The sequence below is a fragment of the Urocitellus parryii genome, chromosome X (genome assembly GCF_045843805.1).
Source record: "Urocitellus parryii isolate mUroPar1 chromosome X, mUroPar1.hap1, whole genome shotgun sequence".
NCBI classification, from domain to species: domain Eukaryota; kingdom Metazoa; phylum Chordata; class Mammalia; order Rodentia; family Sciuridae; genus Urocitellus; species Urocitellus parryii.
The window spans coordinates 119,749,740-119,817,065 of NC_135547.1; the positions used below are offsets into that span (position 1 = coordinate 119,749,740).

At 38.5% G+C, this 67,326-nt stretch overlaps 2 pseudogenes; both read left to right on the forward strand.

The window, feature by feature from the left end:
- Nucleotides 1–28,059: 28,059 nt before the first annotated feature.
- LOC144250784 (nucleophosmin pseudogene) lies at nt 28,060–29,097 on the forward strand (annotated as a pseudogene).
- Nucleotides 29,098–40,627: 11,530 nt separating this feature from the next.
- On the forward strand, nt 40,628–41,817 carry LOC113188446 (large ribosomal subunit protein uL30-like; annotated as a pseudogene).
- The last annotated feature ends 25,509 nt before the right edge of the window (nt 41,818–67,326 follow it).

Here is a 67,326-nt window from a genome sequence, read left to right on the forward strand (position 1 = left end):
TCACTTACATATTTTCCTGCATATATATGAAAGACATATTTTTGAATGCTCTAATCATTCACCTATTACATTTCTCAAAAGAACAGAACTCTTGAATCACAGCCTCTGGGACAGGAGTCCCCTATGTTTCTCTTTCACTAGCAAAGCAATAAATCTTTTTCCTTTTCCTCAAAACTGTTTCCTTGCTTTTGGCATCTGGGACAAGAATCAAGCTTTCAGTAACAAATTTGGCAACCCACATGGGACCTGAGAGCAGCCTCCACTCCAGCTTTCTTGGGCAGGACTGGCTCTCCAAGGAACCACACTTCCATGCTGAGGTAGCTGATAAATTTGTTTAGAGCCAAGTGCGGGAGAGTTAGGAGTTGGGTTGCTCCATCATGATCCACTTTGAGATAAAGAATACTAAACTCAGTAAAGTTGGGACATCCTTGGCCATCTGCATGATCCATGCCCTATGTATGCCTTGTCCAGTCACCTGCCATCTGCCATTGTGGGCCTCTGGACTGCTCTGATACTGAATACCCTTAACTGTCAATGCCCCATCTGATAGAGAACAGGACTTTAGGTTACTTCCCCAATTTTGCCCTCTTTCATCAGGAAGCAACTTGGAGAGGTTTTACCTATTTTCCATAGAAATGGAATGTAGAAACTGATAGTGGGGAAATGTAACAGAGGCTAACTTAATATAGCCCTTGCTGCTCTGCCAATGCAACTTATTTTTTAAGTGGACATGTTTCTTTCTATTCTTCTCTCCCTGGTCCTCCTTAATCTCTCCCCCTGCCTAATCTCAGGGGAAATAGGATTACCTTTCTTTCTGATCCTAGACAGAGTTATCTGTCCTTGAGTACACACTCAAGGAATGAAGTCATCCAGACTTTGGGGATGGTACCAGATCTCAGAAATGACTATCTCCCAAATTTACAAGTGAATTACAATTTCAACAGAGAACACGTGGAATGTAGCCTTTGAATCACCTCTTTAAAAGCCCCATGTTCCTGCTGATGGGCAGAATCACAGCCTCTGAGACAGAAGTCCCCTGTGTTTTTCCTTTGTCAGCAAAACAATAAATCTTCTTTTTCCTTTTTCTCAAAAAAAGAATAGAACTCTAAAAAAATAATATTCATTTCAAAAATTACCATAAGTGGTATACTTGTTACTCAACTTTAAGTCTTATAGGTGTGCCACATCTGGGACAATTGGACTTAACTTGAATCATAGATATTATCACAACTCTGTAAGAAAATTGGCTCCACTTTACAAAGAAGAAAATGAAGGTTTACTGAGGTCACAGAGCTAGTAGAAGTGTTTGTCTGATTCCAGAACCCACAACATCTATGTTGTGCCTGTCAACAAGGAAGGAACTAACTATTCATGACTATATACCAAAGGAGCTAGTGTAAATACTCACACAGTAGATGCTCAAAAACATTTGTTGAATGGATGACCCAGTGTAATAGGCATTTTTCCCTCTAAATTTAGAGACAAGTGAACTGAAGTTCAATAGAACTTTAAAACTTGCTCGATTATACCACAAATGAAAGAGTTGGGATGAAAATGTAGGTTCTTTATATTCCATCATAGAGATAATATTGACTTTGTCTGCTGATAGAGATGAAAGTAAGTAATGAAGACAGGCTAACTCATGAGCAAGCACTTGAAAATGACCAAACTCAACAGGAGCTGCTTGAGCTGTGTTGAGGATAATTGACCAAAAGAAATGCAAAACTAATGCATTTTTTCATATGCAACTTATTTGTCAGTTTCTCTGCTCTGTCAGAGCCTCTAACAGTTGTTTGAATAATTTCCCCATGTTTCTTTGAAGATTCAGCTAATGGGTTATTGGAAACTCCTTCAGTGGTCTTATATAACCTTTGGTGGTTATCTTAGTTTGGGTCCCCCTAGAATTCATTGCAAGTAGTTTATTTGGGAGGTAATGAGAACGTGAGTAGGAAAGTGGAAAAATGTTTCAGAAAAAAAGAAGACATCCAACTAGGAATACATTATCAAACTATCTTTCCACACTAGATCATTGGAAATTAATCCCATGAGGATATGAAGGGGAATGGTAAGAAACACAGGTCTCAAATTCATCCCACATAAAGGGAAAATAAGTTGAAGTTTTACAGACCAGTGGCCAAGAATAATTGATTGAGGGCTGCTCCCAGTGGTGTTAATTCCTTAGCACTTCAAACCTACCATATATAAGTACAGAGTAGCCACTAGTACTTCAGAAAAAAAGCCATCAGGCTCACATTCATTGATGCTGCCATTTAGATGTTAGTAGGAGCACTTTGAATGGTAGCATTCAAGAGATATGGACAGGGAACCAGGAGAATCTGATAAAAATAAAAATAAAAAGAAGCTCTTTTGCTGCTTCACACTAGTAAAGCTCTCTAAGATGGTAATTACATAGAGAAAAAATTACCTACTTGTCCAACTGGAGTTGTTGGGGGGAAGGGTATGCAAATATTATACATTTTCAGTTAGGTACTACACAATCATTTCCAAAAAGGGGATGCAGGAGGCGATGAACCAATCTATTGACAAGAGTGTTGATAAGCAGCCCATGTCTATATCTCTTAACCCTGAATTCATTTAAATGGATTGCTGAATTTGGTTGCTGAAAAAGGAATAAGAGAATCTGTACTTAGGGGATGGTAAGGAGAGAAGGTTCAGAGGAGGTGTCCTGTATGTGTTATTGGGTTTGTTCTTAATCCCAGAAGGAAAAAAATTCATATATTTTCTAAAATATCAGTGTGTTTTCCAGAATCAGTGAGGTCATGGAAACCATAATCTTTGCCATGTGCTCTTGCAGCCACAGTTATGCTAATTAAACCAGGGCGCTCTGGTGAACACGGTGAAATCAGACTTGAGTCTGGGAACTGGAGGGGATGGGAAAGCATTTGGGAGCTTTGAGAGTTGTTTCTGTGTTCGAGACTTAAGTCTGAGGCTAATGGGCCCCTAATTTTCCTTTTATTTTCCTGACACCTGGGCCTTGGAATCCACACATACCCCGGAGCGTGGAGTGGTGGACAACAAGATATGCCATCACTGTGGACCTGATCTGTCATCACCAATGACTGAAAGGAAATCTTTCTAAGAGGGTTTTGAGACTGCATTTGGGGTCTAGAGGTCTACAGATATTATTACTATTTTTACTCAGTTTTTTAAATCAAGGGGCCCTAATGTCATTGTGGAATTACAGTAATTAGGCCCTCAAGAAGCCACAATAGACATTTATTAACATTTGGAACTCTACCTCTAGAGTAGAAAATACTGAATGTGCTTCCACTCCCCAGTACTTCTCCCCCTTCACCCCTCTTTCAAACCATCATACAACCTTTACTCCAAAGACATCTTTAAAAGCCTAGGGAAAGTAGATTTGCTCTATGTGTCTATGCAGTCTCTCTTTGTCTGACCCCTTCTTCCTGCTATCCCTACTTCTCCATACAGAAAAAATGTCTTTAAAACATAGAACAATTCTGTGTATATTTGCATAACAGCAGTCCTCTCTATAAAAATAAATCCTGAATAGATTGCTCTATTGTATATACATGTGGGCATACATGTCACATATACAGATTTATTTTTCCAAGAACAAATGTCTTAATGTTTCTTTTCCTTGAGAAAAAAAATCACCACTGCCAGAATCTCAAATTCCATGTAGAACTTTGCAATAACAGAGAAATTAAATATAGTGAAGAGTCAGATTTTTGTTTCAAATAGCCGTGAATCTCCAAAGACTTCACAAGTCAAGTAAAAAGCTATTCTTAGAATGACTTTGTTCTTTACAGTAGATGAACAATCTTTAGGATACCAAAAGGCAATTAAGTTACCAAGGTTTATACTTTCCCTGATGCAAAAAGGGGCTATGGCCACAGAATTATTTCAGAACTGGGAAAAAACACAGTTTGAGAATCACATTGTCTTGAGTTCAAATCTAATCCTTCCTCTTTCTTGAGCAAGTTTCTAAACATCTCAATATCTGTTTTCTCTTCTTGAAAATGGAGCTATAAGGTTATTGTGAAGATGAGAGATATGTAAAAGCAACTGCCACAAAGAAAGTGTCAAGAACTGCAAAAAGTCTAAGATTTATCCTTCTTGCAAACTAACAAGCTAGCCTGCTTGTCAAGGAAATAATAATCTTTGCCAAGTTTTGCAGATGCTGGTAGAAGACCCAGGACTCCTAGATTATAAATAAGGGACAGTTTATTAAAACAATGACAGTAGCCAGATTATCAGCATTTTTTGCATGTTTCCCAAGTCTCAATTTACACAGGGTGATCCAAAGAGGGTCAGGTGATACCTGCATATACAAATGGGTTTCACTACAGGAAAGGAACCCTGAGCTTAGGAAACTAGAATCTTTAACAATGAATAGTAGGCATGCCTTTCTTTTGTTCCTTGATGTCTTTAATTATACTAGATGGTAAGCCAGGTGGCCCTTTACTCTTGAGGAAAACACTATGTCTATCTTCCAAGGCTATTTGCTAAACAAGAAGCATCCTTGAGAAGGTAGCCCAGAATAAAGGGTAGTCAGTATCTCTGCTTGCAAGATGCACAGAAATAAGGGAGAACCACAGAGAATAACCTCCCAACAGGAGACTCTCAAAAAATGGTAGCTGGCAATAGAGATGGGGAAAGGGTGATAAAGAATAGTAACCATTTCTCTGGCTTCAAAATGACCCCATTTTGCAGGGCCTCAAGGAAAAAGGCTACATACATCCTTCTTATAGACGAGACAATCTAATTCTGTGAGGAAAAAAGGTTTTAGAGTCATGAAGACATAGGTTCAGATACTAACTCAGCCATTCACCTACTAGGCAACCTCAGTTATTTCTTAACTTTTGTGATCCTCTATTTCCATGTTTGTCAAAAGGGAATCATAATATAAGCTACTAGGTAGTACATATACACTAACAAGTATAAAGTGTATAGAGAATCCAATAAATGGCAACTATCTCCATTCTTCTATGAAACAGTATTTATGGAAAATCTGATACATGTCCTTCAATTTTTCATTTGAAAAATGATTATTATGTATGTATTTTGTACCAAACACTGGACTGGGCAGTGCTGATAAAAAAAAATAAGTCAAGAATGACAACAGACTTTGAGGATAGCACTGTTAAAAGATGGAAACTGCTCAGTACTCGCAATAAGAGGCAAGTTCCAAACTAGAGGTCAAAGCCAAATTCTTTGAGTAACTCATAGGAAGAAAAACCAACTCCAGAGGATGCTGAGAAACCTTCACCAAGGAGCAAATATTTGAATTTGGTTCTAGGCAGAATGTTCCCAGAAAAGTGCTTCATATGATGGAAAAGATGTGAAAAAGCTCGTGAGTCAAGGGTAAAGGTCCAATGGAGAGGGAAAGGAAGAACACACAAAAATTTCCTAGGCAGGTTGGGGCAGAGAGTAGTGGATCAAGATGTAAGGGGAAGTGGACTCTGGAGAGAGGGAACCCTGTTTTTTTGGAAAAGTATGGTAGGGAGAAGAAGGTAGAATAATACACTATAAAATGAGAGCTGGAGAGGAAATAGAAGAATATCTAATGATCTCTAGTCCTCCACTGAGAAAGGCAATATACCTGTGATATTTTCTAATAATGGCCTTAGTAGTATTTCCAGTTCTGCAAGCTTTTCCAGAAATTGGACACTCTCTCATCAAGAGATCAAGTCGATTTTCCTACCTGTTGAAACTGAGTGGACCTTCATGAGAGCCACAACAAATAGAATGCAGAAGAAAATGATGTGTGACTTTCAAGACTGGGTTTAAAAAGCTACTCTATCCTCCATCTGGCTCTCTCTTTCTTGAGATGATTATCCTTGAAACTGAGTTACCATATTGTAAGGAAGCCCTAGCTATGTGCAGAGGTCATATATAAGTATTCTAGTTAATAACCCTAGCTAAGGTCACATATTAGTGAACAGCCTTCAGATGACTCTAGTCCTCTGCTGTCAAGTCACCAGCAACCTGAGTTCATCAGCTGAGCCCCATTGTATAACAGAGATAAACCATTTCTGCTGTGCCCTATCCAAATTCCTAACCCAAGAATTCTTGAGCACAATAAATGGTTGTTTTAGGTCATTGAGCTTTGGCGAGTAATTTCTTATACAGTAATTAGATGACCACAACTGGGAAGTAGCAAAGCCTTTTTAAATAGAGCTGTGGGGAACTGTCTTTTAGAGAGTAATGAAGAGCTTTCAGTGAGGTAGAACCTACCTGAGGTGTGTGTATCACAGATTTGCAGGGGAATCAGGCTTAGCATAACATTTTTGAGCTGGACTCAGAGACTACAAACAGTGGACAGTTGTATCCTACAGGCAAAGGGAAATAAGGACCCTGTTTTCTCAGCATCTTGAATTCATTATCCCAACAGCATCTCTACCCCTCACACCAGACTAGTTGCCTCACATCCTTCTCCTACTAATCTTTATTCTTCCTCCTTATTTCCTGGCTTAAATAGGTTGGCAGCACAAACCAGCTACCCAAACTAGAATTTGGTACCATCCTTATAAAACAACACCTGTTATTCATTTCCACGTGTCATTGCTTCAATTAAGGCCTTAAGCATCTTTTTCTTACACTACAGTATATAATATACATTATAAAATTGACTACAATTAGTCCTTGTGTCCACAGCTTTTGCAATGTGACTTTGCAGTTCTTCCCATTAAGACATAAAATCTGTTTTCCTTTCCTCAAATCTGATGTTTTGTGACTTTCATCAGTCAAGAGAATAAGGCACAAGTTATGCTGTGCCAATTCTGGACCTGGGCCCTCAAGAGGTCTCATGCATTTCTACTTCCTGTCTTGTAACTTTGCTTAGCTTCCATATGAACAAGCTCAGGTTACTCTGCTGGAGGATGAGAGACCAAATAGAGTAGAAACAAGTCATTGTATCTAACATCATCATAGACCAGTTGGTCCCCAAGCAATACAACTACTGATTGTAAATATATGATTGATCCCTGCTGAGACCAGAACCACATGGATGAGCCAGACCAGACTGCCAACACACAGGTTTGTGAGCTGAACAAACGACTTTTGCTTTATGATTAAGTTTTGAGGCAGTTTGTTATGCAGCAAAAGCTAACTGATATATGAGACAATGGCTTCCTAAATAATCTCCCTACTTACAAGGTCACAAATCTCTCCTCACAACTACCACCAACATAGCATCCCTTCTGCAAGACACATAAAAACCTCAAATCTGATTTTTTACTTCCATACTTAAAGTGTACCAGTAACTGTCAATCAATTATAGGATAAAAGTCAACCTTCTTAGACTTAGAAATAATAAAGGGCTTTTTAAAATTTAGTCCCAAAATTATTTCCCAGAATTCTTGACCTCCTATCTTTCCCCATCTTTTAACTTACCATTGATCCATGTTCTATTATTCTCAGTTCTGATAGAAGAAAACATTCCATCCCTACATTTCTCCAGGCTTTTGCTCTAATAGGCTATTTTAGTAAGAATATCCCTTCTCCCCTATTCTCTTTATTCCTCTAGAATCTAGCACATTTCCTGGCATATAATAGGTATATGTTGAAATAATGACTAAATTACATTCCATGATGGTGCTATGATCAATCTATAGCTACCATTTGAGAAGTGCTTTCTATGTGGCCAAGTACTGTACAATATTATGGCAACCCTATTAGGTATATCATTATCATAATCTTCATCATACTTACACTGCAGATTAGGAAACTGAGGCTTAGAGAAGTCAGATCATTTACCAAAAGGTATTCTGCCAAAAAAAAAAATTAGCAGAGCTAGTACTAGAAGACCTAAGGAATTCAATACTTCTTTTCGTGTCAACAGTATCAGCCCCACCTCTATAAGCATGTATGTATTGGCTCTGTTTTCTTTACTAGCCATTGCTGACCTTTTCAATCTTGAACTTGTAATTTAATATTTCAAAGTGTTTGTCACTAGTTTGGTCTCATTCATATTCTTTCATTTAATGGGTGTTTCCCAAAGGGACACAGAAAACAAATTTAAATGTATGTTGAGAACTGAAATTTTAGACATTGAGCTAGAGAAGAATTTCCTTGGTATCTAAAATCTTTATCTTAGAGAGGTTCTTATCTTATAGTTGGTGAACTATGTATAGCCCACAGTCTGTTTTTCTATGACCTTCAAGCTAAGAATAATTATTTATAAAAGGGTTGTAAATAAAAAGAATATGCAATGGAGACCCATATGTATCCCACAAAGCCTAAAATATCTGTTATCTGGCTCTTTACAAGAAAAGTTTGCCAATCCCATATTCCACTCATATTCTTCCCTAATTTAGTTTGGGTTCCCCTAGAAATCAACTCAAAGGAAAGGATTCTAATGCAAGTCATTTATTTAGGTGGTGATCCCAAAAAAACACCAAGAGTGGAGTAGGGAATTAGAGAGAAGGAATGGGAGACAAATCAATAAAGTATGCATTGTCAACCTAGTTATTACTGTGATCAACTATAGCTTAAACCCACAGTAGAAATGTGGAAGACAATATAGAATGCTCACATCAGAGTCACTCCACCCAAGGGATGTGGATGCTGGGATATTTATTCAGCAACTCTCATCAGTCGTTGACTAACAGTTACTTCTTGGAGGGTGTTAATTCCCCAGAAATTCCAGCATTCCCAGAATAGGGAGAGAGTAAGTTCTAATTGTCAGAAAAGGCTCTCAGGCAAAGAATGGCAGGGGCTGGTAATTGCATGTCAGGTAAGTAAACACAGAAATGGTAAATACCAGGGAATATTGGTAAGGCATCAGCAGCATTAGCCACAACTACTTTCTCCCACTCTTATTTGAATAAACTATACTTATTTTTTTAAAAAAAGGTGTGCTAGTGTCAAGATTTAAAGTCCACAAACTGGGTGTATGTAAATATAACTTTATTTCTTGCTTTCAGGCTCACATCCCAATTGATGGTACTAAATGTAGTCATCTCAGTTTATTAGCATTAATCTCAGTTGGTTACTTAGTTTCTCCAAATTTTGCCTCTTTATCAAGGATTATTCCTTCTCTTTTCTCTAACATGGTGACTAGGTACATTTTTATGGTTCTGGAGAATATGGCTGGCCTGGTCTTCCTGCTGTCCTCTGGGGATAGCCTGGCCCACCTGATCACTTGGCATCACTTCTTGGTCTCCACTGATGTATGACTGGTCTTTTGGGCATTGTGCATGGACTTTGCCATTGCCTTCATTGTGAGGTTTCCAAATTCTGCAGCCTCCCTGTCCTCAAACTTTCTCAAATACACCTGTTCTTTCAATGCTTCCATTAGGCATCTGGGAACTCTCTATTGTCTTCTGGAGCATGCAGACAATGAGGGTACTGGGATGCCTCTCTCCACTGCTGTTACTTCACTTCTCCCTCATCAAAGATCAGGAATCACAATGTTGCTGCAGCTTTCTCTGAGATGCTTGTATTTAATCTAGGGATATACCTGATGAGGTGGTCACCCCAATGCTTTCATTTCTTTCAAGTTGGCATGTTCCTACCATTCCAATTTCTAGCCCCTTGTACTATCTAGAAAGTGGGAAGCAGGGAGATGGGAGAACTTGCATCTTCTTCCTTTCTCTGTGCCCATATTTTTACTTCCCAGAACTGGAAAGCTGTTCCCTCCCTGGTGCAGATGTGTTTCCCTTACTTTCATTGTATCCTTGTCCTTCCTACTCTATGGATTTTATATGACCAATACTGGTCTTAGTCTGTTTGGTCTGCTATAACAAAATATCATAGTCTGAGTGGTTTATAAACAGCATATATTTCTCACATTTCTGGAGGCTGGGAAGTCTAAGACCAAGGTATGGAAGCTACTGTGTCTAGTGAGAACCCACATCCTAATTCACAGGGAGCAACTTTTTCCTCTTTCAGTACATGTTGGCAGAGGCAAGGCAGCTCTCTGGGGTCTCTTTTGTAAGGCCATTTTTGAATTTGTGAGGGTTCTGCCTCATGATCTAATCACTTCCCAAAGATACTATCTCTTAATATCATCACCTTGAGGACTAGGTTTCAACATGAATTTTGAGGGGACATAAATTTTCAGACCCTACCAGCCTTCTAAGTTTTGGTTTCTGTTACATAAGAGTCGAGCTTCAGGAGTCCCAAGAAAAACCTTTCCTTTCCCTTTACTAGTCTGTCTTTCAAGACTATTGTCACAGTAAAAGAGTTTTAAAAAAATTAGTGGAAATTTAAAGCTAAGCAATGACTATTTTGTTCTATGCTATATCTATCCTCCCCTAGGACAGTAAGCCTCCATCTTCTGCAAAACCTTAGTGGCTGAAGAACAGCAGGTGATTCTCCTCCTCCTCCTCCTCCTCCTCCTCCTCCTCCTCCTCCTCCTCCTCCTCCTCCTCCTCTCCTTTTCCTCTTCCTCCTCTTTCTACTTTCTCTCTCTTCTCTCTCCCCTTTCTGTTCCTCTTTCTCCTCCTTCCCCTTCTCCTTTTTATTATTCAATAAAACTATTTACCAAAAGTAGAAAGCACAATTGGATAATATTACAAAAACACTATCCTAATATGTAATCTAAATTGAAGAATAAAATCATGGGAAGTTGTGGAGTATTGGCTTCTATTTTTTGATTATATCTGCCCCAAGAAAATGAAAAGCAGTTTGCCAATAATTAAAATATTGAGTAAATTTTATTGCATTTTGCATAAGTCTAAATTCAAGTTAATTATTGTTATCCAGAGGGAAATTTTGAAGCCAGATGGAGAAATCTTCAAATATTACCTCAACTACACCAGGTAAAACATTTTAAAGCATTTTTCCAGGATAAAAGAAGCAAGATCATGAATTTAGAAGACATAATTCTCATCATCAATCATCAGTTGATAGAACTAGAACACCAACCAGAAGTTACGTTTGTGTTAATGACAATTTCATTTCCCAAATGTGTACATACCCTTAAATTTGTAGATACTTGTTTTTGGAGGTTTTTTTTTTTTAAAAAAATAACTTGTAACATACATTGGAGGATGGATGAACTTTTATGTGGATAAGATTAGAGTGGGCAGGGCATTCTGTTGGGCTGTTTGAACAGGGCCAGAAAAAGATCCCCATCCCTAATTATCAAGATGCCAAACCATAGAGAAATATTCCTATAACTTAGGAATGACTCTAACTAGCAATCCTATGTTAACATCTTTTCATTAGCTTCACCAAATAGTTCATGCACACTATACACAAGTCACTATGCTAGGGCTCAAAGATGAGATGGTGATGGGGCAGAGATGAGGAAGAAGCAGTTGATTAAATCAGCAACACTTTGGTGTGACTTAGTTTTTCCACACATTTTTCCTTTCTTGGAAATTAAACTTACAAAAACTCTGGGTATCTAAGGGAGAGCAGGAAGAAGGAAGAGAAATAGAAAATGGAAGTTGAGGAGGCAACTACCAGAAACTATGCTATTTCCTATTTAACTTTTAATTCTACCTCCCTCACACCCACATTTTAATATTTCTCAAGATTTATCCTATAATCTATAAATAGACTTAATGAGGCAGTGCATTTATCCTTTCTTTAAATTATTAAATCAAGCTTTTTATTAAATAGTGCTTCTTATAATCCATGACATATTTGTATTTAAAGAGAACACTAATATTTTAATTGAATTTTTGAGGTGATTATAGATTTATATGAAGTCATAAGACATAGTAAAGAGAGGGATCATGTACCTTTTATCCAATTTCCCCTAAAGGTGACATTTTTTCAAAACTATAGTGCAACACCACAACCAAGATATTAGCAATCCATAGATTATATGGAATTTTACCAGTTTTAATTGTACTTATGTTTTTATTTCTATGCAATTTTATTGCATGTGTAAATTTGTGTAATTTGTAAATCCACCACTATAATCAAGATACTGAACACTTTCATCACCATAAAAATCCCTTATATTGCCCTTTTATAGTCATATCCAACCATATACACACCCACCTTCCCATCTCTAAACCCCAAAAACCACTAACCTGTTTTCCACTTATAAAATTTTGTCTTTACAAAAATGTTATGTAAACTCAAGCATACAATATACAGCCTTTTAGTATGTATTTTTTTCATTTGACATAATTTTCTGCAGATTCATTTAAATTATTTGTACTGCACCAGTAGGTCCTTCCTTTTTATTGTTGAATAATTCTTCACAGAATGTATGTACCATGGTTTGTTTACCCATTAATCTGTTGAAGGACAGCTAAGCTGTTCCCACTTTTTGGCTATTAATTAGTATGTTTATTGAGTACTTATTCCATATGTTATGTACTTTCATATTTGTTCTCCCAATTTATCTTTACTTTCCCCTTGCTCCCCCCAAATCCTTATGAGATAAATATTAGTAACTGCAGTTTGTAAGTAAAGAAATTGAGGGTCTACAGTGCCAATCTACATGCCAATTTCACACAATTGGCAAGTGGCACAGTCAGAAATCATAGTCAGATACTCAATTCCCAAGCCCATGAGTGCTAGTTATCAGTTTACTTGATGGTTTGTCCCTTGGGTTATCATAGGTATTGGGGTTGGGAATGGTCAAAATGAACCCAGAGTGAAAAAACTCAGGGCTATTTATGCATCCCCAGGTTCCTCCACTATTTTCCTACTATATATCAGGACAGACCTGAGGAAGTGCAGAGTAAAATACCTGGCAGCTCGCCTGCTTGATGGGATTTCTTTGGGGGAGGTACCTGTGCTTAAAAGGTTATCAACAAACCAAATTAAAAAAAATGTTTAGGTGATATTTGGTTTCCCTCACCTAGATAAACGCTCATTTGGTTTTTGTGCACTTTTACTACTTTCTCTTCAAATTGACAAATGTATCAGAGGAGTGGTAGTTAAACTGACACATTGTCATTCTGAAAACAAATGACTGGAAATGCCACATCAGCTCCTATAATCTCAGAAAAAGTTTCAGAGAAGCCCATCTACCCAGGGAAGAGATATATCATAATTCAAGCACAATCTTTTGGAGGAATGAGTATGCCTGTCAATAATGAGCCAGCCCTCTGTGCAGACAGCCCTGAGGAAGATTGGCATAGGGATACCATCTGCTTTGGCACTGCAATGCTGGGGCAGTTGTTAAGTACTCTATTCTAATGAACGTGTTTTTCCCACAAGCCCATTACCTACAATTTTCACTTCCTCTTAACCAATCAGAAATTTTCCTCTACAGGGCAACAATAAGAGGGCACATGTATATTTCAAGGAGGAAATTAAACAATGATGAGATGGAACCATCCATCTACCATAATGTCTACAGTGACAATACCAAGTGCTAACAAGGTTCAAAACAATAGGAATGCTCACAAAATGCTGGTAGGAACACAGAATGATATGTTTTAGAAAACCATTTGGCAATGTCTATTGAAGCTAAACATATGTACTACCTATAACTCAGCAATTCCACTCCAGAGATAAACTCAAGAGAAAGAAATGCGTACATCTACCAAAAGACATGCACAAAAATGTTAATAGAAGGGCTGGGGCTGGGGCTCAGTGGTAGCACACTTGCCTGGCATGTGTGAGGCACTGGATTCAATTTTCAGCACCACATATAAATAAATAAAATAAAGGTCTATCAACAACTAAAAAATATTTTAAAATGTTCACAGAAGCTTTATTAATAATAGCCAAAAACTATAAAATCTGAATGTTCATCAATGTTTCAATGGATAAATGAATTGTTGAATATTCATGCAGTGGAATACTACACAGAAAAAAATTCTGAGGCATACCACATGGATAGATCTTATGAATATTACATTGAGGGAAAAAAGCCAAATTCAAATGAGTACACACTGTGTAGTACCAGTATATGAAGTTCAAAAGCAGGGAAAACAAATTATGATGATCAGAACAGTGGTTACCTCTGGGAATGAGGGGGAAATGGTTGCTAAGTAAAAGGTGACATGGGGAATCATCTAGGGTGTCAGAAATGGTTCTCTATCTTGACCTGCATGGTGGTTACTTGACTGTTGACATAGGTAAAAATTCAGGTCACCCTTTAAGAATTTTGGCATACCATTTAATAGTAAATGGAATAAAGTGTATTGTTAAATGGTATGCCAAGGGCTGGGGTTGTGGCTCAGTGGTAGAACACTTGACTGGCACGTGTGAGGAACTGGGTTTGATTCTCAGTACCACATATAAAAAAAATTAAGGTCTATCAACAACTAAAAATAATTTTTTAAATGGTATGCCAAAATTCTTAAAGGTAAAAAAAGGGGGGGTGGAATTGTTACCCCCAATCAGCTCTGGATTGGACCACCTTTTTTCCTGTCTTTCCCCTCATCATTATGTATGGACACCAGGACATGTAACAGAGCCAGGTGACTGCTCCACCCAACAAATTATTTGGGGGAGCCAGACTGATACAATGGTAGGCATAATTAGTAGGAAAACAGATGAGAGATTGGTACTGCAGTCTGAGACAGGATAAGCACTTCATGCTAAAATGCCTCCAGAGACTTTTTCTGTCTCCTGTTAACAAAAGGGTGACTCATGCTGAGGCGGAGATGGAGGAATTATTTGAGCGTGGATGATTTCTGCTCCCTTGGAAACTTGAGTTCAGGAGACAGACAGAACGTGCATGCGCACACACACACACACACACACACACACACACACACACAGAGTGATCTACCTCTGATAGACAGATTCCAAAGGAATTTAAATACTCTAAATGAGAGATAGAGCTTTAAGAAAAATTAGCAGTGAACCAAGCTCACATAATAGATGTATTTATCCTTTCTATTTCTCTAATTTCCATTTTTCATACAGTAAAATTCACTCTTCACAGTGTATAATTGTATAAGTTTTAACAAATGCATATAGTCGCGTAGCCAGAATCAAGACAGAACAGTTTTACGACTGCCCAAAAAAAAAAAAAATCCCTCAATGTAGGACTCTTTGTGATCAACTCCTTGTCCCACCCTTAAATCTTGCAAACACTGATCTGTTTTCCATTCCTATAGCTTTACCTTTTCCACAATGTCACATAAATTGAGTCATACAATATGTAGCCTTTGAGGTCTGAATTCCTAATGTAAGGCATTTAAAAAATCATCCATATAATTATGTGTATCAATATTTCATTTCTTTTTATTGTTGAATAGTATCCCCTACTATACAGGTAGAAGTTTGTTTAACCATTCACCAGTTGAAGGACACTTGGGTTGTTCCTAATTTTCAGCAATTATGAATAAAATTGCTACAAACACTCATGTACAGGTGTTTGTATGAACACTTTTTCATTTCTTGGACAAATAAACAAGTAGGATTGCTGATAAGTGAAGGTCTAATTTTATAAGACACTAGAAGTTTTCCAAAGTATACTTTCCCATAGCAGTGTAAGAGAGTTTCAGTTTCACATCATTGCCAACATTTGGACTTAGTGCTTTTTAAACATTTTAGATACTGTAATAATCAGTCAGCGGCCACCATCCGGGAAAGCTGAAGGATACACCGCCACTCTCCTTCAGAGTGCGACATCAAAACAGGTCGGTGTCATCCAGCTCACCCCCCAGACAGCGGGAATTCGCATAAAATCTCTCCTAGGCTTGCCGGGAGAGGGAGTATCAAGCTGAGCCTCCATACAGGCTAGGGGGAAACCAGAGACACCTGACCTCCAAGCCCTCCTCCCAGTAGCAGCCAAAAGGAAACCTGGCTAGCCAGCGCTGGGGGAGGGGCAAGCAGAAAAAATCAAAGTGATAGAGTGCCAGGGATCCCAGCAGCCTGCAGCAGGATACACCACCACTCTCCTTCAGAGTGCAACATCAAAACAGCGGACACTCCATCCAGGCAGTCAGCGGCCACCATCCGGGAAAGCTGAAGAATACACCACCACTCTCCAACAGCTTGCAACATCAAAACAGCCAGCAGCAGGACCCCGGAGATCCAGGCCAACTGATTCGCGCGGCCTGCCCCGCAGCTACAGAAGGCGTGGCGCCTCAGAGAAGCCATTAATTAGCAAGCAGGGAGGTTAGGGACTGCCATTAGGTGGAATCCCGCCAGCCAAGCCCACCGCCCACGCCCGGAACAGGCCCAGCGACCTGCCAGCATTGTAGTCACGACACCCCAATTGGAATAGGGACAGAGCAGAGCCGCCTTCCACTCCCGGAACAGGCAAAGAGAGCCGCCAGCGTGGTAGACACGTCACCCCAATAGGAGTAGGGGCACAGCCGCCGCCCGCACCTGCAAGGGAGACTTTTCAAGTATACAAGAGCAACATAAATAAATAGGGGGTAAATTTCAAAACACAACAGTTGCACCAAGCAGAAAGAAACGCGAGCAGTATGAAAAGACAAGGAAAGAAAGGACCACAAGCAATGCAGGTCAACTCAACTTTAGAAGAGGTAATAGCTGCAACAGATGGAATATCAGATAAAGAGTTCAGGATATATATGCTTCAGATGATCTGGAGTCTCAAGGAAGACATGAGACAGCAAAATCAGACAATGAAAGATCACATTGACAAACAAATCCAGGAAGTCAAAGATCAATTTCACAGGGAGATAGAGGTAATAAAAAACAAACAAATTGAAATTCTAGAAATGCAGGAAACAATAAACCAACTTAAAAACTCAATTGAGAATACTACCAGCAGAGTAGATCACTTAGAAGAGAGAACATCAGACAATGAAGACAAAGTATTTCAACTGGAAAAGAACATAGACAGCTCAGCAAGTCTGCTAAGAAACCATGAGCAGAACATCCAAGAATTATGGGACAATATCAAAAGACCAAATTTAAGAGTCATTGGGATACAGGAAGGCACAGAGCTCCATTCCAAAGGAATAAACAGTCTATTCAGTGAAATAATACGAGAAAACTTCCCAGAATTGAAGATTGAGACAGAATCCCAAATCCTAGAAGCCTACAGGACGCCGAATGTGCAAAATCATAAGAGATCCACACCTAGACACATTATAATGAAGATGTCCAACATACAGAATAAGGAGAGAATTTTAAAAGCTGCAAGAGAAACAAAGCAGATTACATTTAGGGGTAAACCAATCAGGATAACAGCTGATCTCTCAACACAGACTCTGAAAGCTAGAAGATCCTGGAATAACATATTTCAAACACTGAAAGACAATGGGCTCCAACCAAGAATCGTGTATCCGGCGAAATTAAGCTTCAGGTTAGAAGATGAAATTAAAACCTTCCACGATAAACAAAAGTTAAAAGAATTCGCAGCTAGAAAACCATCTCTTCAAAAAATCCTTGGCAAAACATTACAGGAAGAGGAAATGGAAAACAACATTGAAAACCAACAATGGGAGGTAGGACAGTAAAGGGGGGAAAGTAGTCAAAGAGGATAACAAATCAGGTTTAGTAACATCAATAAACAAATATGGATAGAAGAACAAACCATATCTCAATAATAACCCTAAATGTTAATGGCTTAAACTCACCAATTAAGAGACACAGGCTAGTAGAATGGATCAAAAAACAAGACCCAACAATATGCTGTCTACAGGAGACGCATTTGATAGGAAAAGATATACATAGACTGAAGGTGAAAGGTTGGGAAAAATCATATCACTCATATGGACCGCGGAAACAAGCAGGAGTGTCCATACTCATATCTAATAAAATAGATTTCAAGCCAAAGCTAATCAAAAGGGATATAGAAGGACACTTCATACTGCTCAAGGGAACCATACACCAACAAGACATAACAATCATAAATATATATGCCCCAAATAATGGTGCAGCTGTATTCATCAAGCAAACTCTTCTCAAGTTCAAGAGTCTAATAGACCAACATACAATAATCATGGGAGACTTCAACACACCTCTCTCACCACTGGACAGATCTACCAAACAAAAGTTAAATAAGGAAACTATAGAACTCAATAACACAATTAACAACCTAGACTTAATTGACATATATAGACTATACCACCCAACATCAAGTAGCTACACTTTTTTCTCAGCAGCACATGGAACCTTCTCAAAAATAGACCATATACTATGTCACAGGGCAATTCTTAGACAATACAAAGGGGTAGAGATAATACCATGCATCTTATCTGATCATAATGGAATGAAACTGAAAATCAATGATAAAAGAAGAAAGGAAAAAGCAAGCATCACCTGGAGAATGAACAATAGGTTGCTGAGTGATCAATGGGTTTTAGAAGACATCAAGGAGGAAATTAAAAAATTCCTAGAGTTAAATGAAAACACAGACACAACATATCGGAATCTATGGGACACATTGAAAGCAGTTCTAAGAGGAAAATTCATTGCTTGGAGTTCATTCCTCAAAAAAAGAAAAAACCAACAAATAAATGATCTCATACTTCATCTCAAAATCCTAGAAAAAGAAGAGCAAAACAACAGCAAAAGAAGTAGAAGGCAAGAAATAATTAAAATCAGAGCTGAAATTAATGAAATTGAAACAAAAGAAACAATTGAAAAAATTGACAAAACTAAAAGCTGGTTCTTTGAAAAAATAAATAAAATTGACAGACCCTTAGCCATGCTAACGAAGAGAAGAAGAGAGAGAACCCAAATTACTAGCATACGGGATGAAAAAGGCAATATCACAACAGACACTTCAGAAATACAGAAGATAATCAGAAATTACTTTGAATCCTTATACTCCAATAAAATAGAAGATAGTGAAGGCATAGATAAATTCCTTGAGTCTTATGATCTGCCCAGATTGAGCCAGGAGGATATAGACAACCTAAACAGACCAATAACAATAGAGGAAATAGAAGAAACCATCAAAAGACTACCAACTAAGAAAAGCCCAGGACCGGATGGGTATACAGCAGAGTTTTACAAAACCTTTAAAGAGGAACTAACACCAATACTTTTCAAGCTATTTCAGGAAATAGAAAAAGAGGGAGAACTTCCAAATTCATTCTACGAGGCCAACATCACCCTGATTCCGAAACCAGACAAAGACACATCAAAGAAGGAAAACTACAGACCAATATCTCTAATGAACCTTGACGCAAAAATCCTCAATAAAATTCTGGCGAATCGGATTCAAATACATATCAAAAAAATTATACATCATGATCAAGTAGGATTCATCCCTGGGATGCAAGGCTGGTTCAATATACGGAAATCAATAAATGTTATTCACCACATCAATAGACTTAAAAATAAGAACCATATGATCATCTCAATAGATGCAGAAAAAGCATTCGACAAAGTACAGCATCCCTTTATGTTCAAAACGCTAGAAAAATTAGGGATAACAGGATCATACCTCAACATTGTAAAAGCAATCTATGATAAGCCACAGGCCAGCATCATTCTGAATGGAGAAAAATTGAAGGCATTCCCTCTAAGATCTGGTACAAGACAGGGATGCCCTCTCTCACCACTTCTGTTCAACATAGTCCTCGAAACACTGGCCAGAGCAATTAGACAGTCAAAAGAAATTAAAGGCATAAAAATAGGAAAAGAAGAACTTAAATTATCACTATTTGCAGATGATATGATTCTATACCTAGCAGACCCAAAAGGGTCTACAAAGATGCTATTAGAGCTAATAAATGAATTCAGCAAAGTGGCAGGATATAAGATCAACACGCATAAATCAAAGGCATTCCTGTATATCAGCGACAAATCCTCTGAAACGGAAATGAGGACAACTACTCCATTCACAATATCCCCCCAAAAATAAAATACTTGGGAATCAACCTAACAAAAGAGGTGAAAGATTTATACAATGAAAATTACAGAACCCTAAAGAAAGACATAGAAGACCTTAGAAGATGGAAAAACATACCCTGCTCATGGATAGGCAGAACTAACATCATCAAAATGGCGATATTACCAAAAGTTCTCTATAAGTTCAATGCAATGCCAATCAAAATCCCAACAGCATATCTTGTAGAAATAGATAAAAGAATCATGAAATTCATATGGAATAATAAAAGACCCAGAATAGCAAAAACAATACTAAGCAGGAAGTGTGAATCAGGTGGTATAGCGATACCAGACTTCAAACTATACTACAGAGCAATAGTAACAAAAACAGCATGGTACTGGTACCAAAACAGGCGGGTGGACCAATGGTACAGAATAGAGGACACAGTAACCAATCCACAAAACTACAACTATCTTATTTTTGATAAAGGGGCTAAAAGCATGCAATGGAGGAAGGATAGCATCTTCAACAAATGGTGCTGGGAAAACTGGAAATCCATTTGCACCAAAATGAATCTGAATCCCTATCTCTCGCCGTGCACAAAAGTTAACTCAAAATGGATCAAGGAGCTTGATATTAAATCAGAGACACGGCATCTGATAGAAGAAAAAGTTGGTTATGATCTACACGCTGTGGGATCGGGCTCCAAATTCCTCAATAGGACACCCATAGCGCTAGAGTTAACAAATAGAATCAACAAATGGGACTTACTCAAACTAAAAAGTTTTTTCTCAGCAAAAGAAACAATAAGAGAGATAAATAGGGAGCCTACATCCTGGGAACAAATCTTTACTCCACACACTTCAGATAGAGCCCTAATAACCAGAATATACAAAGAACTCAAAAAATTAGACAATAAGATAACAAATAACCCAATCAATAAATGGGCCAAGGACCTGAACAGACACTTCTCAGAGGAGGACATACAATCAATCAACAAGTACATGAAAAAATGCTCACCATCGCTAGCAGTCAGAGAAATGCAAATCAAAACTACCCTAAGATACCATCTCACTCCAGTAAGACTTGCAGCCATTAGGAAGTCAAACAACAATAAGTGCTGGAGAGGATGCGGGGAAAAGGGCACTCTTGTTCATTGCTGGTGGGACTGCAAATTGGTGCAGCCAATTTGGAAAGCAGTATGGAGATTTCTCGGAAAGCTGGGAATGGAACCACCATTTGACCCAGCTATTCCCCTTCTCGGTCTATTCCCTAAAGCCCTAACAAGAGCATGCTACAGGGACACTGCTACATCGATGTTCATAGCAGCTCAATTCACGATAGCAAGACTGTGGAACCAGCCTAGATCCCTTCAATAGATGAATGGATAAAAAAAATGTGGCATTTATACACTATGGAGTATTACTCTGCATTAAAAAATGACAAAATTATAGAATTTGGAGGGAAATGGATGGCATTAGAGCAGATTATGCTAAGTGAAGCTAGTCAATCTTTAAAAAACAAATACCAAATGACTCCTTTGATATAAGGGGTGTAAACAAGGACAGGGTAGGGACGAAGAGCTTGAGAAGAATATTTACAGTAAACAGGGATGAGAGGTGGGAGGGAAAGGGAGTGAGAAGGGAAACTGCATGGAAATGGAAGGCGATCCTCAGGGTTATACAAAATGTCATATAAGAGGTAAGGAGGGGTAAGTCAAGAGAATACAAATGGAAGACATGATTTACAGTAGAAGGGGTAGAGAGAGAAAAGGGGAGGGGAGGGGAGGGGAGGGGAGGGGAGGGGGGATAGTAGACAATAGGACAGACAGCAGAATACATCAGACACTAGAAAGGCAATATGTCAATCAATGGAAGGGTAACTGATGTGATACAGCAATTTGTATACGGGGTAAAAGCGGGAGTTCATAATCCACTTGAATCAAACCGTGTAATATGATGTATTAAGAACTATGTAATGTTATGAACGACCAATAAAAAAAAAAAAAACAAAACAAAAAATAGATACTGTAATAATAAGAATGAAGTGCTATCTCATTGTGATTTTAACTTTCATTTCCCTAATGACTAATGATGGTGAGCACCTTTTCATGGGCTTATTTATCATCCATTTATCTTCTTTGATGATATATCTGTTAAAATCTTTTTGCCCATTTTTTTTAATGGAGGGTTTATTTTCTTATTGCTAAATTTGGAGAGTTCTTTTGTCTGGACACTAGCTCTTTGTAAGAAGTGTAATTTGCAAATATTTTATCCCAGTCTATGGCTTGTCTTTTCATTCATCTCACAGTATCTTTTGAAGAGCATAAACTTTTAATTTTAGTAAAGTACAATTTATCAGCTTTTTTCTTTATGGATCATACTTTTGTATCATGTCTAACTCATTGGGTCACAAAGATATACTCCTGTTTTTTTTTTCCTGGAAGCTTTGTAGCTTTATGTTTTATGATTACTATAATCCATTTTGAGTTAATTTTTGTATAAGATGTGAATGTGTGTCAAAGTTTATCTTTTGCAAATGGATGTCAAATTGTTTCAGCATCATTTATTGAAAAGACTATCCCTTTCCCCCCATTGAATTGCCTTTTGCAACACTGATGAAAATCAATTGATTATGTTTGAGTGGGTTAACTTCTGGAACCCCTATTCTATTTCATTGATCTATATTTCCAGTCTTTCATGAATACCACACTGTTTTAACTAATGTGGCTTTAAAGTAAATCTTTATATCAAATAGGGTCAGTTCTCTAATTTTGCTCTTTTTCAAAGTTGTTTTATCTATTCTAGTTCATTTGCTATGTAAATATAAAGCTTAGAATCAACTGATCAATGTCTACCTCCAAAAAATCCTGCTGGGGTTTTTATTAAGATTATGTTGAATCTATAGATCAATTTGTAGAGAATTGACACCTAAAAATATTGAATTTTCTGGTGAATAAATATGTACATCTCCCCATTGCTTCTTCAGTGTGTTGTAGCTTTTAGCATAAAGATCCTGCACATATCTTGTTAGAATTTAAATGTCTCACATCTGAGAGTACCACTGTAAATATTACTATGTATAAAATTTGAATTCCAATCTTTTATCACTAATAAATAAAATACAATCAATTTTTGTATATTTATCTTGAGTTCTGAAAATTGCTAAACTGACATTATTTCAAGCAGCTTCCTTGCAGATTCTTTTGGATTTTCCATGTAGATAATTATATCTCCTGTAAATACAGACATTTTTTTCCTTTTCAATCTGGATGCATTTCACATATGCATTTTGAGTTCATCTCCATACCTAATAAAAAGTTTTCCCTTCCAAAATTCAAACTTAACAGTTCTTTTTTTTTAATTTTAAAAATATTTTTTGTATTTGTAGATGGACAAAATAACTTTATTTTATTTATTTTTCTTTATGTGGTGCTGAGGATTGAACCCAGGGCCTCACACATGCTAGGCTAGTGCTCTACCAGTGAGCTACAACCCCAGCCCTAAGCTTTATAGTTCTTAAGATGTTGCTCATCTTTTGTATTTCACACTGATAACTAAAACTAGGGCTCAACAAGACTACATTAGTCAGTATAGGTTAGGTTTTGCTGTAGAAACAAATAGCCCCAATATCTCAACAACTCAAATGTCTTAGAACAACAAAAAAATTTATATCTTGTTTATAGTACATGCCCATTATGAGTGTTGCCCATTATGGTCTCTCAGGGACCCAGGCAGATGGAGCAGCCACTGTCTTAAATACTGCCTGTGACTGTGCCAGAGCAAAGAATTCTAGAGGTTTTTCACAGACAATTCAATTAGTCTTCAAAGTAACTCATATATATTCTACTCACAAATAATTGACCAGAACAACTCACAATGACCCCACCACAAGGGTTCTAGGAAATCCAAGTCTGCCATATGTCTGAAAGTGGAGAACCATAAATATTTGGTGATGTATACTGATGATTATTAAGGAACACACACACACACACACACACACACACACACACACACACTGAGGAAAATAAGACACTTAAACATCATTCTGATGCAAGAAAGAAAGTAGCATGTGACTTTAGAAAGATAAGGAAAAGGTAAATTGGAGTTAAAAGGTTTCCCTACATGTACTCAGAGGAGGCCTTAAGTGACTGGAACCTTCAAAATTGTGCCTTGAAAGATGGTGGAAGCATGCCTACAATCCCAGCAGCTCTGGGATGCTGAGGCAGGAGGATTGGGAGTTCAAAGCCAGCCTCAACAATGGCAAGGTGCTAAGCAACTCAGTGAGACCCTTCTAAATAAAATACAAAATAGGGCTGGAGATGTGGCTCAGTGTCCCAATGGCCCTGAGCTCAATCCCTCATAACCCCCCAAATAAAGAAGAAAAAGAAAGATGGTGGAAGATGGATGTTGAATATGTTTACATTTCATAACATAGTATAATTGTTAAGAACAGTGATTCTGGAGACAGATTATTTACACTCAAATCCCAGATCTGCCCAGCACTAATTGTGTAACCTTTGGCAAACCACTTAACTTCTCTGTGTATTTCCTCATCAATAAGACGATGTTACTACTAGTATCTGCTTCTTAGGTTGGTGAGAGGTTTAAATGGGTTAATAGTTGGAAAACTCTAGAGTAGTACATGGCTCATAAATGCTATGAATGGTAAAACACACACACACACACACACACAAATCCTTTCCTTGAGAATTTTAAATGCAGAGACTGGATAAGAAAAAAAAACTAGAAAATGATTTGTCTCTGATAAAATTTATACCTGGTTCAGTAAGCAAAGTCTACAAATCGATAATGCTATCTGTTGGCTGTTTCCTTGACTCTGAAGCACTGAGCAGGGTCTCCTTCTTTCACTTTACAAACAAATTCAGATCAGATTTCTTTAGTATAGGTCAGTATTCTCCCTTCTCTGACCAGAACCTACCAAAGCTGGATATACCAGTTGAACCATTTCAAGGAGATTTTTCTCTCTGGCTTTGGAGATTTACACTGTGTTTAGGAAGTTCTGCTCACCAAGCTACATATGAAACTAACCCTTCACTCATTGCCTGCGTCAGGATGTCTTTGAGTACACAGAGGAGTAGAGATCCCAGAGGACAGATAAGCATATGGAAATAAGGGATTTGCTCAGAGACACTCTGTCAGGAAAAAGGTGGAGCCAACACCAGAAGACCTCCATGTCTCTTAAAAGATGAGCAACTGAAGAAATATTTCTACAGTGAATGGGAAAATAATAAAGATCATAAGAGGAGTAGTAAAGAAAATTCCCATTGGTTTAGCTTGTGTGAATGAACAAAGCTCCTTCCAGTATATTACTATGTTGGGTTCTCATGGAAACCCCATAAGGAATGTGAGAGTTAGTATTCACTCAATTTCACAGCTGAGAAAATTGATGCTCAGAAAGGTCATAGAGCTTGCCCATGACATTGCAGCTAGCAAGCAGCACAGGAGAAACTTGAATTCAGAGCTCCTTCTACCACATCATGGTTATCCTTAAGGCCCTATTTCCAAAAAGGTGGAAGGTATATTGCCAGTGGAATGCAAAAAATATGATTTTCAACTTATATGTTTTTTAGAAAAACTGTAAAATCGGGAAAACTAGTGATTTGTGAAGCTTCCCTCTTCAATAAATTTTGTCTAAGACATTAGTCAATTTCAAGAAAATCTTATGTAATTAATGGCACAGATGGTGTGCAGATATGGCAAAAATTCAGTCCCCAGAGGACTGAAGGCTGGAGACCCTGCTGCACAGTGGTTGGAAAGAACAGTGACTTGGGTAAAGGTACTCTAGACCTGGCTTTGTCACTAAAGGACAATATGACCTTATACCAGCCACTCACCTGTCTGAGCTTCATTCAGCCTTATCCAGTGTAAAACAAGAGTGTTGGTTGCAGTAATTTCTGGAGCCTCTCCAGCTGGAACCTTCTCAGATGGAAGCTGGGTGTTATGTCCAAGAAAGTGTGAAGGGTGGGGCCTCTTTGGCCCCCTTGTGCAGTCAGCTTTAATTTGTCTGAAATAAAGCCGACAGGAGGCTGCTGGATTCAGGGCACATTCCTCTCTGTCAGCTGCTCAGGATCTCTTTTCTCAAGAGCTTCTAAGGAAGGCCCCTTCCTTGGCTGCATGCCCTGGGCCCCGCAGCCCACTGCAGAGGGGAGATCAGGAAGGACAAAGGGGGAAGGAAGGGGTTTCTGCAGAGCCGTCCTTGGTTCTTCTATAATGAAAGCGCAAAATAGAAGACTTGTCAGAATTCCAGCAGGGAGAGGATTAGGCTAGCATGAGGAATGGAATTCATGACAGGCCCACTATGAATGGGGTCAGGGTCAGTGGGAAGATTTTTTTACAGGCATGGTTCCCATTTGAATGCATCGTAGATATACTCATGGGTGGGTGGGATAATGGCAGCTCTCCTACTACTGACTCAAGTAGGCACCCAGAATAATGAGGTACAGGAGGGTTGCCATCAGTACTGAAATTATAAGGAAATCCAGGGCCACTCTGACCTGCTTTGTGACATTGGGCAACAACTTAACCTCCCCATGCCTCAGTGTCCCCATATATGAAATGGAAATAATAACTGTAGCTATAGCCTAGGGTTATGGTGGGGATCAAATAAAATAATGCATAGAAGGCCTGGCATGTGATAAGAACACAATTAATGCTACTGACTGTTTTTATTAATAATGTACTGCAAGGCCAGGATAGAGTTCTAGCTTGGAGTTAGAGAAACAAACATGAGTTGAAATCCTGATATGGCCACCAATTAAAGTCCTATCACTTTGGGATTCAGTTTCCATTGAGAAAACAGTGACTCTAAAAGTAACATAGTCAAAAGGGGGTTGTTGTTAAGATTCCATTGTGTGGCAACATAACCACTGAGCAGAATATCTGGACATTTTGACTTGCTCAATAAAGGATAGTTGTGATAGACATGGAACTGCACCCCCCAAATCCTCCCTTAAGGAAAGATTCATGGCTGCAGCTGCAGGGAGCACTGCCATCAGGCAGCATTCATTGTGAGTGTCTTCATGGACTGAGTGTCCCTCGTAAGTTCTCTGAGGCAGAACCTCCCACTTTTTGGTATCCTCAAGATATTCAGCACAACACTGCAAAGATAGCAGGTCAGCTCTAAGTACAGAAGGATGGACTGGCTAATTTAATGACTTTACTTCTAAAACATGGAACACATTTCAATGGAATGTCCTTTGAAACAGTTCAGGTAAGAGAAAAGGAAACACTCCACGTAGTCTTATTCCAAGCCCACAGTAGGGATGAGGTTGCCCTTGCCAACATCTCTTATCAACTTAAGAGAAATTTTTTTAAGATAGGATACAGAGCTCCATCTTTTTGGAATCCAATTTAGTTCTCATCAAAATCCCTCTGTTCTCTCCCCAGGCCTGGCTGGGAGGGAGGACACTAGCTTCATGCTGACCTCGTTTCCAGTCAAGACTGCCTGTGAAAATGCAGTCTTGGCAGATGTGCCCTTTCGAGAAGATTTTTATCTTACAGAACTTGACAGATTTTCGGCCTCACTCTTTAATTTGAAGTTTCTCATATTACCCCCTCCCCTCCCGCCATTCCAACTTGGGTAATTTTTCTCAAAAGCGACAGTTTCTCAGTTGGTGGTTGCATTCCAGAGTTGGTTAATGTAAAAGGCAGAATTGCCACATCTTGAATAACTTAAACCAAAGTGAGGACTGAATATGGGGTTGACCATAATGTAGCACAGTCTTTGGCTTTGGAGCAGTCGTTTCCAAACACCAGCCAAGACCCTCTTTCCATGAAGTTACAATCCAATAAGGGTATGTAAAATGCAATAATGGCCACTGAGACTTTGCAGCTCCTTTCATGAAGAGGTGGAGTCCATTTCTGCACCCCTTGAAGCTGGGCTGGTCTTGTGACTTATTTGACCAATGGAATGCAACAGAAGTGACACTGTGAAATTCTTAGCTTAGAGCTCAAGAAAACTTAATATTTCCACTCCCAATCTCTTTCAACCTTTCAATAGATGAATGGATAAACAAACTGTGGTATATGTACACAATGGAATATTACTCAGCATTAAAAGAGAATAAAATTATGGCATTTGCAGGTAAATGGATGAAGTTGGAGAATATCATGCTAAGCGAAGTAAGCCAATCCCCCCCCCCAAAAAAAAAACAGAGGCCAAATATTCTTCTGATAAGTGGATGCTGATTCATAATGGTGGGGAGGGCATGGGAAAAACGGAGGAACTGTGATTGGGCAAAGGGGAGGGAGGGGAAGGGAGGTGGCATGGGGGAAGGAAAGATGTGGAATGAGATGGACATCATTACCCTAGGTACATGAATGACTGAACATATGGTGCAACTCTACATAGTGTACAACAGAGAAATGAAAAGTTATGCTGGCGTGATTCCATCCTGCGTGTCTCGTTAGAGCAGCCACCCATTTTCCGTCTGCCTTCTCTCCCACCTAAGTGCGTGCTACCACCCCATGGAAGATTCGATGGATATGGACATGAGCCCCCTGAGGCCCCAGAACTACCTTTTCGGTTGTGAGCTAAAAGCTGACAAAGATTATCACTTTAAGGTGGATAATGATGAAAATGAGCACCAGTTATCATTAAGAACGGTCAGTTTCGGGGCTGGTGCAAAGGATGAATTACACATTGTTGAAGCAGAGGCAATGAATTATGAAGGCAGTCCAATTAAAGTAACACTGGCAACATTGAAAATGTCAGTACAGCCAACGGTTTCCCTTGGGGGCTTTGAAATCACACCACCTGTGGTCTTAAGGTTGAAGTGCGGTTCAGGGCCTGTGCATATTAGTGGCCAGCACTTAGTAGCTGTGGAGGAAGATGCAGAGTCAGAAGATGAAGAGGAGGAGGATGTGAAACTCTTAAGTGTATCTGGAAAGCGATCTGCCCCTGGAGGTGGTAGCAAGGTTCCCCAGAAAAAAGTAAATCTTGCTGCTGATGAAGATGTCGATGATGAAGATGATGATGATGATGATGATGATGATGATGAAGATGATGATGATGATGATTTTGATGATGAGGAAACTGAACAAAAAGCTCCAGTGAAGAAATCTATTCGAGATACTCCAGCCAAAAATGCACAAAAATCGAACCAGAATGGAAAAGACTCAAAACCAACAACACCAAGATCAAAAGGTCAAGAATCCTTCAAAAAAACAGGAAAAAACTCCTAAAACACCAAAAGGACCTAGTTCTGTAGAAGACATTAAAGCAAAAATGCAAGTATAGAAAAAGCACATTGAACAGCCCTGGGCACTACTGGTAAATTAAGCCCAAAGATGGGGAGAAAGGAAAAGGAGAGACAAATATAGTCCATACTGAGTATCATCAACAATCCAGGCTGAAGTCTTCTATTTTAATCTCAATCCCCTTTCCTGATTTGCCACCCACACCCACTTGCAGGCTGGAAGCAATCTCTCTTGATTTCCTAAAGCACTTTTGACTGCTGTGAATTCAGTTGAACCTTATATATTGCTCTCTCTTGTGCATATGCCTCATCTTCTCTTGGACCATGTTTTAATCACCTTTGTATCTCCTTAGCTGCTCAATAAATATTTGAATGAATCAAAAAAAAAAGAAATGAAAAGTTATGCTGCAATTGTGTACAATGAATCAACATGCATTCTGCTGTCATATATACCTAATTAGAATAAATAAATAAATAATCTCTAAGGTTTGTTTTCAAGAAACAGAAAAGGACTGTGTGGCTGAGTCCAGTAAGAGAGGAAGAAACATGGTTATAGGGGAAGACAGAGAGGTGAGTCAAGTGCAATAAGAATCCACTAGAAGTTTTTAGACTAAAGACACACAGTATCTGATTTCTACCTTTGAAGGTCACTCTGGCTGAAGGTTGGAGGATGGATTGTAGAGGGCTGAGTGGAAACAAGAAGACTCTGGAATTATTTTAGAGGGAAATCCTCCTATGGCATATATGCAGGCTTGAACCCAACTTTTGTTACTTGATCCATGTATCTAACAAACTTTACATTATTACCATTGCTTTACTATTTATATGCTTTTTCTAAAATTTTTATTGAGGAGTTTATAAAAGTTTTATTTTATTTTTGATTGGAAAACAATAATTACATATATCTGTGGGAAATAATAGGTGCATGAGGTTTTCCTCATCCTTAAAAAAGTAGATAAAACATAAATCCAGCATCTAGTTATATTATAGAGTATTTGGTTCAGAATTCCTTTTTATTTATTTGTTCTCTTTAGATATACATGACAGTAGAGTGTATTTTGACATATTATACATACATGGAGTATAACTTATTCTAATTAGGATCCCATTCTTGTGGTTGTACATGATGTGGAGTTTCACTGGTGGTGTATTCATATATGAACATAGGAAGAATTCTCAATTTCACAATTTGTGAATGGGATTAAATTTTTCCCTAGTAACTTCTCTGAAGGTAGAAACTTCTTTTGAGAAAATTCCTCCTTTGAATATTTTAAACCAGAATCCCTATTATAGTCTCCACATTTACTTATAAACCACTTACTTAAAATGTTATTTTTCCTAAAAATTCATTTAGAAACATTGAATAACAATTATCAAGAAACAGTATAGTTAGGTGATTAAAATTATGGTCTATAGAGGCAGTCTGCCAGCTTCAAATTTCAATTCTGCCATTTATTCCTTGCATGATCTTTGTCATGTTCATAAAAATGGGCAACAATAGTACCTCCCATATGGTGGTGTGATGATTAAATACTCAGTATAGTTGTTAGTACATAGCAGGCACTCAGAACCAGCTATTATTATTTAACATCAAATGCCCTTAGGACACCAGTCACAGGGCTACTTGTCTTCTTTGCTGTGACCATCTGAAAGATGGAAAAATCACATTTAAAAATTAACAAAAAAAGTCATATTTCAGATTTTTACTAATTCAACATTTCCTTACTAATTTTCTGTCTCTGTGAGTTCTGACTATACTTCTGTTGTCCACTGTTGACTGGCTGTCATGTTGAGGGTCCCCTTAGCCAGCACCAGCTTTGTGCTCTCGATTGTAGGTTGTATATGTAAGAAATGTAACTGCACACTGCATGGAAACTATGTCAGATACTGTGGTAGAAAAGGTGCATGCTGCTCCATAAGCAATGGTTTTCTAGTTACTCATGAGGTTTCAGTAAGAGAGGGGTTGAGGCTAAGGTCATCTGGCCACCTTATGCAGTCATATATCTAGTGGAAATATGCAAACAGCTGGCAGCTGAACAACTTGGGCTCCTCATGCCTCTCTATCTCTGTGTGGTCACTCCATGTGACTTCTCCAACTTGGAAGCCACAGTGTGGCCATATTTCTTACAATGGCAGCTCAGGGCTCCAAAAGAACTTGTCCTGAGTCAGGAAGGGGGAGCAGAGAGAGAGAGGACAAACACACATCAGGCAGAAGATGCATTTCCTTTTATGATCTAGCCTCTGAAGTCACATATTAGTCACAACTAATACTGTGTTCTATTATGTAAAGTTGCAACAAGAGCCCAACCAATGTTCAAGGCAAAGCAACACAGACTCCAAATCTTGATGGAGCTGTGGCAAGGTTCTGGAAGATGATGTGAGATTAGAAATATTATGGCCATTTTTTTCTGGCTCTGCCACCAATGGAATGAACAAGTCAGTCAAAGCATGACTTGTCCTGGCCATGGAGACAATATCCATGTGAATAAAAAAATCACAGTTCATGGTTTAGTTTGTAACTTGATCTGGTGGGATTTACCTTTATTGCTTTAGGGATAGGATGATTATGGAGGCAAGGGAAAAGAGAAGAAGAAAACTCTCATCTATCAAGCATCTCTTATGCCCTGAATGCTTTACACAAAGTTAACTACAGATCAGCAACTATTCAGTACATGATTTGGTGGGCTGGCAATTTGAATATATTCAACTGTAGTTTTTCTAATCTGCATCAGGCTCAGCTGATTACTGGGCTGGCTTGAGCAGCATCAGTGGCTGCCAGTTCGACTAGAGGCTGGCTGACAGCTGAGGCACTTTGGTTCTCTTCCACATGGTCTCTCATCCTCCAGCATACTAGCCCAGACTTCATACAGTGGAGGGGTCCAAGAGCACAAGCTGCATTAAGCAGGGATTTTTCAAGTCTCTTCTTACATCACAATCACCATTGTACCATTGACTTAAATCAAGTTGCATGGCCAAACTAGATCTACAAACATTACAAGACTGTGAATACAGAGAAGAGAGGAACGTGTGACCATATTTCAAAGTACAATAGCATGAGATCTAAACTTTTATTCACTAACTTGTCTGCAATAATATTTCACAGAAAAGAGTCCCAAGTAGAGAAGGACCATATTGAAAACTCTCTATACTTTTACTAGGGGAGTAAGGGAAAAGCAAGAGCAAGAAGTCTCCAGAACTTCTAAGTCTTACCAGAGTAAGCCCCATGTGGTCCATGAGCAGGTACCACATCCAAACTTGAACGAAGTCAGCATAGTTTGAGGCAAGGAAAAGCTGAATGGAAGAAAAGTGAGGGGAAATTTTGAGGTATTGAGAATCTGAGAGATAGAGAAAGAGTGAATTTAGGGGTGCAAGCAAGAGACAGTGCTACTAAACCAGGTTTGTTTTGCCCATTGTGCAGTATGACAATCACTGAAAGGAGTTTTACCAAAAAAAGAGAATTAATCCACAAGGTGGCCAAGTGCATGGAGATGGGAAAGTAGGTCTCAAAAACACCTCCCAGTGAATAAGGTTTATGAATATTTATGGGATGAGGCAGGGGGAAATGTGAATGGAGGTTAACTAAGAGCAAATGAAGCAAAAAAGTCTAGAGGGTTTATTGAGGTTTTCCTAGGTTTCAAAGGTATGGTTAAGAAGGCTGGTTTTGTAGCCAGACTACCTGGGTAGCAATCCTAGAACTCTGCTTATTTTTGACATTGAAATGTGACATACGTGTAAAACACAGAAAATTTAGGACACATATTCAAGGTTCAGTGAACCATCATCATTGTTATTATTATCATCACCATCATCTATGTGGAAGTTACTGAGAAGGGAAATGGTACGAGAAAGGATTTTGACAAAATTTTGTAACACTTCATTTTCCCCCCAACTCCCTTTTGAAGATGGGGAATGAGAGAGCAAGAAGAAGAGGGAGAAGAAGGAGAGAGAGAGAGAGAGAGAGAGAGAGAGAGAGAGAGAGAGACAGAGAGAGAGAGAGAGAGAGACAGAGACAGAAAGAGAAAGAGAAAGACAATGAATGAATATAAGGAAGCCTGAAGTACTCATTTGTTTTTTATCTGTTGACTGTATTTCTTTAGACAGGATGTCAACCAAGACTGGACATGGGGAAGGTAAGGCTTATATTGGGATTATGCATGCAAAATGAGGTTCTTATTTAATCCTCACAATCATTCTGCAAGGTAGGCATTGTTATGCTTCCTTTTTTGTATTCAAACTTCATTTAGTACATTTGTGCTAATTTCCTTTTATAGTTTAGTATCACAAATGAATGAAAATCAAAGGTCTTATTAAAATGTAGACACATTTAATTATTTCCTATGACCAGATTGACTACACAGAATATGGATAAAATAAATTTATAAAACAAGGACCAATATTAGGGTAACAATAGAAATAATCACATCAATTTCTTCCAATGACACCCATTATAGAAATTATGTATAATATTGGGTTTTGCTCAAATATTCTTTTTTATAGGTGTGGAAACAAAATCCCAGGAAAGCCAGGTAGCTTGCTTAATTAACATCACTTAGTATGTGATAGATCAGGATTCAAGTCTACATCTGTCTCACTGTAGGTTCCGTGTCCTTATTAAATTTAATAGGAAAATGTTATTTCCTTTATTGTATTTCTTTTGTTTCAAAGACAAGACATGATCACTCTACCAAGTGAAACAATCCAAAAATATATATTAATAAGACTATCTTCTTTTATTTTGCTTTGTTTTTTTGTTGTTGTTGTTGTTTTGGGGGGTTGTTGGGGTTTTTTTTTTTTTCAGTACCAGGGATTGAATTCAAGGATGCTCAACCACTAAACCACATCTCCAACTCTTTTTGTTGTTTAGTTTGAAACAGGGTCTCACTAAGTAGGTGAGGGTCTCACTAAGTTGCTTAGGCTGGCTTTGAACTTGTAACCCCTCTGCCTCAGCCTCCTCAGCCACTGGGATTACAGGTGAGCACCACCATTCTTGGCCCAAGACCTTCTTTAATATCACACACTATGACCAGGAGCCTTGCCTGTTTTTCTCCAATATTACTAAATTATCCAGTGTTACCAGCATGATGTGTATCTTTCTACACAATTCTCCAAACACCTATAAACAGAAATACACATGTGTAGAGTTAATTACTGTTCATTTTTACACAAATTGGATATTATAAATTACTCTGCAACTGTTTTTTCTACCTTAAAAAATATATCACAGAGATCTTCCTAAGGTAATCAATATAGATCTAATTGACTCTATAATAACTTCACAGTCTGTGGTGTGGATTGGTGTATACAATTTATGCAACGATTTCTCTAGTGACAAGTATTGTGATTGCTTCAAGGTTTAGGGTTTCCCTACAACAAAGACACACTTATAGATTTACTTATATACTGGTGATTTATATCTATAGAGTATATTCTAAAATGTGGGAGGACTTTTTGATCCTAAATGTTGTGATTACCTGTTACCATAAAATAAGCAAAACTTAGAGGCTTAAAAAAGATGGTTCTCCCACATGGATAGTAAGCTGGTGCCAGCTATTAACTGGGAGCTCTGTCAGGTTTGTAGGCCAATAGCCTTGGTTCCTCTCCACTTAGGCCACCCAGGCTCTTTGGGCTTTCTCGCAACATGGATCTGGGTTCTATGAGTGAGTATCTGAAAAGAACCAAGCAGAAGTTGCATAATCTCTTTATAAGCTAACCTCTTAAGTCATACCATATCACCTCCTCCATATTCTGTTTATGAAAATAATCCCTGATCCAAGAAGGGGAGAACTAGACTCTGCCTTCTGATGGGGGCAGGCAAGGGTTTAGAAGAATATGTAGGATGAAAGATATTGTTACAGCCACTTTGGAAAGCATAGTCTTGCTATACCAAGATCATATAGCTAATAAGGGATAAAAACTAAGACTTAAATCTTGGTCTGTTTTTCATTCCATAATGTGATATTGTTTCACTGGTATGTGAGTAGAGTCATCTTCTGAAGGCTGGATTTGGGGTATGCGAACCAAGTCAAGGAAAGACTGAATTGGAGAACCAACCATGCACTAAACCTTATGGAAATCAACATACCAGTATTATTCAAGAGCCCCTGTGTGTAGTGAGATGCTTCTCTGCCCTTAGCATTGCAAGGTTAAAGAGAAGAGGGTCAGAAACCCTCTGGGTCTTCCTAATACCTTGGCAACAGACTTTCATCCAGAAGATATCAGTTTAGCACTGCTGCTCCCATTCATCATTGGCCACGTATCCCCAAAGGGAGTCATCATTCAGCCTCAATACATGAGTATTATCATCAGCAAAAAATTAAAATCATCTCAGTTCTGCTTTTTCCTCTATCCTTTTCTTCTTTTCACATTTTTTGTTTGAACAGAATGAAGCAATTCAAAGAAGGAGAGTGTAAAAACAGAAGGTAAGCTGGGCAGGAAAGCTAGCTACCACATAAATTAACACACTTATGTGGTTAGATAAACCCCCAGCATTAATTGTGTTATTGTGCAAAGTGAGGCCATGAGTGCATACAGAATATTACGTTTTTTTTTTAAAAAGAAAAAACTGTCCTTGGGTTGTTGGTCTTGGTTATTTCTGCTACTTATATGCCTTGTTTATTTACCCAAAACAAACCATGGCATTGCTCTGTAGCTGCATCTATTGTAGGGGGTTAGTACTTAACTAAGCTTTGAACAGTTTGTCTCTAAAGAATAATCCCCATCTCTACTTTCCATCCTCCAACTTCACCACTTCCCCCACAGCTTGGCAGCAAACCCCTTAATGGAGTTCCAAACATCCATTCCTCCCTCTTTCAAGGGGATTAGGCCCAGGCAGGCGGGAAGAAGGAACTCTGGCAAATTCCTATGAATTTGTGATAGGTAGGAAAATGCACAGCAAAGAAGCAATAGTACACATGTGCCCTGAGCTCTCCTTTATGAGATGAATGGTAGCCATACTTAGAGACAAGAAAGCTTCCAACAAACCTGAAGCAGTCAACTTGAACTCAGTTGGCTGGCACAGTGGGATGGAGCAAAGCAGTCCCTGGTCTTTTCAAGCTGCCTTCAATCCCTGTAGGGTATGATGCTTAGGTTAAAAGCCAGAGGTTCTACCACAAACGTACCTCAATGGGACATTGTTAACCTACAGTGGGCAGAGGCCTCAACAGACACCAAAGTCTACAGTCTTCAGGAGCTCAAGGAAGGCCTGGTCATCCTGAGAGGGTCACATGCCTTATTCACATGGAGAGAGAGGTCAGAACCCAATATGCACCAACCAAAGGCATAAGCCTGGCATCCAGTGAAGGCAAAGGAAGCTGCCTGCTGTTTTCCTCATGGTGCTGGGTAAGTGCTGAGAAACAAATTTTCACCCAATGAGAATTCCAATATCTTCTAAAAGATCCATTTATATTATCACAAATGACTACATTTAAACCATATTGCACATTTCATTTACTTTTATCCCACCAATAATCAAGAAGGGGGTTAGCAGACTCATTAGCAGAATTGGCAGGTGTGAAAAATCCCTGCCGTCCGTCACTATAAAACTCAACTTCTCCCTGGGGTCTGAAGCTAGCAGAGCTGGCAAAAAACAAAACCACACACACACACACACATACACACACACACACACACACACACACACAGAGGAAGAAACTCTGAAGGCAAAACAGTCAGGGTTTTCAGAGTCTGACATGCTGACATTCATCAGCATTAGTCAAATGAACAGTTAAGCCACAGGTCAGCAACCTCTCCATTACTGACTCACTGCTCTGAAGAGCTGGCAGAAGGTGAGCCAGATATCTTTGAGAGGCCCACAAACTTAGATATCTATAAGTTTGTGGTAGGTAGGAAAGTGTGAAGCAAAGAAGCAGTAGTACACATGTGTCTTGAGCTCTTCTTTCTGGGATGAATGGTAGCCATACTTAGAGACAAGAAAGCTTCCAACAAACCTGAAGCAGTCAACTTGAACTCAGTTGGCTGGCCCAGTGGGATGGAGCAAAGCAGTCCCTGGTCTTTCCAAATGCCTTCAATCCCTGTAGGGTATGATGTTGCAAGGCAGGCTGGAAAGTATATTTAGCTATGTGCTAATGGAGACAAGGACAATGGCTTTTAGTGAAAAAATATATGTATATATATATATATATATATATGTGTGTGTGTGTGTGTGTGTGTGTGTGTGTGTGTATTAGTCTTGTCCACAATATGCCCCTGAGGCCTTGAGATCTCTTCATTCCTGAGGCCTCACCTTTTTGACCATACCCACACCTCCAGAAAGCTGTCACCTTGGTATAAGGTAACCCTATAAAGACTCCTAGCAATACTATGGCCAAGTACGCTCAGTTCTCCTATCCTGACCTATGCACATTGAGTAGAAATTTGGTAGGAGATCATTGTCAGAGGAGAGCTTAAATGAAGCACAAAACAGCTTTCTGGAGAAGGTGTGGATGTGGTCAAGAAGGTGAGGCCTCAGGAATGAAGAGACCTCAGGACCTCAGGGGCATATTGGAGACAAGACTACTCTCTCTGTATTTTTTTTCACTAAATCCATTGTCCTTGTCTCTATTAGCACACAGCTAAATAAATTTCCCAGATTTCCTTGCAATAGGCATTGAGATATGACTGAGTTCTGGTTAATGGGATGTGGATAAAAGTGTCCTTACCTAGTCTGTGGAACTCCCTATAGGATCATCCACACTCCCTTTCCCCACCTGCCTTGAAGATGCAGAGGCCCAATTGGATAACAAAATGCAGATGCAAAACCCTAGGGGAGGACAGAACCTTAGATGAAAGAAACCTGGGCTCCTGTTTTAGTCAGTTTTTGTGTCGTTGTAACCAAAAGACCTGACAAGAACAATTTTAGAGGAGGAAAAGTTTATTTGGGGGCTCATGGTTTCAGAGGTCTCAGCCCATAGATGTCCAACTCCATTCCTCAGGGCCTGAGGTAAGGCAGGACATCATGGTGGAAGAGTGTGGTGAAAGAAAGTGGCTCAGGACATGACACCCTACCTGCCTACAGTTACCACCCAATTAATACCTATCAGGAGATTAATGCACTGGTTATATCAAGGCTTTCATAACCCAATCATTTCACCTCTAAATTTTCTTACATTGTCTCACACATGCGCTTTTGGGGGATACTTCACATCTAAACCATAATAGTCCCTAAATGATTACATGGAGCAAAATCTTCATCCCTATATGGCCTGTTGGACTTTATGTGAGCAAGAACTAAATGTCTGTTGTGTTAGGTCTCCAAGATGTGGGGATTTGTCTGTTATAGCAGTTAACATTGTCTAAACTAATTCAGTGGGTAAGATGAACCATGAAAAGCAATCTTCAATGTTTCAAAATTGGGCCAAAGACAGGCCATGATGGCAATAATTCTAAGAGAAAGCAAGGAAGTTAACAAAAAAATGAGCTGCTTCAATCAAAAGTTTCCCTTCCCAATTTGAGAAGCAGAACCATGTGCCAAGAACACATGCTTTGTAGGCCAAGAGGCTAAATTTCTTCATCTGTGAAATGGAGTTAACCACATCTAGTTCTTGGACTTGTCATACTCAATGATATTACACCTATGATGTATCCAGCATAATGCCTGATGTACAATAATAGGCCTGCCTTAAGTATGAGTTTTCTATTTTCTTCATTGTCTTTCTTTGAAAACTTCTCTACACCACCATTTTCCTCCATAATCACTGGGTAGTGTCTGATTTCAGCAAAATGGCAGACACTTACTTCTCCCAATTTACCAGATGCAGGATAAAGACAGAAGCTGGAGCTGGTCTTCTCTGTCATGCTGGGGAAACTTGACCAAGACTTTCATTTCATTGATTGATCATGTTCATTTTGAACTGCATTTGGCCGCTTAGAGAAATTTATTCCCAGTCTTCATGGTGAGCTGGAAGGCTGGCCTGGCCCCAAAGACACCTCAGCAAATCTGCTACCCAGCTCCAGTGGCGGGCAGCCAGGCGTCTGGTCCCTTAGCCTCAGTCATGCAGCTGTGACTGACAGGCAGCAGGATACTGAAGCTCTGATGTGAAGATCTGCTTTTCCTCCTAGAAAAATAGCAGCAGGCTCCACTGGAAAGCAACCCCTTCTAATATGGCTGATGCTCATGCCCCACTGCCCAGGGACCCACACTGGGGATCAAAACAGCAGGCTTCCCAAACTAACTTTGCAGACTGAGTTGAATAAAGTTTCAGACTGAGGTTGATCCAGCTTGACCCTAGTGTGCCACTTCCTGACAGTAAAATGAACAGAAAAACAAGAACTGAATGTTATTTCCTCAACAATCTCTTGCAAGTATAGGCAGCTCTAGTAATGGACCTCAACTCTGGCTGCACATTAGATTCACCTAGGAGCTTTAAAAAATTCTGATGCCCAGGCCATAGCCCAGAACATTTGCATCAGAATTTCCAAAGCCAGAATCCAGGCAATTCTAGTTTTTTAAAGCTCCACAAGTGATTCCACAGTGCAGCCAAGGGTAAGAATCACCAGTCTACAGTTTCTAAGTACTTGCTCAAGTAAATGGTGAAAGAAGAGATAGTCAACTTAGACAGGAAAAATAACTGTAGTTATTTTCATTGTTATTTTGTAGTCATATGCTTGATGAATGGAGGGGCTGGAACATGACCCAGGTCTTTTGGTATTCAATTCAGTTACCTTTCTCTTTACTCTAGCCTCCTCTCTATAAAATGCAAATAGTGTTAGTACATACCCCAAAGGGTTGATATGAGGATAAAAATAACTCAGTTTTATTTTTGTTGATTTTAATTAATGTGTGAATGTGTCCTTCCAGTGTGGCCAGCAATATTCAAGCAGTTTATAAATACTAACCCAGTTTAGTTCATTAAAAAGCCTCCTGTCCCCTTATATACTACACTATTAATTGCCTTTAAAATGCATGAACTTTTTGACCCAGAAAATCCATCTCCTATAATTTATGAAAAGGATGTATAATTAAAGGTCTATGAAAAGATATAACTACAAGGATGATTAATACAGTTTGGATTTGAATGTCCCGCAAGGATCCATGTGTTAAAGACTTGGTCCTCAGTGTGGTCTTATTGGAAGGTGGTGAAAATTTTAGGAAGTTGGGCCTTAGGTCATTGAAGGACATATACTTGAAGGGGATTGTGGTATCCTAGCTATTTCTTCTCTCTCTTTTGCCTCTTGGCCATGAGGTAGTAGTTTTGCTCCACCATGTGTGCCTACCATGATGTACTGCCTCACCACAGGCCCAAATCAACAGGGATGATCAATCATGGACTGAAACCTCCATAACTATGAGCCAAAATAAATTTTTTCTCTTTGTAATAAGTTAATTATATTGGGTATTTTTATATTGATAGAAATCTGACTAATAACGTGATAACTGCTGTTTTATTTATAATGACAAAAAGCATAGAAACTAAATTCCAAATATAAGGAGTTCAGTAAAGAAATTATAGTATGGCTGGGCATGGAAGTACATGCCTGTAATCCATCCTAGTGACTTGGGAGGCTGAGGCAGGAGGATCACAAGTTCAAAGACAGCCTCAGCAGCTTAGCAGGCCTTAAGCAGCTTAGTGAGACCCTGTCTCAAAACAAAATATAAAAAAAGGGTGGAGATGTGTCTCAGGAGTTAAGCACCCATGGGTTTAATCCCTGATACCAAGAAAGAAAGAAAGGGAGGGGGAGGGAAGGGAGGAAGGAAGGAAGGAAGGAAGGAAGGAAGGAAGGAAGGAAGGAAATGGGGGAAGAAGAAAGATATCAAAAGGTGAAGTCATCCTCTTTTTACAGCTGGAACCATGGAGGGTGCCAAAGAGAACAAAAAGAAGGTTCCTGCTGTACCAGAAACCCTTAATGAAAAGTGAAGGAATTTCACAGAGATGAAGGTAAAGCACCTGAGAAAGAAGTTTGTCCAAAAAGATGCTTCGAAAGTCAAGGAGAGGGCTAGGGATATAGTTCTGTTGGTAGAGTGCTTGCCTCACATGCACAAGGCCCTGGGTTCAATCCTCACCACCACACACATACAAAAAAGAGGGCAAGGAGGAAGCTTATCTATGAAAAACACAATCATTACTATAAGGAATACAGGCTGATGTACAGAATGGAGATTTGTTTTTTTTTTAATTTGCTCTAATTGTTGTACATGTCAGTAGAATGCATTTTGACACATTGTACATGAATGGAGCACAACTTCTTCCTGTGGTTGAACATGGTGCAGAGTCACAATGGTAGTTTAATCATACATGTATATAGGGTAATAATGTCCATCTCATTCTACTGACATTCCTCTCCCCTCACTCTCGTCTGCACAATCTAAAATTCCTTTATTCTTCCCTGCCCCACCCCACATTATGGACCAGCATCCACTTATCAGAGAAAACATTTGGCCTTTGGTTTTTTGGGTTTGGCTTATTTCACTTAGCATTATATTCTCTAGCTCCATCCATCAGAATGGAAATTCAAATGGCTAGGATGGCAAGAAAAGCTGGCAACTTCTATGTACCTGCAGAACCCAAATTGACATTTGTCATCAGGATCAGAGGTATCAATGGTGTGAACCCAAAGTTTTGTAAGTGTTACAACTTCTTCACCTTCACCAGATCTTCAATGGCACCTTTGTTAAGCTCAACAAGGCTTCAATTAGCATGCTGAGGATCATGGAACCATATATTGCATGGGGGTACCAAAACCTGAAGTCAGTGAATGAACCTACAAGTGTGGATATGGCAAAATCAATAAGAAACAAATTGCCTTGACAGATAACACTTTCATTGCTCTATCTCTTGATAAATATTCTGCATGAAAGATCTAATTCATGAGATCTACGTGGTTGGAAAAACACTTCAAAGAAGCAAATAACTTCCAGTAGCCCTTCAAATTGTCTTATTCAAGAGGTGGAATGAAGAAAAAGTCCACCCATTTTATAGAAGGTGGAGATGCTGGCAATAGGGAAGACCAGATTGACAGGCTTATTAGAAAGATTGACTAAGGTATCTACCATGGTATTTTTGTAATCTGGTCAGTTAATAAAACAGTACCTGCTCTTAATGTTTAAAAAAAAGCTGAAATATCATGACTCAGTTTTAAATAGTGTGTGACCAATAGACCCTAGAATAGCCCTATGATCTTACCTATATAATCTCCTTTCCTTGAGTGATGGGAGAACTTGGCACTTGATTTTATTAAATACAATATAGCAAATGTGATGGGATGCTACTTCTGTGGTTAGGTCATGATAGAGACAGATATAATACTTGCCATGTAGTGGTACACTTTGTAATCCCAGTGGCTGGGGAAGCTGAGGCAGGAAAATTGTGAGTTCAAAGCCAGCCTCAGCAACTTAGTGATGCCCTAGGCAACTCAGAAAGATCCTATATCAAAAAAGTTTTTTTTCAAAGGGCAGGGGATGTGACTTAGTGGTTAAGCATCCCTGAGTTCAATGTTCAGTACCAGATAAAAAGAGAGAGAGGAAAAAAAATGAATGAATATACTCATCTTGTAGACCTTAAAGAAACAAACCACCATATTGTAAACCCTCCATGTGGTGGGCCTCATGGCAATGAACTGTGGACAGCCTCTAGGGCCTGAGGCCAGCCTCCAATAAATAGCTAGCAAGAATATAGGCCCTCAGTCATAGAGCCTCAAGAATATTAATTTGGTCAACAATTTGAATGATCTTGGATGTGAATTCTTCCCTAGTCAAACTTTTGGATAAGGATGAAGCCTGATCAACACCCCAATGACAAACTTGTGAGACCCTGACCAGAGGATCAAGTTAAGCTGAGCCTGGACTCCTGATCCGTGGAAACTGGGAGATAATAAATGTGGGTTGTTTTAAGTCACTGAGTTTTCAAAACATAAAACTTGCCCTATTATAGTTAAAGCAACATCCCAGGGTTTCATAAATTGACTTCCAGACCACTCACGTATAATCGAATCATGCCTTTATTGAAGCACACCAGTGGTGACTGACCAAAACATAAAGCTGTTCCCCTGATCAGCTCCAAACAATTGCAAGAGCACTCCTTTAAGCATGAAAACTGAAAAAGGGTTTGTTTGAGGGTCTAGCCAATGCAAGCAAGCCAAGTTACAGAAGCAGGAGAGTGCAGTCAGGCGGAGGGACACTTAGCCAATCACAATTAGTCAAGTCATCCCAGTTATAGAAACAGAGCCCCATTACCCTAGTTACAGAAACAATGCCCCATTAGGTAGTTCCATGTTCTTAAAGGTTTCTATAGCAAAAAGGAAAAGATCATCTTGCCCTGGTCATGACCCTTCTACTTGGCATGGTTGTTTTACAGAATGGAGTCACAAAACAAAATGGAGTCACTTTTGCTTTACTATCACAGCCCATAGTGTAGTTAAGTGGTAGAGTACATGCTAAGCATAGCCATAGGTTTAATCCCCAGCACCAAAATCAGAAGAGAAAAAAAATTCCAGTAGAAGTGTCATGAAAGGGCATAGAAGTGTCACAAAAGACATTTATAAAATATTGTTAAATTACAAAACTCAGATTATAAAACAATATGACCCAAACACAGAGAGAGATACAGGTAGACTGTGAGAAGCTGATCATACAATATAACTCAGAATGACTTTTATTTCTTTTTGATTCTTTGTACTTTCTAAATGTACTTTTATTATTAACATAATATTTGAAGACACTGAAAATAAAAATACTAAAAAATATTCAAGTATTAACAATATTTGAATTAACAATAGTTATTTCTGGGTGGTGAAATTATGGTTGAATTTTATATTCTAGAAGTCTAGAAAGTTATTTTTAATTTTCCTGCTTTGAAGAGCTGATGGTGACTGGTGTAATTACACAGAATAATTCCCAATGGTTTTTTTTCAATTATTGAAGAAAATTCCACCATCATTTGCTCTCATATTTAATTAAGAGGGGAAAAAACATGTAACTAGGACCTGTCTGCCACACCCTGAGATATAAGATAACATAAAGCTAACAACACAAAGACATGGCCTGTATTCCAAGCTACTCAATTGTTGTATTTTATGAAATTTGGTAAATCACTTCACTTTTGTACCTCTATTTCCTCATCTGTAAAATGAAATAATATTTATCTTACAGGGCAAGGGTATCATGGGATCTCAATAAGATACTATATAATTTAGTTTTAAATGAGCCTGACATGTAATAGGTGCTCAGTAAATGATGATTAGTGTTATTATCATCAGTGTTATTATTATCATTAACCAACTTCCCATTATAGGGGTGGCCAGTATTTAAGTCTTGGTATCGATCTTAGTTTCAACACCTAAAACAAGCACAAAAGGAAAACATAAAAATTATAATTATGGCATTTTAGCTCAGATAGTAGAAGAAATCTCACATCCCTTAAAACACTAAAGTGGAATGTTGTGGGATACTGAACACACATTTTTCCCAGTACAACACTAGAAAGAGATTTTTAAATAAAATTAACAGTATGCTCTGCTAGGATGATATGGGATGTTTGAAATTGGCCCTTTAAGAATCTGAGTCAAGCTGGTTTGACTTTTATTACATGCTATAATAAACTTATTAGTTATGGTGTGAGGTGAGCCAGGTCTAGGTCAAAGCTCCTTCTCAACATTCCAGGGAGCTCTGGGAGCTGGGTGGGAGGTGGAAGAACTCCAAGGCCACCGTGAAGCACAGCTGAAGAGCTACAGATGCCCTTAGGATAATGTCAAAATCTGGGCTTGGTTTGGGTAGACCAGGTCAAGGAGACTTGACAAACAGGCTGGAACAAGGGAGGGGCCAATACCAGGGGACCCATAGGCTAAGCGGCTGGTGGTGTGGCCACAGGCAATAAAGAAAATGCTCAGCCAGACAGGCGGCTGGGTTCAAGGATGTCCTATGAAGTTTTGACTGCCATGACAGACCTAGTCTTGGAAGTCAGGCAGAGAGTTGTGGGAAGAGGCACAGCCAAGGCAACCAATGATGCAAGGAAGCCAAGCTACTTGTAGCAGTGCCACAGCTATGAGATGCCAAGGATGGTTGTTGTCCCAAGGAGCAATCCTGAGAGATGAGTCTCTTTCAGAAACATGTGGCTCTAAAACACTCCCATATACAAGCTCAGAATTGCTCCTACAGTGAACAGAAATGAAATCCATCTAAATTGTTTCCAAGAAAATTCTTTAAAACCTTCCTGTTTCCTCAGGAGGATCTGTGTTCACATTCACAAAGAAGAATAAAGCAACGAAATGGCAGTATTTGTTTAGATTAGGATCTCAGTAGTGCATTGGAGAAAGCAGCAGGGTGTTCCAGAATCAAGAGAGGGGACAAGGCATTTCTCATAGATTAAACATCATCATTATTATTATCCTTTAAAAAGAAACTTTGGATTTTTTTGAGAACTGGGCTCTTAAGATTCCTATCCTGAAATATTAGGTGGGACCAGTTTTCTAATTCACAACCAAAAAGGTAGAAACAAATTTAGGCATAAATATTTTCTTATTCAATAGTGAAACTGTTGACAGTTTAACTAGTTTCCTCCTCTGGAAGGAAGATAACTACCACAAAAGGGCTTTCTACTTTGGTACTTTTCTTTCTGTGGTCATGTCCAAGCCCATATTCAGGTAATGAGACTCAAGAATGCAGGTTGCATTCTTGTGGTTCTACCATTCTGTAGGTTCAAGGTTGCCTGAATATCATCCAGCTGCCAGAAGGGGAAGAGGGAAAGCATGGAGGATCCTATACCAATACCTAGCCATCTCAGCCTAAAGGTTACACCTATTCCTGCCACTTATAACTCCTTGGAGAGAACAAAGAGATATGGGGAAATATAGTCCCTGCTGGGGAGTCCCTTCATAGCAATAACTGTACACTAAGGAATAGGGAGCCTAAATCTTTGGCAATTCGCCAGCTATTTCCTCCACTGTCTCCTTACCTACTGAATCACTTATAACCTTGAGGATGGCATTCAAAACCTACCTCAGTTGAGCCTTGATCTAAGTAAGTCATGGATGTCATCTTCTGGCTAATCAGGATGACCCAGTTTTCCCTGATATATCAGTCTTCATTGCAGAGAAAATCATTCCAGAATTTGGTGGCTTAAAACAACCACCATTTATTAGCTTGAAGTTCTTCTGGTTGGTGATTTGTATTGAGCTCTCTGGTCCAGCTTTACTCACTATATGTTTGTGGTCCCTTTATGGGGTGACTGGAGTATCTAGAGGGTTCCCCTGCTGAAAAAGCTTGTGTTTCATGTGGTTCCCATCCTCCAGCAGGCTAGTCCTGATTGTAAACATGGCAGTTATAAGAATAATAGCAGCATTTTACCAGGCTGCTTAAAGCCTAACCTAAGCTCAGAAGTCACACAACTTCACTTCTAGAGCAAGCCAAGGTCAGTTCAGATTCAAATAATGAAGAATAGATTCCACATCTTTTATACATCAAAACTACTACACCAGGTATATACTGTGCTCTCAATGCCTTCCTTACAATATGCCACTACCTAACCACCCCCCTTTACCTTGTCTTTGCCTGTGGACAAGGCCTAGTTCAAATCCATCATAATCATAATGGCTTCTGCCTTAATTTGGTTTCTTACAAATACAGAGCCTGAGACAAGGACTTGAGTACACATATTGAGTAAAGAAGTAAAGAAAGTAAAACACAGATGGAGGAAAATCCAATATAAGTTGCTTTACTGAGATCACTGATATAAGCAATAAGAAATTGATTCCACAGGGATCCTCTCAGAATGGTCCATCCTTCAAAGAACTGGAGTTTGGAGACTTAATCCACCAGCTCCCATCTTTAATTGGTTTTAAGCTACTCCAGAGGACAGTATATTCCCCCACCTTTTTAAGCTGCTCTTGTACATGGACCAAGCCAGCTCCTACAGTGTTAGAGAAAATTCTGAGGCAGAAAGACACACAGGTTAACACATGGAGGTAGGATGCTATCAGCATCACCATGAAATTGCTTGGAACTATCTATTGCAGATGTGTCCAAAATCAGAGAAAGAACAAGGAATGTTCTATGAGGCACCAAAAATGCCAGGTATAATTTTCCTGATGTGCTGTTGAAAACGAATTCTCCATCCTAGAAATCCTGTACTCTGAAGGTTCCATCACTTCTATGGTACCCATCATAAATTTTTTCATTGAAGACATTCATAGATGTGTATAAACTCCTTGGGGTTCTTGGAGGACAGAAGTAATATCAATAGAACTTTTTAGAACTCTAAGTTGTGCAAAGCCCTATCAGTCTTTTTAACTGAGTAAGAAAAGAAACATCTAGATCCAAGATATTGGAATGAAATATTTAATTCATTCATTCCATCAACAAATAACTGTAAATGTTTATAATGTGTAGTGCCAAAGCAATTTCAGAATGAATTAAAAAAAGAAGACACACTAATCTTGAGAAGCCCTTGATCCAATTGAGTTTATAAACCATATATAAACAGGGGCTGGGATATATCTCAGTTGGTAGAGTGCTTACCTCGCATGCACAAGGCCCTGGGTTCAATTCCAGCACCAAAAATAAATAAATAAATAAACAAACCAACCAACCAACCAACCACACCTACATACCAAAAAGTCTAACAAACCCAAAGCAACAAGTAAGCACCGTGGGAGTGATTTGGGAGAAAGCAACAAGTAAGCACTGTGGGAGTGATTTGGGAGAACAATGGTTAGGTAGGGAACACTCAGTGGAGGTATTATAATGGACCTATCTGAGAGAGATAATGCAATAAAAAGATGGTGCCATCTTGTCCCTAAATAATTCACTATTTTTACATGACTTAGATGATAAATTAGATACACACACACACACACACACACACACAAAGAAATACACACTTCTCTGTGTCTGGGTGAACTCATTTTCCACACATCATGGAATATTTACAAGATGGCAAAAGGAACAAAAATAAAGTTAGTGCTCCCTTAAAATCCTACCACTTCTGAAAATATTTTGGCATAGTTATTTCTTGCCTTCTCCCCCCTTCAATCCTGTGCACTTATGTTACAGGGTTGGGGTCATACTGAATGTTGATTCCTGGTTGATTTATCATAAGAGCTAGAAGAGACAGAAAATTGAAGTCAGCTTCCTCACTATATAAATGAGACGTGAAATCCCCAAAGAAACCAAGTGATATATAAGAACTGAGACCAGAATGGAGATCTCCCAGTCCCAATTCGGTCTATGGTATGATGTTGCTTCTATTTAGCAATTCTTCCTTGCCATATAATTGTGAATCCAGACTTCAGAAACTTGTGTTTGGGGCTTAAAATTCCCAGTCCAACATATTCACTTAAAACTGTCTATATAAGCATACATTATAGTGGAAAAAGCAAATGGCTACAACCAGGGCCACTATCAGGGTTAAAAAAGATAATATAAATGAGAGAGCACCCAGTATACTGCAGGAATGGGGTGTGCATTTGTGTGTAGAAAGGGCAGAGAAGAAATTCCAGCTATATTTTCTCCCAATGTCCTCAAGTATAGGCACACAGTGTTCTGCAGCTCATGTTGAAATATAAAACAACAAAGTTCTCAGCCAGGAAGGTGGTTCTGCCAGGTCTCCTCTCTGTGTCTGGATGGACTCATTTTTCTATAAACTTTATGGTCTTTTGCAAAGAATGACTACAAGTGCTACAGATGTTGCAGGCTCCAGTGAGCAGATGTTCATGACTGGAAAAAAAATCTCAGGGAAATTATACCTCAGCCTTTTAAGTCAATGAGCTAAAACCCAACATAACATTCTGGGTTCATTTATTATTTCCCCCCTTTATAGCAGGCTGTGGATTAGTAGCAGTGAAACAACTGTACTTTCTGGGAAGCAGCCCATGGTCACCAGAGTCACAGATAAATCCAACCTCTCTGTGCCTTAGCCACTATGATTATCCTTCTTCTGGGCTTAACTGACAACACAAACCCTCTGTTATGAGAGAAGAAATATATTCAGGAACTCTATGGGGAGCAACAAAAGCCACACTTCCCCCATCTCTCTTCCCATAGCAGCTTCCAACCCCTCCACTGTCATTATCACCCATGCCAGGTTCTAGAGTGTCAAAGAGAGCTTTGGAATTATTTAACCCCCTCTTGTGCTAGAACCCAAGAAGGTCTTATAACAATTATGTATAATAATCATGAAGGCTTAAAGGAATTTTAGAAACAGCTTTAGAAGGAATCACAGCTTGCTGTCTTCTCTCTCTCTTCTTTCGTTCTTCCCTTTCTGTGTCTCCCTCCCTCTCTGTCTCTCCTTCTCCCACTCCCTCTCCCTTTTTTCTGTAAATACAAGAACATCTCCTTTCTTCTCACATATAGCTCAGTGCCTAAACACAGTTTTGTTGGGAGGGATCAGTTTACTTGTATAAAGCTAGGCCTAAGTTTTCTTCAAGAATAAAAACAGGCCATAATACTCACTACCATGAGCACACAACTACACATGCTGTTCTCTTTCTTTTCCTCCACCCAACCTCTCCTCCCTTTGTAGCACTCCCACTTCCCAAGCTTAGAAATAAATGACTAATGAATAACAATCTCCCTGGTATGATACTTCAACGTTAGTCGGGGACATAGCAAAAAGCAGATTCCAAGTAATTTCAAAAGCAGAATCTGTTCAAAAGCATTCTGCTCCTCCCTCACATGAATAAATAGGGTGCAGATTGATTCACAACTAGATTCATCACAGATAGAACATAAAGAGAGAAACATATCCCTTGAAACAAAATTGGGGTGAAAGTCGCATGAAAATATTGTACCCACTTTAAATTCCCAAGGGGAGAACAAGTTTCCCAAGTAAGGCAGGCAGTGAGAACAATTTCTAACCAGCAAACACACAGGTACTTCATTGTTGAGCCCACCCCAAGCAATGCAGCCAGGATTCACCCTCATTCTGTTAGTGGCAATTGGCAAAGGTCCAGGTTCCCTTAGTTTATCCAAACTGGTTTATCTATCACTCATTTTAATGCATAGAATTTGTTTTCAAAAGTCATCACCAAGGGCTTCTCTTATTGTCTGACTGATTCACTGAATCCATGAAATGAAACAGTAAGTTTGATGGTCAGAAATTAAAGAATTCCCATCCAATGGCTTTATTTTCCCTATAAAAATCATGACACAATTATTTCCTAAAAATTTAGTGCATTTGGCACATGTGTGAGCTTGCTTTTGTGTGTGCTGGGTTGGGGGCAATATTGAGGAAAATAGAAAAGGTTAGAAATAACCTCTGCAGAAAATGAGAAGACAAGAGCCAAGGACAATAGATAATCAACTGTTTAAAACACACCATAGAACTGATCCCATAAATGTTGGCCAATTTTGTTGATCTTTTCAAAGACCCAGCTTTTGGTTTCACTGATATTTCTCTACCACTTTTCAATTTCCTATTTCATTAATTTCTACTCTAATCTTTCTTATTTCCTAACTTCTTTTAGTTTGCTGTTGTTTTCCTAAGTTTCTTAAAGTATAAGGATAAGTATCAACCAGAATCTTTCTTCTTTATCGTGGAAAGCTTTTATTTCATCTTCAAATCTAAAGCTTAATTTTGCTGGATACAAGATTCTTGGTTGACACCCATTTTCTTTCAGAGCTTGATATATGTTGTTCCAGGATCTTCTAGCTTTCAGGGTCTTTGTTGAAAAATCTGCTGTTATCCTAATTGGTTTTCCCCTATATGCAATCTGATTCTTTTCTCTCGTGGCTTTTAAAATTCTCTCCTTATTCTGTATGGTGGGCATTTGTATTATAATGTGCCTTGGTGTGGATCTGTTGTGATTTTGTACATTTGGCTTCTTGAATCTGGATTTCCAATTCATTCTTCATGTTTGGAAAGTTTTCTAATATCATTTCATTGAATAGATTGTTCATTCCTTTGGTTTGGACCTCTATGCCTTCCTCTATCCCAATAACTCTTAAATTTGGTCTCTTTATGCTATCCCATATCTTGAATGTTCTGCTCATGGTTTCTTACCATTATTGCTATGTGGTCTATGTTCTTTTCAAGATTATATATTTTATCTTCATTGTCTGATGTCCTATCTTCTGTTGGTGATGCTTTCATTTGAGCTTTTAATTTGATTTAATGTTTGTTTCATTTCAAGTATTTCTTTTTGTTTGTTTGTTTGTTTTTTAAGAAACTCTATCTCCCTGTTGAGGTGATCTTTTGATTCTTGGATTTGTTTATGTAGCTCCTTGTCGAAGTGATCTTTCACTGCTTGTATTTGCTCTCTTATATCTTCCTTGAGTTCTCAGAACATTTTAACGATGTATATCCTGAACTCCTTCTCTGTCATTTTTTTCTGCTGTGTCTGCCAGTGATTCTAATGATGTGATGTTTTGATTTGTTTGTGGTACTTTCTTCCCTTGTCTTTTCATGTTACTTGTGTGTCTTCCTTTCCAGCTCTGTGGATCTGGTGTGTTATTGTTTTTACCCTATAGATTTGTAGTGCTCTTGTAGGGAAGGACAATATTAACTGATCTTAATATCAACAATACATTACCTATGAACAAACTGTTGTTATTAAGACATTAACAGTTTAGTCTCAATGTACAGAAATGTTGGATTCAATTATTATCTAAAATATAATCAGTAGTTTCATAAAAAGGTTACAGTTTCTGATGGTGGACAATGACCTGGGAGTTGGGAGTAAGACAATATGCTGAGTGGGGGAAGATGTGAGTATATAGAGGTAATATATCTTAGGAAATGTGAAAGAGACATCTAATGAAGAGGGTTAGTAGCAAGAGGATAGACAGGAAGTAATTTAGGGTAGATAAGTACATGGGAAGACAGTAGAGTACATAAAACAAACACAGATATGTATTTAGAGAAATACAGGATGTTAAAATAGTAAAATTTGTAGGGGGGAAGAAAAATGAAAGAAGAAAAAAGAAAACAAAGGGCATATACAACTTCTCTATATTATATTATTCAGATGATTCAGTCCTCAAAATTCTACTTCATGCAAAGTTCTTGGTTTCACATATGTTGGGGATGTGAGGGCTAGAGGATAGAGGGGTAGAAGAGAAAGAGAGGGAAAAAACTCAAAAGAAGAAACCAGGGTTGTTGCTAGTTATAGAGATCCATTTCTTTTCTGTTTCTCTTCTCATCCAATAGGTGGGGCTATCTGTTTTAAGCTGGTGTCTCTGCCCTCAGGATGGTGTAGGTACCATGGTGGGAAGACTGATCCTGGTGTAGGGCATCTGGAAGCAGGAAGTGCCACTCGCCAGCCTCTGCAGGGAGGCTGCACCTCATAGGACTCTTTTGGGGACCTCTCATCTGACTTGAGCGCTGTATCTCCCTCTCTTGCCTGGAGATTTCCCAGCTCCTGGTCTCTCTGTTAGGCTCCAAACTTTAGTCCCATTCCCTTTCTCCCACTTAGCAGTTCCCACCTGCGGGACCTCTCGCAGCCAGGCTCACACCAGGTGAGCGGCACCCTGGTCACACTGCACACCTACCCAACTGGGAGCTGTTTTTGAGTGGTCACTGTGCCAAGGTCGCTGCTGAGGGGTGGGGGGAGTGAGTTGGATACCTGGTACCTGGCCAGATGGAGAACCAATCTGAGAGCTGAGAGCTGCCCACACCAAATGTGGCAAGAAAGGATATCCAAGATGGAGTTGGTCTGCTTCCAGTGCCAGGGAGTCTGGTGAGGTGGGGGAGCTGGGCGATGGCCTGTGCTGTGAGTAGGTAGCACCTGAGTGACCTGCATGGGAATAGAGTGCAGTCTGGAGTTCTGCAGAGGTGCTGAGAGGTGATTCTGCTAAGCTGCTTGAGAGCCCTGCGTGAGCTAGAACTGTGGGCTTTGGGTTTCAGGCACCCTGGGTCCAGATTCCTGCTTGAATGCTGAGGCTCTGAGCCCTGAGCAGGGGGTCATAGTGCTGGTGATTTCTCAGGAAATCAGCTTTACTATAGGGGTCCTCTTAAACTCTCTGAGATGCAGTATTCCAACTAGGTGAGACCTGGGTCACAGAGTGACACAGGATGCTGCCTGCCTCTGGCCTGCCATCTTGAGAGCCCAGAATCTTTCTTCTTTTAATATAGGCAGTTAGTTATAATTTTCTCTGTAAGCACTGCTTTAACTACATTCTATAGATTTTTTTTGTTTCTCATTTCAAATCTGCCAGCTTTTGTTATACATCTTATATCTTTTTTGTCCCTGTATTCCTTCATCACTGACTTTTTTGTGTCAGATATATTTAATGTACCATACCTTCTCTTGTACTACATTTTTGAGTCATTTTCTTAGTGATCGCCTTGAGTGCTACAATCAACAACTTATAAATATTTAGTTTGGATGAATATCAACCCAAGTTCAATAATATGTAAGAAATTTTCTCTACATTCCCTTTTTCCTCTTTCTTGCTGTCATACAAATTACATCTAATTAATTATGTGTTCATCAACACAGATTTATAATTATTGCTTTATTCAATTATACTTATTTTACTGGTACTCTATTTCTCCATGTGGATTGAACTTACCATCTAGTATTCTTTCATTGTAGTCTACAAATGACTTTCTTTTGAGTTTCTTCTACTTGGAAATCATTGAGCCTCTTGGATTTGTAGATTAATGTTTGCCATCAAATTTGGGAAGGTTTCAGCCATTATTCTGCCCATTTGTCTGTTCCTTTTTCTTGGACTCTCATTGTGTATTGGCATGCTTGGTGTACTACAGGTTTCTGAAGCTCAGTTCATTTTACTGCATTCCTTTTTTCTTTTCCATCTAAGAATGGACAATCTTAATTCGCCCATTTTTGAGACTACTGAATTTTTCTTCAGTCTGCTCAAATCTACTGTGTTACCCCTGTAATACTTTTTTTTATATACATTTTTTTCCATTATTATTTTTTTATTGTTGGTTGTTCAAACCATTACATAGTTCTTGATATATCATATTTCACACTTTGATTCAAGTGGGTTATAAACTCCCATTTTTACCCCAAATACAGATTGCAGAATCACATCAGTTATACTTCCATTGATTTACATATTGACATACTCGTGTCCGTTCTATTCTGCTGCCTGTCCTATCCTCTACTATCCCCCGTCCCCTCCCCTCCCCTCCCCTCTTCTCTCTCTACCCCCTCTACTGTAATTCATTCCTTCCCCTTGTATTATTTTTCCCTTTCCCCTCACTTCCTCTTGTATGTAATTTTGTATAACCCTGAGGGTCTCCTTCCATTTCCATGCAATTTCCCTTCTCTCTCCCTTTCCCTCCCACCTCATGTCTCTGTTTAATGTTAATCTTTTCCTCCTGCTCTTCCTCCCTGTTCTTAGTTGCTCTCATTATATCAAAGAAGACATTTGGCATTTGTTTCTTAGGGATTGGCTAGCTTCACTTAGCATAATCTGCTCTAATGCCATCCATTTCCCTCCAAATTCTATGATTTTGTCATTTTTTAATGCAGAGTAATACTCCATAGTGTATAAATGCCACATTTTTTTTTATCCATTCGTCTATTGAAGGGCATCTAGGTTGGTTCCACAGTCTTGCTATTGTGAATTGTGCTGCTATGAACATCGATGTAGCAGTGTCCCTGTAGCATGCTCTTATTAGGTCTTTAGGGAATAGACCGAGAAGGGGAATAGCTGGGTCAAATGGTGGTTCCATTCCCAGCTTTCCAAGAAATCTCCATACTGCTTTCCAAATTGGCTGCACCAATTTGCAGTCCCACCAACAATGTAGAAGTGTACTCTTTTCCCCACATCCTCGCCAGCACTTGTTGTTTGACTTCATAATGGCTGCCAATCTTACTGGAGTGAGATGGTATCTTAGGGTGGTTTTGATTTGCATTTCTCTGACTGCTAGAGATGGTGAGCATTTTTCCATGTACTTGTTGATTGATTGTTTGTCCTCCTCTGAGAAGTGTCTTTTCAGGTCCTTGGCCCATTTGTTGATTGGGTTATTTGTTATCTTATTGTCTAATTTTTTGAGTTCTTTATATACTCTGGATATTAGGGGTCTATCTGAAGTGTGAGGAGTAAAGATTTGTTCCCAGGATGTAGGCTCCCTATTTACCTCTCTTATTGTTTCTCTTGCTGAGAAAAAACTTTTTAGTTTAAGTCCCATTTGTTTATTCTTGTTATTAACTCTTGTGCTATGGGTGTCCTATTGAGGAATTTGGAGCCCGACCCCACAGTATGTAGGTCGTAGCCAACGTTTTCTTCTATCAGATGCCGTGTCTCTGATTTGATATCAAGCTCCTTGATCCATTTTGAGTTAACTTTTGTGCATGGCGAGAGAAAGGGATTCAGTTTCATTTTGTTGCATATGGATTTCCAGTTTTCCCAGCACCATTTGTTGAAGATGCTATCCTTCCTCCATTGCATGCTTTTAGCCCCTTTATCAAATATAAGATAGTTGCAGTTTTGTAGATTGGTTACTGTGTCCTCTATTCTGTACCATTGGTCCACCCGCCTGTTTTGGTACCAGTACCATGCTGTTTTTGTTACTATTGCTCTGTAGTATAGTTTGAAGTCTGGTATCGCTATACCGCCTGATTCACACTTCCTGCTTAGCATTGCTTTTGCTATTCTGGGTCTTTTATTTTTCCATATGAATTTCATGATTGCTTTATCTATTTGTACAAGAAATGCCATTGGGATTTTGATTGGCATTGCATTAAACCTATAGAGAACTTTTGGTAATATCGCCATCTTGATGATGTTAGTTCTGCCTATCCATGAACAGGGTATATTTTTCCATCTTCTAAGATCTTCTTCAATTTCTCTCTTTAGGGTTCTGTAGTTTTCATTGTATAAGTCTTTCGCCTCTTTTGTAAGGTTGATTCCCAAGTATTTTATTATTTTTGAGGATATTGTGAATGGAGTGGTTGTCCTCATTTCCATTTCAGAGGATTTGTCGCTGATATACAGGAATGCCTTTGATTTATGCGTGTTGATTTTATATCCTGCCACTTTGCTGAATTCATTTATTAGCTCTAATAGTTTCTTTGTAGACCCTTTTGGGTCTGCTAGGTAAAGAATCATGTCATCTGCAAATAGTGGTAATTTAAGTTCTTCTTTTCCTATTTTTATGCCTTTAATTTCTTTCATCTGTCTAATTGCTCTGGCCAGTGTTTCGAGAACTATGTTGAACAGAAGTGGTGAGAGAGGGCATCCCTGTCTTGTTCCAGATTTTAGAGGGAATGCCTTCAATTTTTCTCCATTCAGAATGATGCTAGCCTGAGGCTTAGCATAGATTGCTTTTACAATGTTGAGGTATGTTCCTGTTATCCCTAGTTTTTCGAGAGTTTTGAACATAAAGGGATGCTGTACTTTGTCGAATGCTTTTTCCGCATCTATCGAGATGATCATATGGTTCTTATTTTTAAGTCTATTGATGTGGTGAATAACATTTATTGATTTCCGTATATTGAACCAGCCTTGCATACCAGGGATGAATCCTACTTGATCATGGTGCACAATTTTTTTGATATGTTTTTGTATCCGATTCGCCAGAATTTTATTGAGGATTTTTGCATCTAGGTTCATTAGAGATATTGGTCGGTAGTTTTCTTTCTTTGAAGTGTCTTTGTCTGGTTTCGGAATCAGGGTGATGTTGGCCTCGTAGAATGAATTTGGAAGTTCTCCCTCTTTTTCTATTTCCTGAAATAGCTTGAAAAGTATTGGTGTTAGTTCCTCTTTAAAGGTTTTGTAAAACTCTGCTGTATACCCATCCGGTCCTGGGCTTTTCTTAGATGGTAATCTTTTGATGGTTTCTTCTATTTCCTCAGTTGATATTGGTCTGTTTAGGTTGTCTATATCCTCCTGACTCAATCTGGGCAGATTATATGACTTAAGAAATTTATCGATGCCTCCACTATCTTCAATTTATTGGAGTATAAGGATTCAAAATAATTTCTGATTATCTTCTGTATTTCTGAAGTGTCTGTTGTGATATTGCCTCTTTCATCCCATATGCTAGTAATTTGAGTTCTCTCTCTTCTTCTCTTCGTTAGCATGGCTAAGGGTCTGTCGATTTTATTTATTTTTTCAAAGAACCAACTTTTAGTTTTGTCAATTTTTTCAATTGTTCCTTTTGTTTCGATTTCATTAATTTCAGCTCTGATTTTAATTATTTCTTGCCTTCTACTTCTTTTGCTGTTGTTTTGCTCTTCTTTTTCTAGGATTTTGAGATGAAGTATGAGGTCATTTATTTGTTGGTTTTTTCTTTTTTTAAGGAATGAACTCCAAGCAATGAATTTTCCTCTTAGAACTGCTTTCAATGTGTCCCATAGATTCCGATATGTTGTGTCTGTGTTTTCATTTAACTCTAAGAATTTTTAAATTTCCTCCTTGATGTCTTCTAAAACCCATTGATCATTCAGTAACCTATTGTTCATTCTCCAAGTGATGCATGATTTTTCCTTCCTTCTTTTATCGTTGATTTTCAGTTTCATTCCATTATGATCAGATAAGATGCATGGTATTATTTCTACTCCTTTATATTGTCTAAGAGTTGCCCTGTGACATAATATATGGTCTATTTTTGAGAAGGTTCCATGTGCTGCTGAGAAAAAAGTGTAATTACTTGATGTTGGGTGGTATAGTCTATATATGTCAATTAAGTCTAGGTTATTAATTATGTTATTGAGTTCTATAGTTTCCTTATTTAACTTTTGTTTGGAAGATCTGTCCAGTGGTGAGAGAGGTGTGTTGAAGTCTCCCATGATTATTGTATGGTGGTCTATTAGACTCTTGAACTTGAGAAGAGTTTGCTTGATGAACATAGCAGCACCGTTGTTTGGGGCATATATATTTATGATTGTTATGTCTTGTTGGTGTATGGTTCCCTTGAGCAGTATGTAGTGTCCCTCTTTATCCCTTTTGATTAACTTTGGCTTGAAATCTATTTTATTTGATATGAGTATGGACACTCCTGCTTGTTTCCGCAGTCCATATGAGTGATATGATTTTTCCCAACCTTTGACCTTCAGTCTATGTATATCTTTTCCTATCAAATGCGTCTCCTGTAGGCAGCATATTGTTGGGTCTTGTTTTGTGATCCATTTAACTAGCCTGTGTCTCTTAATTGGTGAGTTTAAGCCATTAACATTTAGGGTTATTATTGAGATATGGTTTGTTCTTCCAGCCATATTTGTTTATTAATGTTACTAAACCTGATTTGTTTTCCTCTTTGATTATTTTCCCCCCTTTACTGTCCTACCTCCCACTGTTGGTTTTCATTGTTGTTTTCCATTTCCTCTTCCTGTAATGTTTTGCCAAGGATTTTTTGAAGAGATGGTTTTCTAGCTGCGAATTCTTTTAACTTTTGTTTATCGTGGAAGGTTTTAATTTCATCTTCCATCCTGAAGCTTAATTTCGCCGGATACACGATTCTTGGTTGGAACCCATTTTCTTTTAGCGTTTGAAATATGTTATTCCAGGATCTTCTAGCTTTCAGAGTCTGTGTTGAAAGATCAGCTGTTATCCTGATTTGTTTTCCCCTAAATGTAATCTGCTTCCTTTTTCTTGTAGCTTTTAAAATTCTCTCCTTATTCTCTATGTTGGGCATCTTCATTATAATGTGTCTAGGTGTGGATCTCTTATGGTTTTGCTCGTTTGGCGTCCTGTAGGCTTCTAGGATTTGGGATTCTGTCTCATTCTTCAAGTCTGGGAAGTTTTCTCATATTATTTCATTGAATAGATTGTTTATTCCTTTGGTTTGGTCCTCTATGCCTTCCTGTATCCCAATGACTCTTAAGTTTGGTCTCTTTATGTTATCCCATATTTCTTAGATGTTCTGCTCATGGTTTCTTAACAGTCTTGCTGAGCTGTCTATGTTCTTTTCAAGTTGAAATACTTTGTCTTCATTGTCCGATGTTCTATCTTCTAAGTGTTCTACTCTGCTGGTAGTATTCTCAATTGAGTTTTTAAGTTGGTTTATTGCTTCCTGCATTTCTAGGATTTCTATTTGTTTGTTTTTTATTACCTCTATCTCCCTATGTAATTGATCTTTTGCTTCTTGGATTTGTTTATGCAATTCATTGTCAAAGTGATCTTTCATTGTCTGATTTTGCTGTCTCATGTCTTCCTTGAGACTCCAGATCATCTGAAGCATGTATATCCTGAATTCTTTGTCTGACATTCCATCTGTTGCAGCTATTACCTCTTCTAGAGTTGAGTTGACCTGCATTGCTTGTGGTCCTTTCTTTCCTTGTCTTTTCATACTGCTCGCATTACTTTCTGCTTGGTGAAACTGTTGTGTTTTTGAAATTCTCCCTCTATTTATTTATATTGCTCTTGTATAGTAGAAAAAACTCCCTTGCAGGGCAGGTAGTGGCTGTGATCCTCCTCCAATTGGGGTGATCTGTCTACCACACTGGCAGGCTGCTAGGTCTGCTCTGCCGGTCGGTCGCAGGTCCGCCTACCCTGCAGGCGCGTGGGGCAGCTCTGTCACTCCACAGGTTGCTGGGCCTGACCTGCCCCTGTAATACTTTTTAACCCTGAATTTCTGTTTACTCACTTTTTACAATTTCTCTCATTATTGAGTCTTTATTTGGTGAGATCATTCTCATGCTCCTATGTTTCCTTTAGTTTGTAGGACAGAGTTTCCTTTAGCTGATCAAATATATGTAAAATAACTGCTTTAAGTTATTTGTTTAGTAAGCCCAATATTTGAGCTTTCTCAAGAACAGTTTCTATTGATTGTTTTTACTTTCATATGTGGGCTATGCTTTCTTGTTCCTTTGCATGTCTTATAATTTTTAAAAACTATTTTATATAATATAGTCTGGCAACTCTGAGAACTAGCTTCCTCCCTAGGGTTTGTTGTTGTTGCCATTCATTTTGTTGTGGTTCTTTGTTTAGGGACATGCCTGAACTAATTATGTTAAGTCTGTAGTCTTTGTCCCATGTAGCCACTGAAGTCTCTATTCAGTTAACTTCTGGTGAGCTGATGATTGTACCATATTTACTTAAATGCTTTGAATGAATAATTCTCTGAATCTTTCCTGAGGGGCTCTCTGTGCATGCTGGGACACACTTTTTACACTCAACCAGTTTGGATGTTCTCCATGTTCTTATCCATATTCAGCCACATATATTCAACCATATTTCTTGAATTGTTCCAAGCCATTGGTTTATTTACAGAATTTCTTTAGAACTTTGCCTTAGCCTTCACATTATGCTTGTGCAGAAACTTAAGATCAGTCAGACGTGAGAGCTTAGGGCATTCTCAGTTCTTTCTTAAGCATATATGCAGCCCCAGGCAGGAACTCAGATTCATACATGTAGGTAGCCTTCTAGATTTCCAGGAATATGCCAGAGCTTTCAAAGCCCCTATAAATATTTCATCCCCTAGTTTTTCCATTTAAGTGTTTTAGTTGTCTTGTTATTTGTCCCAATTTTACCACTGCCTCAGGCAGCTGTGATATTAAACAATTGCTACTGATTGTTTCTGACAAATGCCCTTGAGGAGAAAGGTTTTCACACTGGATGAGCTCTGAGTCAGGTCAAATAAAGACAACCCTTGTGAGTGGAATATTCTAAGGAACTTTAAAATAGGTCAAATAATATCACTAATCTGGGAATGTGGTTTTACAAGAGCTCCAACTCTATTCTAATGCATGGAGTAGCTACTAGGCTGATGGTTATCACTGCAATTGCAGGCTGTTAGATTTCAAGGCTACCATGAGATTGGAGAGAGGGTGGTGAGAATAAGGCAATAATACCAAAAAAAGTCAGTATTCTTCAGGGGACCCAATTATTTTTAAAATAAATAAATAAATAAATGCTTCTCAGATTACTGCAAACATTCAGTTAATTTCCAGGGATCTAAAAATGCTTATTTTGACCATATTTTCCAGGGTCTTTGTTACTTTTAGGGGAGAAAGGATTTTCAGAAGTCCTATCTCTGACATACCCAATGACATTACCCACCCCACCCCAGACAGTTGATACCTACAGTTCTGGGCAGAAGTGAGATAGATTAGCTAATGGTATAGAAATAAATATGACTGTTGATTCTCAGTAGGTAGTGAATTATCATTCTAAATCGTCCATCCCTCTCTCTATCCATGCCTTCCGCTCTATGACATTGCAACTCTTCCATTTAGAGGTGGGGTCTATTTCCATTAATAGTGCTTCTTGCTCACATAACATTCTTTGGTCAAGTATAATGTAGAAAAAACAAGTGTGCCAGTTCTGAACATGGACCTTAAAGCAGCTAGTGTTTCCATTCATCTCTTTTCTATTTCTGCTATGGCCATGAAAATAGGTCCAGCTAGCGCAGGGGATGTAGCTCAATGGAAGGGCACTTCCCTTGCATACATGAGGTCCTGGGTTCAACCCCCAATAACACAAAAAAGAATAAAAATGGTAGAAAATATGTCCAGCTAGCCTGCTAGTACAAGAAGTGAGACATAGGAAACTGATCTGGACCCTAGCTTGTAGCCAAGTTTAGCCAAGCTCAGTCTGTATCATCCAAATGCCAGTCAACCCATAGGTATGTGAGTGAGGTGTGTGAACAAATAATTTAAAGCACTCAGTTTTGACTATATATATTATCAATGGATCTTTTATTTATATGTGGTGCTAAGGATTGAACCCAGGGCCTCACACATGCCAGGCAAGCACTCTACCACTGAAATACAGCCCCAGCTGGGATGGTTTTTTTTATATAGCATTATGGTGGCAATAGATGATGAATACAACACATGCTACTTGATTAAACTCTTAAGAGTCTGCCTATTCTAAGAGTTAGACCTTGAATATATCTAACAGTTATTTGTACTACTGCTGCTCCTTCTTCTGTAGGTTAAGTTACCATTTTAGACTTTCAACAGTTATAGAATAAATATCCCTAATATAAAAAGGCAACAACTGTATTAGGTCAAACACACTCAAGCCAGTTTCCACCTCTCGGGGAAGCATGCAGCAAATCATTCCACAGAAAACACAAACAACATCAAAAGACATTTTTTTCTTAAGAAAACTGTTCTATTCTCTCTGAGGAAACAGTTTGCAACAGAGAAAGCTGTAATGGAAACTCTAATTTTCATTTCAAAGATTTTCCTCAAGAAAAGTAGCTATTTCCTTCAGAGCAGTTTGGGATTACACTTTTCTGATTTTTTGTTTTATTTGTAGGGAAAAATGTTTCCAGCCTCGGTATTTTTCTGGTCAAAATTTGGTCAACTACCTATAGGTTCTTAGCCCTAAAAATGATAGTCTGTTAGAAAAAGGGTATGAAGGTACTTGGTAAATTTTATGGGTATTTTAAAAAGTGCTGGTACTTTATCAGTTGACTAGTCTCTTGCTCAGTCAAATTTTTAACCTTCAGTAGGTAAACTCTAATGTACTGATGTTAATCATGCTTGATGGTCATTTACTAATCACTGGAATATTAAACACTGAAGTAAGCATAGAATAACTTTGTTAATTCTTTTGTGGACATAGAGAACAGTGTGTGCTATAAATTGTTGAATAAATATACACATATGAAAGTTAAAACCCAGGAGTTCACTGTTTGATTTCTCTGCCCTCAATCTTAGGATATGTATTATTTATATAACCTCCTTCAAAGGGGGCTTATATACATCAAAGAGTTGCTGGTTTTCTAAATGAAGGAGAAACATACTTTCTTGAGGACCAAAGAGTAAACCAAGCACAATTATTTGTTTGGATACCCACAACATATGGTAGATTTACAACTTACTTGTCTGAGTTTGTGATAGCCACTGTTTTTTTTTTTAACCTATGACTGCAATGACTGGAGATCCAAACCACAATATTGGACCATGATGTAACTTAGATTAAATTAAGCCATGTGCTGAGGATTATAAAACAAATAATACTGATAATGTTTTCACAAGAAGTCACCAGTTGGTGGGTATTTGCATTGTATCCAGTATTGGTAATTATGAATAAAGCTCCTAAAACTATTTGTGTACAAGTCCTTGTGTGGACTTTGTTAATTTCTCAAGTGGGATTGATAGGTGGTGTGTTATATGTATGTTTAATTTTATAAGAATTTTCCAAACCTGTTTCATCCACCAATAGTGTATAAGAGTTCTAATTGTTTTACATCCTCATCAACACTTAATAGTGTCAGAATTTTTCATTTAACCCTTCTAATAGGCACGTAGCATATATATTTGTGGTTTTAATTTGCATTTCTTTAATGACTGATGAGTCTGAGTATCTTTTCACGTGTTTATATGCCACTATATTTCTTTTGTGAAATGTGTATTCAAATTGTTTGACCATGTTTTTAAGTCTTCTTATTAATGAATTGTATTTAGGACATAGATACTTCATGAGATATGTCTTTGAAATATTTTCTCCCAAGTAGAACAAGAGGATTATGGGAAGGAAGGAGGAGAGGGAAAAGGAAGATACTGGGGAATGAGATTGATTAAACTGTGTTATGGACATGTACAATCTCACTGTTGTATATAATTATAATGCACCAATAAGACATTTTTAAAAAATATTCTCTCCCCCCATGCACCTTGTTCTTCAAATTTCTTAACATTGTTTTTAAAAGTGCACAAATAACCCAATTGATAAATGGGCCAAGGACCTGAACAGACACTTCTCAGAAGATGATATGCAATCAATAAACAAATAAATGAAAAAATGTTCACCATCTCTAGCAATTAGAGAAATGCAAATCAAAACTTCTCTAAGATTTCATCTCACTCCAGTCAGAATGGCAGCTATTATGAAGACAAACAACAATAAGTGTTGGTGAGGATGTGGAGAAAAAGGCACACTCATACATTGCTGTTGGGACTGCAAATTGATGCAGCCAATATAGAAAGCAGTATGGAGAGTCCTTGGAAATCTGGGAATGAAACCACCATTTGACCCAGCTATCCCTCTCCTTGGTCTATACCCAAAGCATACTACAGGGACACAGCCACATCAATGTTTATAGCAGCACAATTCACAATAGCTAAACTGTGGAGCCAACCTAGATGCCCTTCAATAGATTAATGGATAAAAAAAGTGTGGCATATATACACAATGGAATTTTACTCAGCAATAAAAGAGAATAAAATCATGGCATTTGCAGATAAATCGATGGAGTTAGAGAAGATAATACTAAGTGAAGTTAGCCAATCCCAAAAAAACAAATGCCAAATGTTTTCTGTGATATAAGGAGGCTGATTCATAGTGGGATAGGGAGAGGGAGCATGGGAAGAATAGATTAACTCTAGATAGGACAGAGGGATTGGAGAGGAAGGGAGGGTCATGGGTGTTATTAATGATGGTGGAATGTGATGGTCATTATTATCCAAAGTACAGGTATGAAGACATGAATTGGTATAAATATACTTTGTATAGAACCAGAGATATGAAAAATTGTGCTCTATATGTGTAATAAGAATTGTAATGCATTCCATTGTCTTATATAAATTTAAAAAGTGAATGTTTTAATATTTTTTAAGTCAAATTTACTAATTTCTTATTTTATGGCTTGTACCTTTTTTTCTAACTGGGAATTGAACTCAGGGGCACTTAACCACTGAGCCACATACCCAGACCTTTTTGTATTTTATTTAGAGACAGGGTCTCACTGAGTTGCTTAGGGCCTCACCAAGTTGCTGATGCTGACTTTGAACTCATGAGCCTCCTGCCCCATCCTCCAAGCTGCTGGGATCACAGGCATGTGCCACCATACCCACCTGGCTTGTGCATTTTTTAAGTATACTTTGCTTACCCCCAAGAATCCTTAAATTTTCTTATGTTGCCTTCTGGAACTTTTATATTTTTAATGCTAACATTTTGATTTGTGATATGTTTCAAGTTAATTATTACATATGGTACAAGATGAAGACTGAAGTTCACCTTTTCTGCATATGGTTACTTAATTGTTCTAGCACCATTAGTTGAAAGACTGTTTTTTCCACATTGAGTAATCTTGGCACCTTTGACAAAAATTAACTTACTATATATGTAGTGGACTATCTATAGACTCTCTGTTTTCTCCCATTCATCTATATGTCTATCCTTATGCAAATGCCTGATTTTCTTGATTATTATAATTTTATAGTAAACCTTGTACTCAGATAGTGAAAGTCCCTCAACTTTCTCTTCTTTAAAAAAGTGTTTTGGCTGTTTTATTTTAGTTCCTTTAATTTTCCATATAAATTTTAGAGTTATTGAAATTGTAGAGCCTTCAATTTCTACAAAACAAAATTCTGGTATATTTGGCTGGAATTGCTTTGAATCTACAGATAATTTGGGAAAAATTGACAACCCAATAAAACTGAGTTTTTGATCCATGAACATGGTATATCAAGAGAGAAAAATAAAATTCAGTCTTGTTGAAGACATGTTACTTAAGAGTTTTCTGTTACATGCAGCCAAGTCTAATGCTAATCAATATAAAAGTATTCATCAGACATTCTATTAAAAGAAACAGGTAGAGGTACTCAAAAATTTGTGGGACATGTCAAAAGATAAAGAAGCCACCCTGGGAGAGCTTCCAATTGTCAGAGGTGAAATAATTTGAGTAAAAAATGAAGTAACAGGAGTGTTATAATCTAAAGGATGAAATAAATATCTATGGATCCATACTTATATAAATAAATGATTGAACAAATTAATGGGTAACAAGAGACAAACATCCTTACAGAATTCCTATTAACAAATGTAAAAAAAAATGAAGGAAATAGAAAAGTCACTCTGAGAACAATGCAGCAATAACTGCTTCAGGCAAGATTCACTGATGTGTTAATCATATGTCAAAACTCATCAAATTGCACACTTTACATATGTGCAGCTTACTTATGTGCATCAGTTCACCTTAATAAAGCTGAAAAATGTATGAATTATAATGCACTTTTTCTCCAATGAAAACTTAAAAATTTGTGCTTCACTCAATAGAGGTTAGTGAAGTAGGCAAAATTGTTCTACTATCTATAGTTGGGGTATCAGAGCACATGCAAGGAAATCATGGCAGGTTTTGTCAGTGTTCTTCCCTTATACTCTTACACCCTCGTTCTTACCATGGTCAGGTGTTGTCCTGACTTCCCATAGCCAGCATTTGCATTTGTCTGAGGGAATTTATCTGAGGTTGTTTGAAGCCCACTTTGCCTGACTGTTTGTCAGGCCAGAGGTACTAGGGAATTAATACCTCAGTCACTCAATGAGTGACTGCTGAGAGTTGACTGGTGTATAAATATCCCAGCTTCCTCATGCCTTAGGTGTAGTAACTAGGAAACACATATTCTACAGCTTCCCAGACTTCTATAACAGGAGTATGCTCTCCAGTTGCTCACAGAGCTAAGTGGATTGACTATATACTCCTTACTTTCTGCCTTACCATCCTTGTCTCACTTCCTTATTGGTATTTCCTCTACTTCCAAATAAACTACTTGAATTAGATTCCTTGTCTCAGGACTGGCTTCTAGGGAACCCTAAGACAAATACACAGTGGGCACCTTTGAGGAATAAAAGAGTTATTTCTTAGAAAAAAATTACTAAGAACACCTTCCCCTCAAAAAGAAAACCATAAAGAATTTCAAGAACCTAAGAACCTAAACACTTGCAATTTTGGGCAGTCCTGGGGATTGAACCCAAGGCCTTGCAAATGCTAGCTCAGCATTGTAACACTGAGCTAAATTCCAAGCCCAACACTTGCTTTTCAATCCTAAATATATTCTTTAAAATTACTGCTATAAAACCAGTAGAATTAAAACTAAGAAATAATATGTACAACTGACTTGGAGTTGATCTGCTTTTCAACATTTCTGATAGGTAGCTCAGGCAATCTTAGCCATGACTCAGTTTATTCTCAGCCTAAAAATACGTATTTCTCTATTTGTCACTATTTAATAACTCTTTTCCCCTAGGGTTTTTGTTTTTCCTACCCCTTGCTTGTTTATTTTCATAATCTATCTGAGAAGAAAGGGAGAGGGCAAGCTCAGGGTACAAAGATGCAGTTTTATAAGGCAATTACTTATCCTACTGAGTGGGGGTGCTGAGCTCAAGACTTGAACACAATAGGTTGTCAATGAATGATTTGTGCCACATAAACATGGCAATTACAAGCCCTAAAAAATGCAGACATTGGAAATGAAATGGTTCTGAAAATAGCAACAGTGACATGATTACTAATCACCACTGTGAAAAGAGTGTTGGTAAGTGTGATACAACTCCTTTGCCATGTAACTTTTCAATACATTTCTGCTGCCTCTGGGCTCAGCCATGTGGATGCTTTAGGACAACAGGATATAAAAGAAGATAACAGAGGCAGAAGGTTGAAAGGAGCTTCTATGATTAGACTAGCTCACTCTTGCCTTCTGCCATTACCATGATAACATTGTCAGGATGGACTTCTAGAGGATTAAAGACATAGAAAGGAGCCAAGTAACCCTATTCCTTTTAGCCAAGGATATCTTAGACTAGCTGACAGTCAATTAATTGCCAGATATGAGATTTTAAGCCCAGGCAAAGCCAGATATACTGCCCAGCTGAGCCCAGCTTAAATCATCACCCCATAGACAGATTAGCTAAATTTATACTTAATATTTAAACCACTGGGTTTTGCAGTGGTTTGGTTACATAGCATTTTGG